Source organism: Pristis pectinata, chromosome 34 (assembly GCF_009764475.1).
Source record: "Pristis pectinata isolate sPriPec2 chromosome 34, sPriPec2.1.pri, whole genome shotgun sequence".
Taxonomy (NCBI): Eukaryota; Metazoa; Chordata; class Chondrichthyes; order Rhinopristiformes; family Pristidae; genus Pristis; species Pristis pectinata.
The window spans coordinates 16,577,450-16,648,832 of record NC_067438.1 but is presented as its reverse complement, the minus strand read 5'-3'; the positions used below and the strand labels follow the sequence as shown (position 1 = coordinate 16,648,832).

At 51.7% G+C, this 71,383-nt stretch overlaps 1 protein-coding gene and 1 non-coding gene across 4 annotated transcripts; one reads left to right on the top strand and one right to left on the bottom strand.

Moving 5' to 3' along the window:
- The first annotated feature begins 8,512 nt into the window (after window positions 1-8,512).
- Window positions 8,513-8,586, top strand: trnat-agu (transfer RNA threonine (anticodon AGU)). The gene has a single exon. It is a non-coding gene; the product is annotated as a tRNA-Thr (tRNA).
- Window positions 8,587-32,168: 23,582 nt separating this feature from the next.
- LOC127585900 (inactive tyrosine-protein kinase 7-like) lies at window positions 32,169-64,828 on the bottom strand. Of its 3 annotated transcripts, none has more exons than XM_052043629.1 (10): window positions 64,198-64,821; window positions 56,251-56,559; window positions 53,702-53,962; window positions 50,127-50,240; window positions 47,768-47,869; window positions 45,738-45,860; window positions 45,567-45,650; window positions 35,333-35,431; window positions 33,258-33,307; window positions 32,169-32,864 (listed from the first exon to the last, which is right to left on the bottom strand). In XM_052043629.1, exons 1-10 carry the CDS (start codon window positions 64,259-64,261, stop codon window positions 32,661-32,663), a joined length of 1,410 nt encoding a protein of 469 aa, XP_051899589.1. In that variant the 5' UTR covers window positions 64,262-64,821; the 3' UTR covers window positions 32,169-32,660. The 3 variants fall into 3 exon arrangements, with proteins under 3 accessions (XP_051899589.1, XP_051899590.1, XP_051899591.1); XM_052043631.1 differs by having other exon boundaries at window positions 32,712-32,864; window positions 33,250-33,307; window positions 64,198-64,828; XM_052043630.1 differs by lacking the exon at window positions 47,768-47,869 and having other exon boundaries at window positions 32,176-32,864; window positions 64,198-64,824.
- Window positions 64,829-71,383: the final 6,555 nt, after the last annotated feature.

The following is a 71,383-nucleotide window of genomic DNA, read 5'->3' as shown; positions in this document are numbered from 1 at the left end:
AACAGTAGCCCAGCTCCAATCCCTGCAGCACACCACTGGTCACAGGTCTCCAAGCTGAATAACTGCCCTGCACTGACACCCCCTGTCTCCATCCACCATGCCCCAGCTCACCCTGGTTCCCTGTGATCTCCCCTCCAGGCCAGCCTACCATGTGGGACCTTGTCAAAGTCCATGTGGACACATCTACCACCCTGATCTTGTCACACTTGTTCATCACCTCTTCCAAGGCCCTGTCAGGTCTGAGGTTCCACCTGCCCTGGGTGTTGTGAAGGACAGGTCTGCCCTCGTTCCTGTGCGGTGTCCCTGTCAGTCAGACATTGCCGCACTCTCTGCCCTTCATAGGACAGTTCCTTCAGAGAAACCTCTGTGACCACAAGTCCATCAGGCAGTGGTCAGCATGGAACGTCCTGCAGTTACTGTGGGATGGGGACCCGATGCATACTGTGGGGTGGTTCCCTGAGCAGACTGCCCAGACCATCTGGCAGAATGCTCATCACCAGAACTCACCAACACGCACAAAGACTTTGCTTGGCTGGTGGTGAGAGGGACCCACCCCATCAGATCCATCCTCTATGGTCAAAGTCTCACTCTCAATGCACTCTGCCCTCAGGATGGCTGTGATGAGGATGAGACAGTCCCCCACATCTCTGGAGACCGTGTGTTTGCAGAGAAGGTGTGGGGAAGGCTGCACGGGTCCTTGTCGAGGTTCATCCCCAGCAGTTGTGTGATGGAGGACTCTCTGATCTCCGGGCTGTTCCCGGGGACACACCGAGACAGATATCAAGTGCTGGTGGAAGGTCATCACCTGGGTGAAGGACATGACAGGGCCAGATGAATGTGCAGCTGAGGAGATGGTGCAGGAGGGTGGGCTTTAGATACTTGGGGCAGGTGGGGTCTGTAGAAGTAGGATGGGTTGCTTCTGAACTGGACGGAGACCAATATCCTTGCAGGGAGGTTTGCTGGTGCCGTTAGAACCACAGAACACTACAGCACAGAAAAACAGGCCATTTGGCCCTTCTAGTCTGTGCCGAAACGTTATTCCGCTAGTCCCATAAACCTGCACCCAGTCCATAATCCTCCAGACCTCTCCTGTCCATGTATCTATCCAATTTATTCTTAAAACTCAAGAGTGAGCCCGCATTTACCACATCAGATGGCAGCCTGTTTCATAGTCCCACCACTCTCTGTGAAGAAGTTCCCACTAATGTTCCCCCTAAACCTTTCCCCTTTCACCCTAAAGCCATGTCCTCTCGTACTTATCTCTCCTAATCTAGGCGGAAAAAGCCTATTCGCATTTACTCTGTCTATACCCCTCATAATTTTGTTAACCTCTATCAAATCTCGCCTCATTCTTCTCTGCTCCAAAGAATAAAGTCCTAACCTGTTCAATCTTTCCCTGTAACTCAACTCCTGAAGACCCGGCAACATTCTAGTAAATCTCCTCTGCACTCTTTCGATCTTACTGATCTCCTTCCTATAGTTAGGTGACCAGAACTGCACACAATACTCCAAATTTGGCCTCACCAATGTCTTCTACAACCTCACCATAACATCCCAAATCCTGTACTCAATACTTTGATTTATAAATGCCAGGATGCCAAAAGCCTTCTTTACAACCCTGTCTACCTGCGACGCCACTTTCAGGGAATTATGTATCTGAACTCCCAGATCCCTTTGTTCCTCCGCACTCCTCAGTGCCCTACCATTTACTGTGTGTGTCCTCCCTTGATTTGTCCTTCCAAAATGCAACACCTCACACTTGTCTGCATTAAATTCCATCTGCCATTTTCTGGCCCATTTTCCCATTTGGTCCAGATCCCTCTGCAAGCTTTGAAAGCCTTCCTCACTGACCACTACACCTCCAATCATAGTGTCATCAGCAAACTTGCTGATCCAATTTACCACATTATCATCTAGATCATTGACATATACAACAAACAACAATGGCCCCAGCACAGATCCCTGAGGCACACCACTAGTCACAGGCCTCCAGTCTGAGAAACAACCATCCACAACCACTCTCTGTCTTCTCCCACACAGCCAATTTCGAATCCAGTTTCCAACCTCTCCAATGGATACCTAGTGTCTGAACCTTCTGAACTAACCTCCCACGTGGGACCTTGTCAAAGGCCTTACTAAGCCCATGTAGACAACATCCACAGCCTTGTCTTCATCTATTTTCTTGGTAACCTCCTCAAAAAACTCTACAAGATTCGTTAAACACGATCTACCACGCACAAAGCCATGCTGACTATTCCTAATCAGCCCTTGGTTGTCCAAATACTTGTATATCCGATCTCTCAGAACACCTTCCAATAATTTACCCACTACTGATGTCAGGCTCACCGGCCTGTAATTACCTGGCTTACTTTTAGATCCTTTTTTAAACAATGGAAAAACATGAGCTACCCTCCAGTCCTCCGGCACCACACCCATGGCTAAGGAAATTTTAAATATATCTGCCAGGGCCCCTGCAGTTTCTACACTAGTCTCCCTCAATGTCCAAGAAAATATCTTATCTGGCCCAGGGGATTTTTCTACCTTTATTCGCTGTAAGGCAGCAAGCACCTCCTCCTCTTTAATCTCTGTATGTTCCGTGACTCTATTGCTTGTTTTCCCTTCCTTCCATATCCACTATGCCCGTTTCCTGAGTAAATACTGATGCAAAAAAAAAACTGTTTAAGATCTCCCCCATCTCCTGAGGCTCCACACGTAGACAACCACTCTGATCTTCTAGGGGACCAATTTTGTCCCTTACTATCCTTTTATTCTTCATATACTTGTAGAAACCCTTCGGATTTACCTTCACATTATCTGCCAAAGCAACTTCATGTCTTCTTTTTGCCTTCCTGATTTCCTTTTTTAGTACTTTCTTACTTTTTCTATACTCCTCAAGTACCTCATTTGTTCCTAGTTGCCTGTACCTGCTATACACTTCTCTTTTTTTTAAGCAGATCACCAATATCCCTTGAAAACCAAGTTTCCCTATGCTTGTTAACTTTGCCTTTAATCCTGGCAGGAACATGCAAACTCTGCACTCTCAAAATTTTGCTTTTGAAGGCCTTCCACTTACTGAGCACATCCTTGCCAGGAAACAACTCATCCCAATCCACTCTTCCTAGATCCTTTCTCATTTCCACAAAATTGGCCTTTCTCCAATTTAGAACCTGTTGGGGAGGGTTTGAATGAATTTGGCAGCGGGCTGGGACATGGACCAATGGTACAGCAGGTGGGGAGATGGTCCAACATGGAGGATAAAACAAGCGTGTTCAGTGGGGAGAGGAGACCGGGGTTTGATAAGGGACATGGGCCGAGCGGTGAGCTCAATTACATTAATGTCAGGAACCTGACGGGTAATAGGGATGAACTGAGGGCGTTGATCAGCACATGGGGATACGACATTATTGCAATCACAGGGACAGGACTGGCTGCTCAGCGTCCCAGGGTATGGACGTTTCAGATGTGATGGTGGGGAGATAAAGCAGGAGGGGGCTTCGCAATAATGATCAGAGAGAACATCACGCAGTGCCGGGGGGACGTTCCGTCACCTCACTGCCCCCACACCACCGATGTTGGCGTCATCCGCAGTACATGTGGCCCCAGGGGTGAAGCTCTGTCCCTCCCCCTCCCTCGCCCTGAGCTGCAGCCTGACCCTGTCCAACCAGTCACCCTGGTCTCACACAACGGGAACACACGGAGCTGGAAAGTCCCCAGAAGTGAAACCGGGAACCGGGGCACCGAAACCATCGGCTCCATGTGATGTTTCCCACTTCCCTGCAACATTCTCCAACCACAGATCCAGGGGCTCGGCCTCAATCGTCGGCATTTCTTTCCGCCCACAGAGGCTGCGTGACCGCTGAGTTCCTCTGGCACCTTGTTGGCTTCTCCAATCACAGACCGAGCCTCCCGCGCGTCATCGGTTGCCGGGTAAACTGTTCCGCTGGAGGTGTCGCTGAGCCCCAGTGTGTGCGGGCTGACCCCCAGAGGCCGCTGGCGGGACTGCAGGCGAGGCGCAGCCGCCGTCACTCCCCAGTCTGTGGGGAAACCCGGGTCCTGATGTGGCTGATCATTCAATGAGACATCGGGCCGCGCTGTTTGACCCAGAGCCCAGGTGCAGCTGATTCCCAAAGCTCCGGTCCCCAGGCCCGGAATTCCATCTAATGTTCAGCTAATGATGTGCCTTAATTTCAGAAGGGCACCAGGGATAAACCAGGGAGCTGCAGGCGGGCGAGATTTCCATCAGTGGTGGGAACGTTGTTGGAAGGGATTCTGGGGGACAGGATTTAAGGCAAATCCCAGCCCTCCCAAGATCCCTGCCATTCGCTGTGTATGTCCTGTCCTGGTTTAACTTCCCAAAATGCAGCACCTCGCACGTGTCCGAGTTAAGTCCCATCCGCCATCCCCCGCCCACATTCCCAGTTGATCCGGATGCTGCTATAACGTCAGACAATCCCCACTGTCCTCCACACCGCCAATGTTGGTGTCATCCGCAGTTACCAATCATGCCAGCTACGTTCTCATCCAGATCATTAATACACCTGGGGCACTTGGGGCGCGTCCACAGCTCCCTGGAAATGGCCACACAGGTGGACAGGGTGGTGAGAAGGCATTTAGTTTGCTTTCCTTTGGCAGGGGGATTGCGTGTAGGAGTTGGGACATCATGTTGCAGCTGAACAAGACATTGCTTAGGCCACCCCTGGAATATTGTTTGCAGAAAGGGCGTGGTAATGCTGGAAAGGGTGCAGAAGGGATTCACCAGGGTGTCGCCGGGACTGGAGGGACTGAGTTATAAGGAGAGGCTGGACAGGCTGGGACTGTTTTCCCTGGAGTGAAGGAGGCTGAGGGGTGACCTCATGGAGGTGTATAAAATCATGAGGTGGATGGTCACGGTCTTTTCCCGGGGTAGGGGGAGGCTAAAGCGAGAGGGACAGGTTTCAGGTGAGAGGGGGAAGATTTAAAGGGGAGCTGAGGGGCAAGCTTTTCACACACGGGGTGGGGGGGGGGGTGTGGAACAAGGTGCCAGAGGAGGTGGGAGAGGCAGGTAGACATTTGGAACAGTTCATGGATGGGAAAGGTTTAGAGGGATATGGGCCAAATGCAGACAAATGGGACCAGCTCAGAAGAATCTTGGTCAGCACGGATGAGCTGGGCTGAGGGGCCAGTTTCTGTGTCTGCCATTTTGTGGTATTCTTTTTCTTCCAAACCAGTCTGGTCCTGTGAAGGGCCACGTTGTCTGGGCCCAGGAACAGACGTGAATCCAAGGTGTGGTGTTGCCTCTGTGGTGTCAGCATCAAGCAGGCATTCTCCAGCGGGAGGTAAACAGCCAGAGGCTGTGGTCCACACAGGGAAACCGAGGGGTGAGACCCTGCAGCAGGGACTCAGGGAGCTTGGCTGCAGATTCAAGAGCAGTTCAGCCGAGGCTGTAAACGCTGGATTACATTTGATGTCATGTGTTCCTGAGTATGGGAATAGGAGGGCAGATCCTATGAACGTGTGGCTAAGGGGATGGTGTGCGAGGGGGCTTCACATTTCTGGATCACTGGGACTGTTTCTGGGGAAGGTGGGACCTGTACAGACAGGACAGGTTTCTCCTGAACTAGAACTGGCCCAGTGTTCTTGCAGGGAGGTTTGCTGAAGGATTTGAACTAACTTGGCAGGGGAATGGGGCACAGGGGAGGTGCATAGATGGGGGGAGGGGGAGGTCCAGTCAAGTGTAGAAGGAAGACGTCAGTGCAGTGGGCAGAGCAGACGTGGGCAGATATGGCACTGGGAGGAAGGCAAAGCTAAGCTGCACATTTTAATGCAAGGGTCGGACTTGGAGGGCAGATGAACTTGGAGCAGTAACCTGAATATGATATTGTTCCAGCCATGGTAACAATGGTTGAAGGAAGGGCAGGGCTGGCAACTCAACACCCCAGGGTATGGACCTTTCTGGTGTGACTTGGGGGTGCAGAGGAGGAGGGGGGATTGCAGTCATGACCAGCAGATCCGTTACTGCAGCAATGAGGGAGGACATCCTCGAAGGCTCCTCAATGAAGCAATATGGGTAGAATTCAGGAATAAAAAAAGGGGCATTCCCTTTGCTGGGGTGGACTACAGACCTCCTAACAGTCAGCAGGAGACAGAGGAGAGATATGTAGACAATCACGGAGATGGAAGTTTAATCAGGTTACAGCAGTGGCGGGTTTCAGCTTCCTTAGTGTTAACTGGGATCGCTCCAGTGGGAAAGGTACAGAGCAGGTGGAATTTCTAAAGTACGTCCAGGAGAGATTTTTGAGCCATTATGTAGGTGGTCCGACTGGAGAAGGGGCAGAGGGGGGCTGGAAGTTCAGGTCCTGAATTGGGGAAGGCTGATTTCAATATCATAAGACAGGACCTGGCAAAAGTAGACCAGGAACAGCTGCCTGCAGGTAAGTTTACGTCAGATAAGTGGGAATCATTCCAAAGGGAAACAACGAGAGTTCAGGGTCATCATCTCCCCATTAGGGTGAAAGGTCAGGATAGAAAATATGAGGAAACCTGGATGTCAGGGGCATCGAGAGCTGAATAAAGAAACAGGGGAGGCAGATAGCAGGTACAGAGAACTGTGGAGATTCACTGTTAGCTTGGTAATGGGGGGGGGGGGGGGCGGCGTGTGATGGTACAGGGTGGTTTTGTCACCAGTGGTGTCTACAGGGATCAGGGCTGGGCCCCTATTGTTTGCTGTACACACTAACAATATGGACATGGATACAGCAGATGTAACTGGTAAGTTTGCGGATGACACAAAAGTCGGAGTTGTGTGGACAGTGAAGCAGGTTGTCATGGGCCTCAGGGTGATGTTGATCAGTGGGTGAGAACAGAGTAACGACAGGTGGAATTTAATCGGGATGATTATGAAGTGATGTACTTTGGGAGAACTAATGAGGGTTGGACACGCAGTGAGGAACAGAGGGACCGTGGTGTACAAATCCAGGGATCCCTGAAGGTGGCAGCACTGGTAGATAAGGTGGTGAAGAAGCCGTTGGTCAGACTTGGCTTCATTAGCTGGGGGATGGAATCTAAGAACATCGAGGGTATATGACAACTTTATAAAGGTTTGGTTCGGCCACAGCTGGAGAAGTGCGTTCGGTTCTGGTCACCACTGTAGGAAGGAGGTGACTGCACTGGGGAGGGTGCAGGTTCACCAGGCTGTTGCCTGGGATGGGGTATTTCAGTTATGGGGAGAGAGTGGAGAGGCTGGGTCTGTTTCCTTGGAACAGAGAAGTCTGAGGAGGGACCTGACAGAGGTGCACAGAATCATGAGGGGTATGGATAGGGGAGAGGGCAGGGAGCTTTTCCCTTTAGGAGAGCTATCTAAAGCTAGAAGGCACAGGTTTAAGGTAAGGAGTGAGGGGTTTAGAGGGGATCTGAGGACGTTTTCTCCTATAGAGGGGGATTGGAATGTGGGACACACTCCCTGAGGGGGTGGTGGAGATAGAGACTCCCATTACATTTAAGAAGCAACGAGACCAAGATTCGGATGGCCAAGGCGAAGTATGTGACAGAGCTGGGAAATGGGATCAGTATTGATGGGTACCTGGTTGTCCACAGGGACACGGGACATGGTCAGTGCTGGAATGGGCAATCGTTCTATAGATATGGAGTTGTCTAAGGGTCAGCGAGCAGATGGTAACATTGAGGAGATGTTTGCAGACCAGGGAGTGGCTGTTGGTGCAACCGCTTGCCCTGATGGACACCAGTGAACACACAGGGCACCGTTTGGGGTTTCCAGATGACCTGAAACATGACGGTGCAGGATGTAATGAGGTGATTGGAGCAGACTTCAGCGGGACGTAACAAGACAGACACATTTATATAGCGCCTTTCTCAACCTCAGTCCACCCTGGTGCTCTGCAGCCAATGACGTGCTCGGACAGACAGGTGAGCTGGGCAGACACGGGGGTGGGGTGGGGGGGGGTGTTAAATTTCATGCTGGTGGGTGTGAGTTGATGGGTTTTGTCAGAAGAATGGGGGAGGGGAAGTGGGAACGGAAAGACACAAATGTAAACATGAGAAACAGGAACAGGAGGAGGCCGTTCAGCCCATCGATGCTGCCTGACATTCAATAAGTTAGTGGTTGATCTTTGACCTCAGTGCCATTTTCCTGTACAATCCCCAGGTGGGGCATCACACACAGAGGAAAATGGTGGGTGGGGTTAAATTGCCTTTGGAGAGAACCTCGTCTTCAGGAGGGGACCACAGGGTCACGGTCTTGTGGGAAAGTGTCTGGAGATAACGGAGCTAACCCTGGGACTGTCTCCATGGTAGTGGAGAGAGCTACAGGGTGGTCTCCATGGCACTCAGAGGCCTGAGGTACAACAAGGACACCCGCGAATGATGCAGTCTCACCAAGGCCCTGGGAATGGAGATGCCACACTCAAATCCTCTTGCAACAAAGGCCAATGTCTCATTTGCCTCTTTACCTGCCTGCTGCACCAACATGTTGGCATTCAGAGACTGGTGTCCTGAAAGTGAGCTGAAGCACTCAGCTGGTGCCGTGGCTTAGTTGGTTAAAGCGCCTGTCTAGTAAACAGGAGATCCTGAGTTCAAATCTCAGCGGTGCCTGCAAGGTGTGGAATATTTTGTTCACAATTCACAACAGGGTCGTCAGCATTTGGTGGGTTGTGTTCAATTCCCAGACCGATTGCTTTGGTGCGGTTTGTGGACCCACTGCCTCAGCGCCAGAGACCCGGGTTCATCCTGACCCCAGTTGTTGCCTGTGTGGAGTCTAGACGTTCTCCCTGTGACTGTGTGAGTTTCCCCCGGGGGCTTCAGTTGTCTCCCACAACACAAAACACGTGTGTATTGGTGGCTGTAAATTGCCCCCAATGTGTGGTGGGTGGTAAATCTGGGGGGAGCTGATGAAAATGTGGGGAGAATAAAAATTGTAGGGTTGGTTTAAATGGGTGGTTGATGGTTGGCAGGGACTCGGTGGGTCGAAGGGCCTGTTTCCGTGTTGTATCCCTGTGCACACCAGCACTTCCCGATCCACACCATTTCAGTAATCCTAACCTTCCTGGTTTTCCTACTAACCACATTTCCCACACTGCACTACATGGACCACTGGCTCAACTTGTGGGAGTTAGTCGGAAGCCTCTTTGCGCCCTCCACACAACCCACCCTCGCACCCAGTTTGTGTCATTGTCAAAAATGGAGATGTTGCATTCAGACCCCGCGTCCAATCACTGACGTACTTGGCGAACAGCCAGGGTCCAAGCACTGCCCATCGTGGGCCGCAGCCTGAGAGAGCCCCATTCATTCCAGCTCTCTCTCCCCTGTCTGTCACCTTGTCTAAGTTACCTTTCCTGACATCTCACAGTCCCGGCAAGTTCCCTGTCATCGGCAATGTTGGGAAGAATCTAAATCGGAGTGAATTTACTGTCGTATCCCAGGGAAGGAGGGGAGGTTTTGGAGATACGAGGAGATGTTCAAAATATTGAATCACCTGGGATACAGTAACTAAGAGAAAGGGGTTCCGGACACAATGGTGTCGGTGTCTGGAGGTCAGGGTTTGAGAATCCAAACACACAAATGTGCAGGAAGCATCAGGGATACTCGACGGTTTGACCTCATCTGTGGACCTGACATGTTCACTCTCTCTCAGTCCCCACAGACGCTGCGTGACCTGCTGAGACACACGAGACTCTGTGGATGCGGGAATCTGGAGCAACACACACACAGTGCTGGAGGAACGCAGCAGGTCAGGCAGCATCTATGGAGGGAAATAAACAGTCGACATTTCTGGCCGAGACGCTTCATCAGGACTGGAAGGGAAGAGGGCAGAAGCCAGGATAGGAAGGTGGGGGGAAAGGGAGGAGCACACGCAGGCAGGGGACAGGTGAGTCCAGGTGAGGGGGGAAGGTGAGTGGGTTGGGGTGGGGGGTTACGAAAGGGAGTGATGTAAGGAGCTGGGAGGTGATCGGTGGAGAGGCAAAGGGCTGGAGAAGAAGGAATCCGGTCGGAGAGGGCAGTGGGCCGTGAAATAAAGGATGGGGGAGGGGAATGGATGGGCAGGTAATGAGGGCAGGGGAGGGGAAAGGGAAGAGGTGAGGGGGCCACAGGGGTGAGGGCCAACAAAAGTGGGGAGGGAATATAAGGGGGGAGGTGGTGGGGGGGGAAGGAGGGGGGTGGAGTGGGAAGGGATTACTGGAGGTTAGAGAACTCGACGTTGATGCCGTCAGGTTGGAGACTCCCAAGGCAGAATATGAGGTGTTGTTCCTCCAACCTGCGTCTGGCCTCACCGTGGCAATAGAGGAGGCCGTCCCAACCACCTGCCATCCCCCCTCACCTGGACTCACCTCTCCCCTGCCTGCATGTTCTCCTCCCCCTCCCCCCACCTTCTTATTCCGGCTTCTGCCCTCTTCCCTTCCAGTCCCGATGAAAGGTCTCGGCTCGAAACGTCAACTGTTTATGTCCCTCCACGGATGCTGCCTGACCCGCTGAGTTCCACCAGCATTTCCTGCTTCAGTGACACGGTTTGGTTTTTGGAAACAGAATCGAGGAAACTTTTTCTTTCAAGAAAGAATTGAACATCTGCCTGAAGGGACAAGGAGGGGAAACAGATTAGTTGGACAGTTTATTAAGGAACCGGGACACACAAGACTGGACCACCCCGTCCTGTGAAGTTTCTATCCTACGAACAGAACCCACAGAAGGGCCATAACAATCGGAATGGCCTGGATTTTCCACTCAGCGGGGAAGGAATTTCCTTCAACATTCGCCTGACGTTCAGAGTTTTCTGGGCTTCAGAGAGGAGACATGCTCCAGTCCAACGTGGCGGTCTCCTCAGGCCAACAGTCACACGTTTGAGCAGCTCAGGTGATGGGGAGCCTCCTCAAGCAATCGTACTGAAGCATCCTCACTAATGCCCCACCAATGCCCGGGTTGGAGCTGCCTCGTCTGATCTGTCCATGCATTCAGTGGCACCTCCCAACGGGACGGATGGCATCCTCGATGTGAAGCTGGGACGCTGTCTCCACACAGACTGTGTGCTGGTCACTTCTACCGATGCTGTCACGGACAGGTGTGTCTGCCACAGGTAGGCTGGTGAGGATGAGCCCCGGTAGGGATCTCCCTCCTGTTGCTTCACTCACTACCTGCCGCTGACCCGGTTGACAGTGGTGTCTGTCAGGACTTGGCCGCGCTAGTCTGTGATGGTGCGACCAATCCACTCAGGGTGCTGGACATTGAAGTCCCCACCCAGAGGACATTCTGCTGCCCTCAGTGCCTCTTTCCAGTGTTGTTCCACGTGATTCATCAGCTCAGGCAGGATGGGAGGTGGGAGTGAGGGGGCAGGGGGCTTCCTTGCCCATGTCTGACCTGTTGCCTCATGAGGTGAGGAGCAGAGGATTCCCGGGGCCCCTCTCCCATCCTGTACGCCGTGGACCCCCTCTGGTGGATCAGTGCTGTGGGTGAGGCAGGACATCCCCAGAGACTGACGGAGGAGTCTCTCATTGTCTGTAGGGCCTGTTTCCGTGTGACTGTGTCAGGCCATTGCTGGACCGGTCAGTGGGACAGCTCTCCTACTGCCCAGTGTTTGAGGAGGACAGGGCTGGCGGTGACCTTGCCGTGTCTCCATTCGATGCAGGCTGGGTTGTCTGTTTTATTCCTCTGTTTGAGCGGGGTGCTCGTCACTTGCTGGGATACATCAAATGGCAGTTTAAGAGGGACCACATGGGCGGGTGTGGAGTCACATATAGGCCCTGGGTTTCCTCCTCTGAAGGCATCTCTGAGGCTGCTGTTGTTTTCCAAATTCCGGATTATTCACGAAAAGGAGGTTCCACAGTTGCCGAGCTGGGATTTGAACTCAGGCCTCGAGGTTGTTGGTCCGGCCTCTGAGGGATGTGTCTGGTAATGGGGAAGAGGGGGGAGGGGGACGAAGGAGGTCGGGGAGAGGCAGACGGCGGGAGAGGAGACGGAGAGGAAAAGGTGGATGACAAGGGAGTGGGGTTGTTAGAGAGAACGGGATCTCATCCAGTGGGACTGGTGAAGCCCCGTCCAGTTACTGGAGAAACTGCAGATGCCCTGAGGAAGGGTCCTGACCCGAAACATTGACCACCGGCTTTACTCCACGTATGCTGCCTGGCCGGCTGAGTCCCTCCAGCATCGTCGTGTTTTTCATCCCTTCCAGTCACCCCTCTCATTGCTGCCTCCCTCTCTCCCCCCTTCCACCCTTCCCCAGCTCCCCCTCCCTCCCTCCCTCTCTCCCCCTTCCACCCTTCTCCAGCTCTCCCTCCCTCCCTCCCTCCCCCCTTCCACCCTTCCCCAGCTCTCCCTCCCTCCCTCCCTCTCTCCCCCCTTCCACCCTTCCCCAGCTCTCCCTCCCTCCCTCCCTACCCCCTTCCACCCTTCCCCAGCTCTCCCTCCCTCCCTCTCTCTCTCTCCCCCTCCCTTCCTCCCCACTCCTTCCCCACCACCACAACCACCAGGACCAGAAGCCCGGATGTGACCCCACCTCCCCGGTTCCCTGTTCCTCTCACCCACAGTGAGTGTCAGTGAGCTGTCAGATGATGTTCTCCGGGGTGGGGGGGGGGGGGAAGGTGAAGGAAACTGGGTGAAGGAAACACACGAGGCCAGGGCTGGTGGAATGCGCAGACCTGGTGGTTACAGGGTTCTGCAGATGCTTCCTCGCTTCCCCCCCACCCCCACCCCCACCCCCACCCTCACCCTCACAAGCTGCCCATCTCCTCCCTCTGGCTCCCCACCTCCTCCCCTTTAGTCCACATTCCACTATTCTCTCCTTCCGGATTCCTTCTTCTCCAGCCCTTTGCCTCTCCACCGGTCACCTCCCAGCTCCTTCCATCACTCTCTTTCATCCCCCCGCCCCCACCCACCTACCTCCCCCCCCTCACCTGGACTCAACTCTCACCTGGACTCACACTCACCTGGATTCACCTCTCACCTGGACTCACCCTCGCCTGGACTCACCTCTCACCTGGACTCACCCTCGCCTGGACTCACCCTCGCCCGGACTCACCCTCACCTGGACTCACCCTCACCTGGACTCACCTCTCACCTGGACTCACCTCTCACCTGGTCTCACCTCTCACCTGGACTCACCCTCACCTGGACTCACCCTCACCTGGACTCACCTCTCACCCGGACTCACCTCTCACCTGGACTCACACTCACCTGGACTCACCTCTCACCCGGACCCATCCCTCACCCGGCCTCACCTGTCACCTGGACTCACCTCTCACCTGGATTCACCTCTCATCTGGACTCACCTCTCACCTGGACTCACCTCTCACCTGCCAGCCTCTGCTCCTCCCCATCCCCCTCCCCCACCTTCTTACCCTGGCTTCTTCCCTCTTCATCTCCAGTCCTGATGAATGATCTCAGCCCAAATGTTCGACAGGTTACTTCCCTCCATAGATGCTTCCTGACCTGCTGAGTTCCTCCAGCACGGTGTGTGTGTGTGTGTGTGTGCTGTTACGGGGTGTTGACCCTTTCACCGTGATCAGGTGCCAACTGATGAGTTGGACAAAAGACACTTCAACTAAGTTTAATGCAACTCAATCTGTAGTGATGCTGTAATGCAGTAAGCTGTGTTTTACAGCCGACTGCCCTCACTTCACACGGTTTTCTCCCTTCAGTTTCTGTTAGAACTTCCCTCACTAAAACAACACCATGCCATTAAACCTCGATACCTTCACATTTAGTTTATTATTTGAGCATCACTGATTTTAGTAACATCATAAGATTCTGAGCTTGGATTTAAATACTACCCACCGAGTGCGAGAGTCATACAGCACAGAAGCAGGCCCTTTGGCCCAACTCGTCCATGCCGACCAAGATGGCTGTGCAAGCCCATCCCATTTGCCAGCGTTTGGCCCAGGCTCACTCTGATGGGTCGTGGTCTTCTCTTGAGTCCTGAACTCAGGCTCCTCCTCCCACGTGTTGGTCCCAGCTTCCCACACACTCCAGGGTTCAGTAAGGAGTTAAAGGGCGAGACCGTTCCCACTACCTGAGCACGAAACAGTGTGGCAGTTCAACAAGGCTGTGGGCAGGAGGGCTCAGGCTGATCGACAATGTACGTTATTTGTGATCCCTGAACTCCAAAATAAAACTGACATCTGTAAACGTGCGCAGTGTTAACACCTTGCAAACCCTTGCCAAGGTCAAGGCGGATGTGACTTTTCTACAGGAGTGTGGGCTGCCCCACCTCCGCAACTATTGGAGGTAGTCACGTTGGTGGTCCCAGGGATTGTCTGTGGTCGGGGGGGGGGGGGGGGGCAATGATCGTCACACATCTGGCCTGGGGATTCAGCTGCAGTCAAAGTGGTGGTGGGGAGGGGTGACTCCTTGTGGCTGACGTAAAGTACAGTAACACCCTGCTCCGACTGATCAACGTGTGCACCTCGCCTCTGCTGAGCGAGCGGCTGGCTGTCCTCCAGCAGCTCCCACCGCTGCTGGTGACGTCCCTACCAGTCGTTCTGGCCGGTGACTTCAACAGCATCATCGACGTGGCTGGAGAATCCGGCAGTGCCGACAGGACACTGGACAGCAGCTCCAGACTCCGGATGGGAACGGTTAAAGATGCAAAGTTCTGTGACACCTTCAGCACCCCTGCAGGTGGAGCACAGCCACATCACACTTGGACTGGAACAGACAGCTCAGTACGGTCCCGGATAGACTTCCTCTTCACTTTGAGGCAGTCACAGTCAGATCCACCGACGGCACGCCGGTGCTCTTCTCTGACCACTGCCTCCTTCGTGCCTCCTGTCACCTATAGGAGGACCAGAAGGCAGGCAGGGGGACGTGGGAGTTGAATGTCAAGCTGCCGACCCCAGGGAACATGGAGGAACTGAAGAGGGATTACACAAGTTGGAGAACTGTGAAGTGACTCTCTGACTGCCTGATTCACTGGTGGGAATCAGCCAAGGAGAACGTCAAGAGGTTCTTCATCCTCAAAGTCATTCAGAAAGCAAGACAGAGTCAGAGGGAACTGCGCCAACTCCAGACAAACCGGCAGCAACTCCTCCTTCTGCAGTCGAGGGGGGTGGATGTGAGGGAGGAACTCTGAGAGGTGAAGAGCCACCAAGCTGCGCTCCTTGTCTCTGAATGCTCCAAGTTCATCGTCAGATCTAGGGTCCGCTTTGTGGAGCAGGATGAGACAAGCCCACACTTCTTCACAGGGGGAGCTCTGTGATCCGCAGCCTTAAGGAAGAGGATGGCTCAGTGACATCCTCACAGACAGACATACCGAGGATCTGTAGATCCTTCTATGCCGGTCCGTATGACAGAAAGGCTGCAGACAGCACATTCTGTCCGCTATCATGAAGGTGTTAGGCAACAGCGACTGGGAGAGTCTGGCTCAGCCTCTGACCCTGGAGGAGCTGACTGGCTCCATCCATTCCCCTGGCTTAAATAAAACTCCCAAAAGACCAAACCTGTGCTGTACCTGGTAGAAAAATTTCTGACAGCCTTGTACTGCTCAGGGACACCATCGCCTACATACAGGGCAGAGGGATGGACACCTGCCTGGTCAGCTTGGACCAGGAGAAGGCCTTCGACAGGATATCCCACACGTACATGATGGACGTGCTCTCCAACATGGGTTTTGGGGAGGGAATCAGGAATTGGATCCAACTGCTTGACACAGATATCCGTAGTGCAGTTCAGATCAATGGGTGGGAGACAGATAGTTTCCCATCAAGATTGATCAGCATCTGCGACCAGTTCGAGTTGGCATCGGGGGCCAGAGTCAACCACAGGAAGAGCGAGGCTGTGCTCTTCGGTAACTGGCCCGACCGATCCAACCTCCCATTCACCGTCACTGCCTGGTGTGGAGGCTCCAATGTGCAAGATCGAAAGAGGCTGCAGAGGGTTGTAGACTCAGCCAGCTCCATCGTGGGCACAACCCTCCCCACCATCGAGGACATCTTCAAGAGGAAGTGCCTCAAGAAGGCAGTATCCATCACTAAGGACCCTCACAACCCGGGACACGCCCTCTTCTCTTTACTACCATCGGGGAGGAGGTACAGGAGCCTGAAGACCCACAGTAACAATTCGGGAACAGCTTCTTCCCTCCGCCGTCAGATTTCTGAACGGTCCGTGAACCCAGGAACACTACCCAGTTATTCCTCTTTTGCATTATTTATTTATTTTTGTAACTTATAGTAATTTTTATGTCTTGCATTGTACTGCTGCCACAAAACAACACATTTCACAACATATGTCAGTGATAATAAACCTGATTCTGACTGCCTGAAGGTGCTGGCGATCTGGTTCGGAGGGGCTGAGGTGTAACAAGAATTGGCTGGAGCGGATTGGGAAGGTCAAACAAAAACTGGGTCTGTGGGAACGGCGTTCTCTGTCAATAACTGGAAGGAACTTGGTCATCAGGTGCGATGTGCTCTCAGGGCTGCTGAACCTGGTGCAGGTGTGGCCTGTTCCTCACTTCCCCGCCTCGGTAATCACCCGGGACGTCTTCCAGTTTATCTGGGGGTCCAAAATGGAGCGAGTCCGACGGGTCACGATGCACAGGTCCCCTGAGAATAGGGGCAAAAGTGTACCCAACATTGCCCTCATCCTGATGCCCACCTTCATGTGTGGCTGTATCAGTGGGTGTGTGGACCCCACGTACGGGGCGCCAAGAGTCACTACGTGCTGAGGTTCTGCCTGTCCCCGGTGTTGCGGAGGATGGGCCCGGCTGGACATTGCCACACACCTCTCCTTTTCCACAAAAGAGTTCTTCCAAGTGACCACAGGTCCACCAGTGGGACAGGGACTCTGTGAAGTCTCTGGGGTGATTCCCCGAGAAAACAGCCCAGACCATCTGACAGAAAGTCTCAGTGCCAGATCTGACCAACAAGCACCAAGACCTCGCATGGCTAGTGGTGAGAGGGGCCCTCACAGACAGATCCTTCTTGCACAGATGATGAATCACCCCCAGAGCACGCTGCCCTCAGGACAGCTGTGGGGGGGGGGGGAGGAGACGGTCACCCACCTCTTCGCAGACTGTGGGTTTGCAGAGGGTGTGGAGACGGATGCACGGGTCCGTGTCCTGGTTCATCCCCAGCAGCTGTGTAACAGAGGACTCTCTGATCTCCGGGCTGTTCCTGGGCACACACACCGACAGACATCAAGTGCTGCTGGAAGGTCATCAACTCGGTGAAGGACACCCTTTGGTCAGCCTGAAACCTGTTCGTCTCCCAGCTCAGCGAGATGTCCGTGAGGGAACGCTGCTGACTGGCACAGTCCCGGCTGCAGGAGTCCGTGCTGAGGTTGCTCAGTATATGGAAGGAGCTGCCAGGGGAAGTGTGTGAGGCAGGTAAATAAACAGCATTTAAAATGTACCTGGACAGGTACATTGATGGGAAAGGTTTATTGGGATATGGGCCCAACGCAGGCAAATGGGACGAGCTTAGATGGGAATCTTGGTTGGCATAGACCAGTTGGGCCGAAGGGCCTGTTTCCGTGCTGTGTGACTCTCTGACTGCTCCTCTATCTCCCCCTGACGATGTGCAGGCCTGTAGTATACCCGAAGCAAACACCCGTTTTTCCTCATTTGAAGAACAGTCAAGGGTATAAAAAAAACTGCAGACGCAGGAAACCTAAAACAAAAGCAGGATACAAACACTGGAAATGCAAGTCAGGATTGGGAAGAGAAACAGAGCGAACGTATCAGGTCGGAGACCCTTGGTCAGAACCGCCTGACAATCCTCCCTTTTCACTGGGGCAGGTCTCTCACCGTTTTCTGTTGTTGTTATTGGGGCAGGCACCGTGGTGTGGCGGTTAGTGTGACACTGTTACAGCGCCAGCGACTCGGGTTCAATTCCGGCCGCTGTCTGTAAGGAGTCTGTACTTTCTCCCCGTGTCTGCGAGGGTTTCCTCCGGCTGCTCCGGTTTCCTCCCACATTCCAAAGACGTGCGGGTTAGGAAGTTGTGGGCCTGCTGTGTTGGCGCCGGAAGCGTGGCGACACTTGCGGGCTGCCCCCAGAACACTCCACACAGAAGATGCATTTCACTGTGTTTCCATGTACAGGTGACTGATGAAGATTTCTGATCTTTTAAGATTTCCCGCTGTTGCAACTTTTTGATTTTCCTGCTGTGATTGGCTCCTCTCTGCCCGGCTGTGATTGGCTCCTCTCTGCCCGGCTGTGATTGGCTCCTCTCTGCCCGGCTGTGACTGGCTCCTCTCTGCCCGGCTGTGATTGGCTCCTCTCTGCCCGGCTGTGACTGGCTCCTCTCTGCCCGGCTGTGATTGGCTCCTCTCTGCCCGGCTGTGATTGGCTCCTCTCTGCCCGGCTGTGATTGGCTCCTCTCTGCCCGGCTGTGACTGGCTCCTCTCTGCCCGGCTGTGACTGGCTCCTCTCTGCCCGGCTGTGATTGGCTCCTCTCTGCCCGGCTGTGATTGGTTTTTCTCTGGCCGCCTGTGATTGGCTGCAGTACACGAGACTGGAAGAAACGCAACTGAATCACTGCTTCACCTGGAAGGATGTTGTGTCCCTGGATGGTGGGCAGCACAGTGATGAAAGGACAGGTGTTGCATCACCTGTTGTTGCCGAGGAAGGTGCTGTGGGAAGGAGTGGTTGGTGGGGATGGAGGACTGGACCAAGGCGCGGAGAGGGGAAGCCACTGCAGACCAGAAAGGCTCATCAATGGAGAGAAGATGGAAGAACTGAGAATGAAAGCCCTGAAGGACTTCAGCTCACCTTCCTGTCTCCAGTAGGAATCCTGAGATATCTTCTCCTTGACCCATGGTTTCACCTTGACCACGGTTAACGGAGCCCTTGACCTCATTTTATCTCTGCTCACCCCTTCTCCTGAGTAAAAAACACGATGATGCTGGAGGAACTCAGCAGGCGAGGCAGAATCCGTGGAGAAAACCAGGAGGTCACCCTTTCGGGCCAGGACCTGGACAGAGTTCCCTGGGTTCTCTCCTTCCAGCCCACAGCCTCCCTTCCAACAGATCATCTTCTGCCGTTTCTGCCAGCTTCAACATCCCACCACTAGACACATCTTCCCCTTTCAGCATTTCACACGCTCCATCCCACTTGGGACTCCCTGGTCTGCTCATCCATCTCCATCGGCCACTCGCCATCCTCTGGCACTTTCCCGTGCAGCTGCAGGAGATGCCGCCCTTGTTAACCCCTTCCCTTCCCACCAGCCAAGTAAAGCAGCGTTTCACTTCCACTTCTCGTCTAGTGCCGTGTGTTTGACGGTGCCAGTCTGGTTGCTCCTGTTGCAGAAGTGCTGCCTGGGTGACTGCTTTGTGGGACACCTGCACTCGGTCTGCGGGAGCGGCCCGGAGCTCCACGTTGCTGCCACTTTAATTCACCGTCCCACTCCCACTGTGACCCGTCGGTGACCTCCTGCAATGTTGTGATGAGACCCAACATGAGCCTGAGGAACAACACCAACACCTCTCTCTGGACACACCTACCGGACACAACATTAACTTCTGGTAACTTGCTTCCTCTGTATCAGAACTGGTCTCTTCTTCAGTACGTCGTCCATCTGGGATGCGTCTCAGTTGTTGCTTCGGCACAGCCTCCCCTGCTGGGTGTGTCCTGCAGCCCCGCATCTGGTCACTTGTGTTCCACTTTCAAAGGTCTTTGTAGACATTGGTCCCCGATCTCCCTGGTGAACAATTGTTCATAATGTCTGTCCTCTTGATCTTCCCAGTTGTCTGCATCCCACCAGCCCAGCTCCCGTTCAAGGGCTGTGAACCTTGCTGACCAAGCTGGATTTGGGTCGGTGCGGAGGGTTAGAGCTCCTGCTGTAATGCTCCAGTGATCCAGATTTGATCCTGGCCTTGAGTGCTGTGTGCAGGATGCTGTGTTTCACTGGTTCTCGTGTTTTGCTCCACGTCCCAACGTTGTGTGGGCGGGGAGGTTAATTGGCTACTGTGAATTACCACTGGTGCAGGTAGATCATAGGGGGATTTAGTGGCGGGGGGGGGGGGGGTGGGGGTGGAGAAAGATGGAAGCTGGGGTGTATGTGTGAACAAATTCCGAGGGGATGGGTTTGATGGGATCACTCGGACCATAGACTGAATGGGCTGAATGGCCACTTATGTTATAAGAAGGTTTACTGCCCCTGACGTCTCTTGAACCGAATCAGGAAAGAGCTGACCACACAGACCAGACTGAGTTGATTTCTGGTTCACTAACTGACTGGTGATCCAGTTGGGTTTGAAGAACCTGGTTTCACTGTTGCTGTTTGAGGCAAAGTTTAATTCCCATTTTTTAATCGAATGGTGAGATTAGAATATGTCTGATTAATGGCTCTGAATTCTGGCTTCTAGGCCAGTAATTTCACCACTTTTATCTGACGTGACCTTTGATTTCACAAGCTTCAATATTGTCACAACTTTAATGCAGCTTCATAACCACACGCTGAAAATCCAGTGACATGTACCTGATATCCTCTGGTCAAACTATCGGAGGGAAAGGGTTGAATTAAAATAAACACCTCTGCTGCTCCGTCCTTACTAATCTGGACTTCAAGCGAGTTTTGTCCCTTTCTGTGTCTCAGTGGCTGTGCACGATTCAACCAATGATGCTTGACACGGGCTCTGGGTAATCCCATTCTAAGCAGCAGGTGTCCTTTGGAAATGGGCCGTGGGACACCTCCCTCCAGTGTTGTTGCACCTTCCCTTGTGTGGTGACAGTGAACAGAAGCTCCTCTTCCCCTGGGTGCTGGTGACAATTACATCAGTACCAGAAATCCAACTCTAACCCCTTCCAGGAGCAAGCCACAGCCCCGGGTGTGTGAGAGTGAAAGAGGTTGCAGTTGTGGACAACAGATGGCGGGACTGGGCTCTGCAGAGATGGTTGGAGCGGATGCTCCAGTCAGCCCCTCACTTGTCTCCTTGCTCAAAACACAAGGGGCTTGTGGTCTTCTCACTGGGACCATTGAAAGGGCCGTGTGCTCCTCTGCCCTCGCTGGAGCTTCTCCGACTGCTCGGGGGCCCTTTCCATTGCCATCGCTTGCCTCGCACCACCTGCTCATGTGTCCAAAACAATCTCCTGCCCCCTCACTGCTGAGCGTCAGACAGCCTCTGGCTCTGACACCAATGTTCCCTCTCTCCACACCGACCTCATTCCCAGCGAACTGTCCCACCGCCCAACACACCCTGAAGTTGCCCCCCCCGCCCCCCCCCCCCGACATCTTTAACCCTCAGTCCGTGGCAGGATACCTCTGACCCAGCGCCAGTCTGTGCTGATGTTTGTTCCTCCCTCCGACCACTGGGGGCAAACATCTGTCTGAACCTCTGGCTGCTGGCAGCTGACCTGGTCACCACCTCCTCCAGCACCTGCCGGGTGGGATGTGGGATCTTCCTGCCCAGTGCCACTGACTGCAGGTGGGGTGGGTGTGACTGAGAGGTGAGCCCACTGTCTCTGGGTGCAGGTGCCCACCCATTGATGGCCTGGTATTGGAGAGGACCCGCTCTTCATTAGTGACCCATCACTCACTGCCTTCCCGCTGTGGGAAGGAGGTGGGAGACGGCCTCACTGTCCGGTCTGAGGCGATGAGGATCGGCACAACACATGGTGGGGGCTGTGGGGCTGTTGTCTGGGTAGGAACAGCGAGGGTTAATGACGAGTGAAATAGGACGTTGTTTGTGCCGACGTGGTAACAGGGAACCACTGAGGTTCGACAGAGATGGGATGCGGCTGTCACTGCACCAAGGTTCACAGGACTGATGGTAGAACACGCCACTGTTGTTGTGGCCCAGACCTGGGTTTGCTGTTAACTGACTTGGGGATAATTAAGTCTTTTATTTTGTAAGGAAAACCTAGTTTTACTGTAAGTCTGCGTAATGATGTAATCGGAGAAATGTGACAATCAAAACATGATGAAGTTTTCTGTGTAATCCCGTGTGCGGAGAGGTGTTTAAGGCTGTCTCGAAACGGCGTTGGGGAAGATCAGCTTCGTCTGGTCTCCTGGTGCGCGCCGCTTTCAATAAATCGCCCGTTGTTCGGACACCATCTCCGGGCCGCCCTGCTCGATCCTGCAATTTGGCGCAGTCAGCAGGATACCCGACTGGATCGCCAGTGACTCAGGCTCCTGGTTGGGCGAGTACATTTAAAACCCCACCCTGGCAGTTTGGGGGATAACCTCCGAGTCGATGCACCGTAAGTTGTGGTGAACAGACCTTGGAGCGCGACGAGTCGGTGTTGGGGGGACGGGGATTGGGGTGTCGGGGTAACTGGCGGATGGGGTCCGGCTGGTTACGGGTTGCAATTGATTTGGGAATAAAATTGATTCACCAACTTTCTGTTGAGACACAGGCTCGGGGAGCCGGAGCTGCAGACACAATGAGGTATGTCCGCAGTGGGGAGACGCAGCCGGAGGAGACCGGTTGAAGTAGCGTGGGGACCGGAGGGATCCCTTGTACACAGGGCAACTCACCACAACCGGACGTCGATACAAGTGGTGCAGAAGGGTTGCGATCCACATAGAACAATCCCTGAGCAAATTGTTCGGTGGAAGGGACGGGAAAAGGGTAAATAGGAGAAGGTTGTGGTCACAGTAACGGCTTTAACGCGCATCCACCAGAGAGCAACGATCGGTGAACAAGCTCAGAACCCCCCACACCGGGGCGAGCGGTAAGCAGCACAAGTCCAAGCGCCCACAGAACACGACGCAGAGTGCAGCGCTCTGGCTGCTGCAGATTGTGGGTATGGAGCTCGCAATAAAACCCCTCAGTCCACCCTATAACGAGGTGGCAGCGGGAACCTCACACCCTCCAGGTCGTCCGGAAGACCAAGGGGGATAAGGCGACAGAATCCATGGTGGAGGAACTGTTTACAGCAACAGACACAGATGTTGCTGAAGGAAAGACCCGCGGTTAAACATAACAACGATAATGTGTTTTTCTGGCAAAAGACTGAAGAATGAAAGGAGACTCATCTGACTCCGGATGATCACCTCCTGCCGAAGGCTGCATTGCTCAGGCAGGTCTGGTCCACGCCGCCTGATCATGTCCGAAATAAGAATTGGCTTAAAGGGAGAAACACGTCCCCAGAGGACAAACCGGGGACTTTACTGAGGCAGTTCATGATGCGAGAGGTCAGGGTCAGTGTCCCTGTAAGTGAGCAAGGACCACAGGAGCGAAACTCAGGGTTGTGCTGAGCTGAAGTATCCGGCGAATGAGCAACATCGTGGCCTGAAGGGGCCCCAGAGGGATGATGCCTTCTGACCACTTCTGAAAGGTGGAGCGGGTCCACATCTGACCCGAATAACAAAGGCGCCATGACCCGTGGGTCACACATTTCACCAAATTCTTCACTGGGCAACGGAAGCCGAGGGAGAGAGCAGAGGATCAGGAGAATGTGCAGCCCCAGTGAGGCAGGCCAGGAGGTGATGTGGGAAGTTTCAGGCACGGGAGGAAGGGGCACCTGGCCCGGTAGTGGAAGAACAGGGGAAAGGCCGAGTTAGGTGCAGCGATGCTGGAAAGACAGGACAGTCGCGACAATTGTTGGTCCAAATGCGGAGGGAAGGCGGGACCGGGACCGCGGACCCAGCGAGCTAAGGATCACCGCTCTGCCTGGAGTGATGGCGGGACGGGACCCGAGACCTTTGTCAGTGCGCTGTTAGGGGGCCGGCAGCGGTAGACACTGGGGCCTCAGTATTGATAACGAATCTCGACGCCCATTACAACTACACTGGGGGAGGATCCATGTTTGCTCAGCTGTGAACCTGTCCTGGTACAGAGAGAGGGTGTGAGTACTGCTGTCCGTGTCTGGGGTTGTGACAGTCACAAAGGCACCATGGCAGGGAGAGATCTATAGAGTGCCTGGGAGCTCTGAATAAGGCAGCTCCAAGTGAAATCATTTGGGGAATGTGGGTCTGCATTACGTGGTAGAAGGGGAATGGGGATGACTTGTGTATACCACGAGTCACGGCCTTCAAAGCTGAGTCGGCGCTGGTGGGAATGTGGGGTATTATTGTCACCGCCCCCCCCCCCGGGTGTGGGCCACTCACAAACAGGACTGTTGCCCTGTTGATATGATGCCCATTCGGGTGGAGGGTCCATCACACCCACCCCGTACAGAATCCCATATCACCTGGGGCCGAAGCTGCAGCGGGAAAGGTAGAACGACAGAAACGTGCAGCGATCCGGTTCCCATTTCCCCCACCAATTCCCGTCTGGCCGGGACACAAGTCAGACGGGCCCGACCGGCTGCCGATCGGTGATACCCCTCTGAACAAATCGTGCCACCGGAAAACATCTCAGAGTGGCCAATCTGTCTATCACGTGACTGGCCTGAGGCCAGAACAGGACACTGTTACTGTCCTGGATATTACAAAGGTGTTTGGTCTCAGTACATCCCGATAGTCAGGATAAGGGAGCTTTTACCGTCTGCGAGGCAGCAGCACACTTCACTTGGACAGGGCTGCCCAGGGTTTCCAGCCATGTGTGGCGAGGATAGTCACCCGAATCCCCTTGGCACAGATACCAGAGGCATATTCTGTAGTGGGCGGGTGATATTTTCATTACATCCCTGGGGGCAGCATGTCCGGGTGGTTTCGGGGATGTGGGACTGAAGGTAAACCCCTCAAGTACCATTTGAACAACCTGAGGTAGGGTACTTGGGACACAGGATGAGGCGGGGTGAGAGAATAATGCCCCAGAAACGTAAAGAATTAATCCTTAAACCCCACCCCTCCCGGACACAGTGAGGGGATCCATCCTGTGGGGCTCCCAAATCTGTGGAAAGTTATGCCGAGTTTGCAGAAGCTCCCGGAAGCGGGAGTGGGGAATGCAGGGCAGAGAGCAGGTTGGACAGAGGTGGACCGGGCTTTCCCGTGTCTAAAACAAACTGGAGTTGCTCTGTGGGTCTGAGGTTTGCCGGACACGAACAGACCGTTCCACCTTTTCTGTGACGATCGGAGAACGTTACACTGTGTGTCAGCGACGTGGTGACAAGGGGCGGCCTCCGGCATCTTATTCTGTAAGACGGGACCCGGAGGCTGCAGGATTGCATGGGTGTGTGCAAAGGATAGACTGTGTGACTTGCTAACTTATCGTCATTTTAATGTCTTGCACTTTACTGCTGCGGTAACACAACACATTTCACGACATATGTCAGTGACAATGAACCCGATTCTGCCTCTGACTCGAGCAGTCGGAGCATCGGAACCTGTTGCTCTGCTGGGTCAGATAATCCTGCACAGACCTCATAGCTCAGTCTCTCCTGGAGACAGGAAAACTGGCCAGTGACCGACAGCCGGCGAGTGAAGAGGGGGGCAGTGTCGTTATCTGCTGACAAGCATGTACAGGTCACAGAGAATAGTCTGGGTGACGCAGCCAGTTTGCTGCTACAGGACGGACCCCACATGAGTTCATGGAACTAATGCAAGGGCCTGAGGGGTCGGTTATTAAATTAAATTAAAATTAAATTTTAAATTAAATTAAATTTTATTTACAGCGTGGTAAACGGGCCCTTCCGGCCCAACGAGTCCACGCCGCCCATTTTAAACCCATATTAACCTACCCGTACGTCTTTGGAATGTTATGGGTGAAACACCCCGAGAGGAGACTGATGTGAGGGCCCTGTTTGTAGACGGGTCTAGGACGGAACCCCACAAATGGGATGAGCTGTTGCGGATAAAGAGGGGAACCGAACTGCAGGAGGAAATCTCCCGGGCCACAGGTCCGCACAAGCGGCAGAACTAAACGCGTTACCAGGGGCCCTGAAATTAAGAAAGGGACAGGATGAACATTCTCAGATGCCTTTGGAGCAGGACATGGTTACATGGAGGGTGGGCAAGGAGAGGCTACGTGACCTCGTCAGGAGGACATGTACAACGTGAAGAGAAGGCGAGCGAGTTGGTGAAGCCGCCAAACCTCCACGGGACGTGGCCCTCATAGAGATGAAGGTGCACAGAGGGGTGGACACCCTGAGCAAAGGGGACATGGATTCGCTGACCAGGCAGCTCAGGCGATTGTGGAAGAGTCTGGTCCAGTCCCAGTCGAGGTGGCGACGGTAAACGCGGCAAAGGAGGGAGATTTAAAGTCGATACAAGAAGAGGCGTCGTCGGGGAAGAAGCGGATTTGGGAACAGGCAGGAGCGGCGCGGAAGGGAGAGGGATGTGGGAGAAGATGAAGGTGTGGTAGCCGCAGAGTGCATCCGATGTCCATTGTTAAACACTCACCCTGGTCCCAGCGAGAGAGGCGCTGGTGGCGGCCGGGGATGGGGAGAGATATCGCCAAATTCTGCCAGAAATACAACGTGCGCTCGGCGTGATCCGGGACAAGCTGTTAATATCCGGTGGGGCATCAGCCACAGCCGTAAGGCGCAGGGGAGTGGGCGCATTCCTTTGGTGGGACTGCTCTGCCGAGACAGTGGCCCGTGTGCTGGTCTAGGAGGTTCACATTCCGTGCCGACCTCATGGTGGAGGGAATGAATCGTACTCTCGAAGGCAGCCTAACGAAGGCGTTAACGGAGGCAGGGGGGAGCTGGTCTTGGGTGTGACCGGCAGTACTGATGGAGCTGAGTGAGCCGCACTCCTGGGACAGGATGTACACCTGGTGAATTAACGACAGGACGGGCCATACAACGACCGGAGGGTGCGATTACGGGTGGACGGCGGAGCTGTGGCGGTAAGGACCGGATCAGTCGGTTCCACAGGAGTTGGCCATCCGTCTGCATGACCTGAAGGGGGGAGTCATTGATGGGCAGAGGGTGTGAGACTGGGGGCACGGGAGTGCTCGGCTGAAGGGGAATGTGGTGGAAGCAGGAGGTAAGGTCAAAACTGGGACTACAGCCCGGATGGACGGGACCATCCAGGGTCATGTGACCGGACCGAGGCGTGCCCTGGTGGAGACTCTGCTCCCAGCTGAAGAGATACCTTGGGCAGGAATGATTTGGCCATGCAAACGTGTTTCCACGGCAACAGGAGACAGGGAGCCCAGCGAGCTACGGCCAGAAGAACTTGGATAATTGGACGTGTCACCGTTTTGAGCTCTCTTCTGAGAACAAGTAGGATGGAGGGAATGATGAATAGCGGCCGGCGGTCGAGTACAGCAGTGGTTTTACATCGGGGACTGTGAACTGGACATCTCATAATTGCACGGTGCTCGGGGAACGTGCGGTGGGGAGAGGGTGTGCACCGTAGGGGGTCCCCTGGTGATACTTGTCAAGCAGAGACATGGGACCAGCCAACCATTCACACTTGGGGTGGCAATGAAACATGTTCGGTAACGCGACATGGCTGCTGTGTTCAGCAACCGGCGACTGCGGAGTCCACTGTTACCACAAGAGCATCACCGTGTAGTGAGGGCCAGAGAGATTTCGGGGGAATAGGATTAGTTTTGGAAGATCCAGGCTAAAGGTCACTCTGGTGCAGGCTCTCGGCACGTTCGGGCAGTTTTTAACCCGACTGCTTTGAGGCTCCCGGTTGGTGTGGAGACGGAGTCATCACCTTTCCCAGCGTTTACTCTCCAGGCAGGTTACTCATCGCGGGTTTAGGACAGAAGGGCAGAGAAGGAAAGGGGTTTGATAGAATTAGTAGGGGCAGGATGTGCAGCGGGAACATGCGCTGTTAATCCTTTAGATAAAGCGGAGATAGATCAAGGTCAAAGTCGAGTTTATTGTCATCTTTACAAGTTTACGTCTGCACAGGTGCAATGAGAATATCACAGCAGCATCACAGGCACAGAGCATCAGATAAGCAGCATACACAAGAAAAACATCAATTAAACATAAATTATACACACTTCTTACAAGAAAGAACACAATTAGAACAAAAAAGCAGCGTTAGAAGGGATTCCGTTATTGCAGCCATTAGAGGATACAACTAAGGAGGTTGTTGATCGAGTGAATCATGACACCCGCCGCCGTGATTAAGATGCACGTTGTACAACAATACGCTGCCTGGCTCTTGTCTGCAGTGGGGCAAACATTCCACACTTAGGAAGCCATCGAGTCCCAGCTTTGCTGTCAACCAGCTGAAGGAAGGGATGGGCGGAGGCGCCCTGGGTGCCACACTCGGGACCTCACTGACTAATGTCCTGGGAGACTGCGGAAATGACAGGAGACCACTGAATATCGCAACAGACCTCCATGTCCCCCGACATGGTGACGATCAGACGGACCCTCATGACAGAGCATAACGTTGGGAAATACCATGGAGGAAGGTGGACATCTCTGAGCAACCTGCCGACTCATGCAATCGAGTTACACGAGTCCAGGAAGGGGGTGGACTTGATGTAGCGTCACCAGAGGGGAGATCACCGAGCAGGTCCAGAGGAGATCGAACCAAGGGGCCTGACTGAATGTGGTTTTGCAACATATGGTAGCTGTTCCCTGTCCATTTTGCCTGTTACTAATGAAAGCTTCCTGAAGTATGTTTTGGTGAACAATATCCAGTACGTTGCCACATCAGCAAAAGCATATTACGGGCGGCGCGGTAGCGTAGCGGGTAGCGCCAGTGATGGGGGTTCAATTCCGGACGCTGTCTGTAAGGAGTTTGTACGTTCACCCCGTGTCTGCGTGGTTTCCTCCCACATTCCAGAAACGTACGGGTTAGTAGGTTAACATGAGTGTAATTGGGCGGCGCGGGCTCGTTGGGCCGGAAGGGCCTGTTACCGCGCTGTAAAAACAAAAGTAAAAAATATTACAAGGGGCAGTCGCAATGCGATGAGACTGGCTCCAGTGTGGCTCGGACTGGTATCTCAGCTGAATTGATGATTGCGGGACAGTTTGTCTGAGCAGCTGCCGAGGGGATGCTGGAGTCGGAGCTTGTCCTTTATCTTAGCGACACGGACAAGGAACTGCACAAGAGGCCACAGAATTACCAGCCCGCAAGGAAAGAGTTAAATTAGCCAAGAGTCCTTCCTGATTCACCCTTGCTATGTGCAGCGGTGTGTAACACAAAATGTGGCTGGAGAGCAACATGGTGTCACCTTGGAACGTGGGAATACCTGAAGATGTTCAGGGACGCAGCTCCTTGAGATTAGATCCTGGCGAAGAATGTTTTTTCCTTGCAGACCTGCTGTCTCTGTTTGTAAGTTATGTGCCGAGGCCGAAGGTCGCGGGAGACAAGAAGGTTCAGGCTGGTACCACGAGGGGTGGGAAAGTGCTGGGGTAAAAGTTATGTTCGGTTTCTAAGGGGGATAAAAAGGGGCAACTTCTTGTTGCAAACCGGGACCTTCCCCTCAGGCTGGGTCGGAGCGGCGCTGAGACGGGGACGGAGGCTGCGTGAAAGGCTGTCGGACCCTTGAGGCTCCCCCCGGCATTGTACAGATCAGTTCATTGATTGGTTGATAAGTGTTTTACATCCGTCTGTATTTTAAGTATTCTTCTTCCTTCTGTATTTTATTGATTTATAAAACTCTAAGGTAGTATAATAACCTTCAACACGTGTACAGTAGTCAACAAACTTTAACACGTGTACAATGTCTCCTCTGTTTGCGAGGACCTGTTGCTGCTGAATCAGGGAAGAACAAGGAACAAATTTTAAGAAGTTTCTTCACTCACCCATCCCATACTTTGGTGACTGGGAAAAGATCATCCTGGGGACAAGGAATTCCTCAAGCACTGGGATGCACTGTTGGAATCGGATCACGAGATTGGGGCCGAAGTGGCTCCTGAGAACCCCTCGATTTGGGACAGTATCTGGAACTGGGGTTTGAATGTACAAACCCATCGCAGGATTCCACTTATCGTCGTTGTACCGCTGACTGGTTTAACGGCGGTGTGTCAGTGTGTTACTGCGACCACAGGTGGAGCACAGTGGGAGGGCAGGTTAGAAGGGCAAACTGTTGGGGATGGAAGCTTGGAGGCTCCAAGAGCCCACGGGGGGTGGGGGGAGGGGTCTGTTGTTGCGGGAGGAAATCAGAGGGTTAGTAACTAGTAAGCTAGGGTGATGTGGTAACAGGGGGCCACGGATAAGGTTCAGCTGTAACCACACCAGGGTACAGAGGACTGATGTCAGAACACGCCACTGTTGTTGTGGCCCAGACTTGGGTTTGCTGCTCACAAAGTGTTTTATTGTGCAACGAAACCCCAGTTTTACTGTTCATTGAGTCTTCTGTGGAAACGTAACAACCAAACAGAAGTTACCAAGGTTTTCTGTGTGATCCCGTGTGCGGAGCGGTGCACAGAGCTGTCCCGAAACGGTATTGGGGGAGACCCGCTTTGTCTGGTCTCCTGGTTCCGCCGCTTTCAATAAATCTCCCCTCGCTCGGACCCCAACCCCGGTCACCTTTGCCGTTCGCTGCTGCAGAGAGACTCCCCCCCCCCCCCCCCACAGTTTGTGTGGTGGGGAAAGCGAGCAGTGAGGTCCCGGGGAGCGGGGGCTGGTGCAGTCGCTGTTTCCCATGTGGAACACTGCCCCGCTTCCACATGTACAGGTGGAGCCGCGGGCTCACAGCGCCGGGAAGCCGGCTTCCAACCCCCGCTATGGCGCTGTCACTCTGTGACCCGTGGGTCCCCTGCGGGGAGGGGGGGGGGGGGAAGCTCCGGTTCCCTCCCACAGCCCAGCGCCGGGCGGGTAGGTGAGGTAATCGGCCCTCAGTGTGGGGTGAGTGGCAGGGTCTGGGGGCAGTTGATGTGAGGGTAAATGGGCGGCTGACGGTCGGCACGGACTCGGTGGGCCGAATGGCCTGTTTCCCTGCTGTATCTGTGACCCCGCCCCACCCCTCCGCCAGTCTCCCGTGGGCGGGTTGTGTGGGGAGGGGGAACCACTCCCACAGAGAGCTCGGACCCCCAGCATTAGTGCAGTGAAGGGGGTCTCCCTGAGCGCACAAATCCCCCAGCCACTGACTGACCAACCCCCCCCCCCCCTGTGACCGTGTCTGATGGGCTCCGTGACATCAGTCTCTGCAGCTTCCCGGGACTGGGTCACGGTGGCGCTGCCCGTTCTGATGCCGCCGGTGAACACCCCCGCTACACCGGGCCGCTGCAGAGAACGTCTCCTGGTCACCTCACTTTGTGAACCGCATCCCCTGAGCGGCCGGACCCTACCGTGGTCCACCGGCCCATGGCTTGTGGACAGGGCCGGTGTTGGCAGAGCCGTCCTCTCAACTTCAAACCAAGGACTGCCTGCGGTTTACGCGAGGAACTGGTTCTCACTGGAATTAACGCCTGCGGGATTCACACCGTTCCCAGAACCCTCAGTGCCCGGCGCACACAGCCCACATCCCTCAGTGCCCGGCGCACACAGCCCACATCCCTCAGTGCCCGGCCCACACAGCCCACACCCCTCAGTGCCCGGCCCACACAGCCCACACCCCTCAGTGCCCGGCCCACACAGCCCACATCCCTCAGTACCCGGCCCACACAGCCCACATCCCTCAGTGCCCAGCGCACACAGCCCACATCCCTCAGTGCCCGGCCCACACAACAGCTGCAGCTGCTGGAGTCTGAAACAGGAAATGCTGGAAATACTCAATAGGTCGCATTGAAATCTCCGAGGTGAGGGGTCGGTCACTGTGGGGGTGAAATAATGAAGGATGAACAACCTGCCTCACAAATCTCCTTTAAACTCACCCCCCCCCCCCCCCACCTGAAACTGATGCCCTCAAGTATTTGGCATTTCCACCCTGGGAAAACTCACTCTTATCCACCCTGGGAAAACTCACTCTTATCCACCCTCTCTCTGCCTCCCATAATTTTATAAACTTCTATCAGGTCTCCCCTCAGCCTCCTACACTCCACAGAAAACAATCCAAGTTTGTCCAACCTCTGCTTACAGCTCGTATAAGACAAGGCAAGATTTATTAGTCACACGTACATCGAAACACGGGTGAAATACATCTTTTGCAATAGAGTGTTCTGGGGGCAGCCTGCAAGTGTCACCACGGTTCCACCGCCAACATAGCCTGTCCACAACTTCCTAACCTGTACGTCTTTGGAATTTGGGAGGAAACCGGAGCACCCGGAGGAAACCCATGCAGTCATGGGGAGAAAATACAAACTCCTTGCAGTCAGTGGCTGGAATTGAACCCGAGTCTCTGGCACTGTAATAGTGTTGCGCTAACTGCTACACTACCGTGCCCGCCATGCACTCCAATGCTCCTCTGCACCCTTCTTGTAATGGGGCGACCAGAACTGCACACAATGCTCCAAGTGCGGCCTAACCAAAGTGGTATACAGCTGCAACGTGACTTGCCAACTTTTATACTCAGTGCCCCAAATGATGAAGGTGTAGCGGTTGCTACCGCGGAATAAAACAAGACTATAGTCGGAGAACTGGTTTATTTTCCCGCCTTGCGCGGGCCCTTTAAGGGAGACTCTTCCCGCCCGAAACAACCGGCAATGACATAAGTCCTACATCATCAGGACTTTCCCGCGCGTGGGTTCGCCCCACCGCTTGGAAAGACGAGGCCTGCCGCTATCTTGGGCCTCGTCGCTCCGACGCCGCGCGACCCAACTGCCGAGCCGGTTTGCCCAACTAGACGGTGAGTTGCCACAAAGGCATTCCATATGCCTTCTTTACCAGTTTCAGGGAGCTATGATCCCTCTTTATGTCACTGCTCCCATTGGTCCTGCTGTTTCCTGTGGACTTCCCACTAACATATGACGCCCCAAAAGGCACCACCTCATACTTGTCCAATTAAACTCCATCCAGTGTTTCTCTGCTCATATTGCCATCGTGTATCCTGCTGCATCCTTTACCAATCTCCCTCACTGCCCACAAGTGCAGCATTGCTCCAATCCAGGCTCGGCTGATTTTCAACTGCACACCACTCCGTCCCCCGCCCGAGTTCTCCAGTTTACAGCTGGGAAACCAAGGCAATGATGAGAATTTGCCTTCCTGAGTGATACGGCTTTTAACTGTAAAAGGACATCGGAACATAAAGTCAGTTCTGAATCAGGCGGCAGAGATTCGGGGTCAGCTGTGTGATCTGATGTGGTTGTTCTCAATTCTTGCAATTCCTAAAATAAAAGTGCATTTGTTACATGGAGTGGCAACTCCCAATCAGTCAACAGAAACGTTATTCAGAGAGGGAGATACAGACAGAAGCCAAAGCCATCAGCTTAAAGAAACAGGTACAAACTCGGAGCGAATAATTCAGTGACAGAAAGTCTCTATAAGTGGGGAATGTGTTCAGACACGGCGGTTCTGGAACAGCAGGAGAAACCGTACACTACGTTACGTTTGCAGAGATTACCCCAGATGCTGGGATTCCCCCTGGGCTGGGTGTGTCAGTGTCTGAGGGAGAGCAGCATTATGAACACAGCAGTGATTGGTGTTGGTGCAGGGGGGTGTGGTGGGAATGAGCTTACAACAAACTGCAACGATTCACATTAAACAACATACCTACATACCTGCTGTCTTTTGGTAGTGTTGACATTCCCACTTGTATCTTTGTTTCTGCCTAAAATGAATTAAAGTAAACTCTTTTTAAATTCTAGATCTATAATGCACAGCATTGTCAGAGGTTACTAGTGCCTCACCACCAGCCTCTAAACAGTTACAATCCACACATTTGCTCTGATATTTCAGTGCACCCTTTCCTCACAGTGTGAACACTGAGCGCTGATGGCATCTCTGGTTCACCGACTGGGGAGGGTCTGGGATCAGACAGTGAGAAAGGGTTAAACCATCAATGGAAGAGTCACTTTACCCACAGGGTCCCACAGTGACCAGAGGTGTTTCACACGGAGCAAATCAGGAAATCCTGCTTCCCCGGCCTGTGACTGTCACTGGACAGAAACTCCTGGGCTGGGAGATACAGGCTCCCAACCTGCACTGGGAGCCAGATCAGGAAATCTGCCTTCTCAGAGCGCCAGGCTTTCCCCAGGAGAAGGTCGGTCATCCCATTCCCATTATTCCCTGTATCCGTGCTCCCGGTGGAGCCTCCACACACACAGCCCGCACACGTTATTCCCTGTGATGTGTGTTGCTAACAGCAGTGCTGGGTGAACACCGAGTGCAGTGACACCGGACTGGAAGTCTCCAGTTGTTCTGATGAAGACACTTCCTGCACAGCGTCTCCAAAACGTCTTCCTTCCGCCTGAACCACGGCTTCCCCTCTGCAACCGGGACAGAGTCCATGACCACAACTCGTGCATTTACCCCACCTCTGCTCTTCCCCCCTTCTCCTGGATAGAGCACAGAGTGACCCTGGTGCTCACACTGCCCCCCAGCAGCCACTGCATTCAACAGGTCATCCTTCACGGTTCCTGCCACGTCCAACAGGACCCCACCACCCGACACCTATTCCCACCCACTCCCCTTTCACCCCCTCAGTGACTATGCTCTGCTCGTCCTCCCCCACCACCCACTCGCCATCTTACGGCACTCTCCCAGGCAACTGCAAGATTCCCCACACCTCTCCTTTCACCGTTTCCCTTCCCACAGACCAGGAACCCAAACCACCCTTCCGGGTGAGGCAGTGACTCACCCGCACTTCCTCCAACCCAGTGCAGTGCATTCAGTGTTCACAGCGTGCTCTCCCCTACACTGGAGAGACCGACCGCAGATTGGGTCCACACTGTGTGGAGCCGCCCTCTTCAGTCTGCAGCCGAGCCCCTCAGGTACCAGTGGTCCCATCCCATTCTGACCTCTGTGCCTGGGGCCTCCTCTACTGTTACAGAGAGGCCCAATGACTCTGTTCCCCTTTCTGACCCGTTTCCACCATTTTGACCATCCGGCAGTAACAGGCTGGGTTTTCCCTAGTGGGGACCCTGGTCCACACTCATCGCTCACAGTTTCACAATTCCCCGGCTCCACCTTCTCCGGACCTGGACATCCAATCCCACTACCGGACCGTTCCAGGTCGAGCGGTGGCCTGGGATCGAGCTGGTTACAGAGTGAGGTGGATGGACCGGAACAAACCCCACCCACAAAACCCCTCCTGAAACCTCAGGCACCAAAGCCAATCCCCACTCAAACATCAAAACTATTCAAACAAATCAATGAAAAACAAATGATCCCTTTGAAAGAAATACAAGCACTTAACCAAAACCAAACGATTTGGAAATGCTGGAAGGGCTCAGCAGGTTGATCAGCGTCTGTGGAGACAGAAGCAGATCCGTGACCCTCCGCCAGTCTGCACGGATCCCAGCGGCAGGGACAGCAGCAAACTGCCGGAGCTCGGACAGGAAATTCTGGACTTCCACATTCCAACAGGAGCCCCAAACCCACCAGCACCCCTGCTGGGAAATTCAGGCAGCTCCGTGCAAAGCTTCCAGCAGGGCCCAGCAAAGCATGTGCCGGAGCTGTTCCCGAATGCCAGCAGCCAGTCAGGGACAGACTGGGTAACGTGCTGGGGGTCTCCCCACAACTGCTCCCTTTCACAAGCTGAAGTGTCGGTGGGACCCGGGGGAAGTTTTCACTGAGACCCAGTTCCTGGGAAAGGGGTGGAAGCGCTGAATGATTTGATAGTTTTGATACTTACAGTGAGGGACCACAAAGTACAAGAGACAGATCACCGCACTCCCGATCCTTGTGGAGAAGAATACGCTCCCGGTGAAAAGGCTGCTGTCACAGCCTGGATCTGAAAATGTGCAAAGTGAAGCCACTGAGTAACCGGACACCGAGTGCCCACATCCGCTCACATCTCCAACACAGTAACACGCCCAATGGCACAACCTCACATACAGTCTACACACAGCAGTGAGGAACTGAAGTGGGACTGTCACCATTAGTGGGTGTGAGCCATCCAATAACAAAGTGACGGGGACACCTTTCAACCCAATAATCAGAGTTTAAAAGATTTAGTTTTGACGGTTCCACCCAGCACATTGTCAATGACATCAGAAAGCCCCGCCCTGCTGTTGGTTCTCAAACCCCTGCCCCCGCCCCCCCCCCCCCTCACTACCTGGGGGTGATCAGGGTGCTGCAACAAAGGCAGCACCAATCCGTCCCACCCCACCCCACCAATACACAGGGCTGCAGGGAACGGAGCCACCTTCGCCTGACTGACAATACGTCGGAGGTTCACGAGTGTTACCTGGGAGTGTTTAAACTAGTTTGGCAGGGGGATGGGAACCAGAGCACCAGGTCAGAAAGTGGCGGGGTCGACGGGAAGGTAATGTTGTGACCAGCAAGTCTGCAAGGAAGGAGCAAGGTAATAGACACGATGGGACAGACAGGTGGAAGTGAACGTACTTCAGTGCTAGCAGTACTAGGGGAAAGGGTGATGAACTTAGAGCATGGATCAGTGGAATGATGATGTTGTGCCCAGTGCAGAGACTTGGTTGAGAGGGGGCCAGGAATGGGTGCTTATTGGAGACACAAGAGATTCTGCAGATGCTGGAATCTGGAGCAACGCACCAGTCCTGATGAAGGGTCTCGACCTGAAAAGTTGACTGTTTAATTCCCTGAATAGATTTTGCCTGACCTGCTGAGTTCTTCCAGTGCTTTGTGTGTGTTGCTTGAGATGCTTAAATGTTCCAGGATTTCAACGTTTTACAAAAGAAAGAGAGGGAGGGAATGGGGGTGAAGAGGGGTGAAAAGGGGGTGGGGGAAATGCAGTATTAAATCAGGGACACTACTAATCAGGGACAAATCCCAGCCGCACTCAGACAGGACATAATGGAGGGTTCATCCACCGAGACTATATGGGTAGAACTCAAAAATAAGAAAGGTGCAATCACTCTGGTGGGATTACACTACAGACCCCCCGATAACCACCAGGACATTGAGGAACAGGTATGCAGGCAGGTTAGGGAAAGGTGTAAAACCAACCGGGTTTGTCATCGTGGGTGTCTTCTTCCCCAATATAAACTGGGAACTCCTTAGTGCAAGAGGTTTAGACGGGGCAGAATTTGTTTGGTGCATCCAGGAGGGTTTCTTAATTCAGCATGTAGATAGTCCAATGAGAGGAGGGGCCATACTGGACCTGGTGTTGGGAAATGAGCCTGGCCAGGTGACTGACGTTTCAGTGGGAGAACAGCTAGGGAACAGTGACCATAACTCCTGCAGTGTTAACATGGCTATAGATAAGGATAAGTATAGAACTTGCGGGGGAGTATTAAATTGGAACAAGGCAAATTATGAGAACATTGGGCAGGCACGGTAGTGTAGCGGTTAGCGTAACACTATTACAGCGCCAGCGACCTGGGTTCAATTCCGGCCGCTGTCTGTAAGGAGTTTGTACGTTCTCCCCGTGTCTGCGTGGGTTTCCTCCGGGTGCTCCGGTTTCCTCCCACATTCCAAAGACGTACGGGTTGGGAAGTTGTGGGCATGCTATGTTGGCACCGGAAGCGTGGCGACACTTGTGGGCTGCCCCCAGAACACTACGCAAAAGATGTATTTCACTGTGTGTTTCAATGTACATGTGACTAATAAAGAAATCTTATCTTATTAGGCAGGAACGAGAGAGAGTTAATTGGGAACAGCTGTTTTTGAGCAAGTCCACATCTGACATGTGGAGGGTGTTTAAAGACCGGCTGCAGAGAGTACAGGACAGGTCTGTTCCAGGAGGGAGGGAGGGCAAGGATGGCAGGGTGAGGGAACCTTGGATGTCAAGAGAGGTGGTGAATTTAGTCAAGAAGAAAAAGGAAGTGTACATAAAGTTTCGGAAGCTAAAATCAAATGGAGCCCTTGAGGGTTATAAAGAAGCAGAAAAGAACTCATGAAGGGAATTATGAAGGCCAGGAGGGGCCATAAAAAGTCTTTGGTAAGCAGGATTAAAGAGAATCCCAAGGCATTCCAAACATTCATCAAGAGCAACAGGATAACCAGGGAGAGGGCAGGACCATGCAAACATAAAGGAGCGAACATGCTCTTGGAGGCGGAGAGTGTGGGCAAGGTGCTAAACTAGTACATTGCGTCAGTAATTACCAAGGAGAAGGGCGTGAAGGACAGTGAGATCAGTGTGGAGCATGTTAATATGCTGGGGAATAAAGCAGCTGTGTTGGATCTCTTAAAGAACATTAAGATGGATATGGGCCTGATGGGATATATCCCAAGTTATTGAGAGAGGCAAGAGATGAGATTACTGGGGCCTAGACTAAGACCTTTATGTCCCCTCTAGCCACAGGCAAGGTCCCAGAGGACCAGCGAGTAGCTAATGTTGTTCTGTTTTTCAAGAAGGGAAACAGGGATAATCCTGAAAACTATAGGCCAGTGAGTCTTAAATCAGTGGTTGGGAAGCTATTAGAGAGGATTCTTAGGGACAGGATTTACGAGAATTTGGAAAACCATTGCCTAATTAGGGACAGTTAGCATGGCTTTGGGTGGGGCAAGTCGTGTCTTGTTGAGTTTTTCCGAGGATGTGACGAGGGTAGTTGAAGAAGGTAGACCTATGGATATTGCCCACATGGATTTTAGTAAGACGTTTGACAAGGTCCCTCATGGGAGGCTCATCCAGAAGATTAAGATGCATGGGGTCCATGGTGACTTGGCCATATGGATTCAGAACTGGCTTGTCCGTAGAAGGCAGAGGGGAGTGGTTGCTGGGACTTATTCTGGCTGGAGGTCTGTGACTAGTGGTGTTCCGTAGGGATCTGCACTGGGACCTCTGCTATTTGTGACGTATATAAACGACCTGGATGAAAACATGGATGGGTGGGTTTGTATGTTTGCCAATGACAAAGATTGGTGGTGTTGTGGATGGTGTAGAAGATTGCCAAAGGATACAGCAGGATATAGATCAGTTGCAGATATGGGCAGAGAAGTGGCAGATGGAGTGTAATCCGGCCAAGTGTGAGGTGTCGCACTTTGGGAGATCAAATGTAAAGGGAAAGGCTAATGGCAAGACCCTGAACAGTGTTGATGTACAGAGGGATCTTGGGGTCCAAGTCCATAGCTCCCTGAAAATGGCTGCACAGACTGATAGGGTGTAAAGAAGGCGTATGGCATGCTTGCCTTCATTAGTCGAGGCATTGAGCTCAAGAGTCGTGAAGTTACGCTGCAGCTTCATAAAACCCTAGTTAGGCTGCATCTGGAGTATGGCATTCAGTTCCAGTCACCCCATTATAGGAAGGATGTGGAGGCTTTGGAGAGGGTGCAGAAGAGGTTCACCAGGATGCTGCCTGGATTACAGGGCGTGTGCTATGAGGAGAGTTTGGACGAACTTGGGTTGTTCTCCCTGGAGCGGTGGAGGCCGAGGGGAGACCTGATAGAAGTTTATAAAATAATGAGAAGCATAGATTGAGTACACAGGCGGTACCTTTTTCCCAGGGTCGGAATGTCTAATAGCACAGGGCATGCATTTAAGGTGAGAGGGGGTAAGTTCAAAGGAGATATGAGGGGCAAGTTTTGTTTTTAAAAAACACAGAGTGGTGGGTGCCTGGAATGCGCTGCCAGGAGTGGGGGTAGAGGCAGATACAATAGGAGCATTCAAGAGGCTCTTCAAAAGGCACATGGATGTGCAGAGAAAGGAGGGCTATGGACATTGGGTAGGCAGAAGGGATTCGTTTAGTTAGGCATTTAATTACTAGTTTAATTAGTTCAGCACAACATTGTGGGCTGAAGGGCCTGCTCCTGTGCTGTACTGTTCTACGTTCTGACTGCTGGGGGCACCGGGAGTGCTGAGAGGAAGGGGTGCAGTTCGAGACGGGGTGGGGAGGCAGTGGGAGTTTATCACTGCTGTTAATTCTCTCCATCTCTGCCACCACCTCCCAAATCTGCCTCCCTCCCAATCACCAACTCTACCCTCCTCGTACTCCCCAGCAGACTCAGCCTCTCTCCATGAACCCCAAGCAGACTCCGTCTCCCTCCAAACCTGTCAAACACTCACTCTACACAGATATATGACAGGATGGATGCCACATATACAGGACATTAAGATTTATTCACAGGTTCAACATAACTTCCCGACTTTACAATTCTCCCCCTCTAGAAATAAACCCCAGTGCTTGGTTCACTTTCTTTCTGGCCTCGTTAACGTGTGCTTTTAGTGTTTGGTCTGTTTCTAATCAGAGATTCCTTAGATACACACTGACAAGTAACAGGTGAACCTGTGTATATTTCCCATCTGCTCCTTATTAGCTCTTCCAGTTAGTTTACCAACATCCCTTTCTAATTAGCTGCAGTGTCCTCAGTACCGACCATCCCCCCAAATCCGGTACCATCCACTGAGAAAGTTTCCTTCTTTCCAGACAAATTGTGAGTGACAGTAATCCCAGCACCGATCCTCGTGGAACATCACTCCCAACCTCCTGGCACTGTGAAGAGCAACCTTTTACTCCACTCTGGTGGACTTGAACCCAGTGAGCAACCTGTCCTGTCACTCACCCCCGACTCTGCATTCTCTGATCTTATTCACCAGTCTAACAGGAGATGCCTCATTCCATTTCTCACTTCACTGGTGTTAAGAATATCTGTTTTAATTTCCCTGTCCACCCTGTTACCTCTTCAGATAATTCAATTAAATTCATCAGGCAAAACCCTCCCTGTGAAATCCATTCCGACTACTCATTATTACATTTTTCATTTCAGATGCTGTTCTATTTCTTCCCGATGTAGGGAACTGTCCCTGATCCGTCCCTTGCTGTTTGCAGTACATTTTAATGAGTTACCCCTAAACATAAGGACATGGTAAAGAAGTCTGAAGATAAACATAAAATAACTGTATGGGTGAGAGTGAGGAGGGAAGTTTAGAACTGCAGGAAGATACGGATAGTCTGGTCAGCTGTGCAGGAACGTGGCAAATGGAGGTTAATTCTGATAAGGCAAGTGAATCTACAATAACTGGTGCTGAGGGTGCTTGGAATGTCTGTCCACAGATCCTTAAAGGAAGCAGGACAGGTCGATAAAGGAGTTAAAAGGGCTTATCAGATGTTTTCTTTTATTAGCCAAGATGTAGCAAACAAGACCAGGGAGAGGTGATGCTCCAACTGTCTACAATACTCATTGGCCAAAGTATGAGCAAGGTGTGCAGCTCCAGCCACCAGATCACAGGAGAGATGTGAATGCACTGGAGAGGATGCAGAGGAGGTTTGCAGTGCTCTGTTGACAGGAACGTTACAGCCACAAGGAAAGACTGGATAAGTTTGGGCTGTTTTCTTTGGAACGGGGGGTGGGGGGGGGGGGTCTGAGGTGTATGAAATGACGGGCCTAGATAGAGCAAACAGGGTCGATCTCCTCAGCAGAGGAGCTGGGGCAGAGAGTTAATGTACATGGGAGGAAGAAAAAACTGCTGAAAGGGCAGTGACGTGAAACATTCTCACCTTTTCCTTCTGCCTGACCTGCTGAGTATTTCCAGCAATTTGTTTTTATTTCCGATTTCCAGCTCCTGCACTCCTTTGCTTTTGTAGGGGGGGTTCGACAGGGTGATGCTGAGAGGACAGCGACCCTCCTGGGGGAGGACTAAAACTAAGGAACATTGTTTCAGAACAGGAGGCACTCATTTTAGATGGAGCTGAGGAGGGGTTTCTCCAGGGGTCACGAATCTTCGGAGTTCTCCACCCTCAACAGCTGCGGGGCCTGAATCATTGAAATGATTCAGGGCCGAGGTGGACAGGGCTTTGCTCTGCAGGGAAGCCGAGGGTTATGGGGCAGGAAAGTGGACCCGAGGCCAAGATCAGAGCAGCCACGATCTTGCTGAATGGAAGAGCAGGTTCAAGGGCTCACACAGCCAACTCCTGTTTCTGACGTTCATTCCCCTGATCTGTCTGCATACTCCTTCCATCACCTCTTTTCCACCGTTAGGTGGTCCGTAGATTCTATTAGTGCGACTGATCCTTCGTTATCTTTCAGCTTGATCCACATGGATTCTGCTTGTCTTCCTTAAAGCTGTATCCATTTTCTCTCTTGCCTTTATATTGCCTGCTTAGAATCACTCTCTGCCTTCCCTTTTTACCTCTCCATCTTCCCCCCCACCCCCCGTGCTACACCCTGCCGTGTTTAATTCCCAGTCCCAATTCTTCTGTAGCCATATCTCAGTAATCACTGGGTTGCTCCCAGTGTTCACATCAAATTCTGATGTTATGTTACAGACACTGTGTGTTGCTGCACACTGCTGAACTAATATAGAACATAGAACAATTACAGCACAATTCAGGCCCTTCGGCCCACAAAGCTGTGCCGAACATGTCCCTACCCTAGAAATTACTAGGCTTACCTATAGCCTTCTATTTTACTCAGCTCCATATACCGATCTAACAGTCTCTTGAAAGACCCTATCGTATCCGTCTTCACCACCGTTGCCGGCAGCTCATTCCACGCTCTCACCGCTCCGAGTAAAAAAAACTTACCCCTGACATCTCCTCTATATCTACTCCCCAGCACTTTAAACCTATGACCTCTTGTGGCCATCAATTCAGCCCTGGGGAAAAACGTCTGACTATCCACCCGATCAATACCTCTCATCATCTTATACACCTCCATCAGGTCCCCCCTCATCCTCAGTCTCTCCAAGGAGAAAAGGCCGAGTTCCCTCAACCTGCTTTCATAAGGCATGCTCCGCATCCCAGGCAGCATCCTAGTAAATCTCCTCTGCACACCCCTATGGCTTCCACATCTTTCCTGTAGAGAGGCGACCAGAACTGAGCACAATACTCCAAGTGGGGTCTGACCAGGGTCCTATATAGCTGCAACAATACCTCATGGCTCCTAAATTCAACTCCCCGATTGATGAAGGACAATACACCATATGCCTTCTTAACCACAGAGTCAACCTGCGCAGCCGCTTTGAGCGGCCTATGGACTCGGACCCCAAGATCCCTCTGATCCTCCACACTGCCAGGAGTCCTACCATTAAGACTATATTCTGCCAAGATATTTGACCTAGGATTTATAATATTTAATAGGATTTCCTCTACGGTCAGCCATTCTTTGGCTCTCCTGTTCTATGTGCTCCCTTCCCAACCTTTTCACCTCATTGATACGGAGACTCCTCATGTTCTCGTATCTCCCTCCACCCTGAGTAATTTAAAGCCTTTGTCAGCTCCCCAGTTACCATTTCCACAAGGTCAGGGGTCCCATCCTGATTCAAGTACAGGTCACTCCATTGGTACAGCTCCTTCCTGATCCAGAGGCAATGGCCATGAACTGAAAAGGGAACCCCTATTTCCCACACCAGCCCCTCAGAACATGAGCTATTTCAACTGATGTCTTTTTCCATACTATTTTATAGTCCAGAGATTATCATCTCAAAGTCCTGCTTCTGAATTTAGAGCCCAACACTTGATAGTCTTTCAGCAGGACCGCCTCCTTGTCCCCACCCATGTCATTGTTTCCAGAGTGCCGTGTGCCAAGTGGTTTTAATCATCCTTTCCAAGTCCCCTTTCTAGCTGTTGAAACCTCCCTTCCTCTGACGCTAGGTTGGCAACATCCTGAGGATGCAAGACAATTGGAGCAGAAGTTGGCCACCAGGCCCCTCACGCCTGCCCCACCGTTCCACAAGATCACGGCTGATCTACGTCAGCCTCAACTCCCCTTCTGTGCCAGTTCCCCACAGCCCTTAATTCCTCGATCTTTCGTCTATTTATCTATCTCCACCTTAAATTTATCCAAAGACCCGGCCTCCAGCACCCTCAGGGGCAGAGAATTCCAGAGACTCACCACCATCTGAGAGAAGTAACTTCTACACACTTCAGTTTTCAATGACTGGCCCTTATTTTACAACATGTCCCCTCGCTCATGACTCTCCCAGAGGGGCTCTCACTCTTGGTTGTGGGGGACACAATATATCCTCTAATTATGAAGTCCCCTGTCACGAACACGTTTCTCTTCTGCTCTTGCCACTGCTGCCACCAGTCTATCCCTTCCCAAGTCTCTGGACCTTCTGAACCCTGGTGTCCTGGGCTGCATTGTGACTGCCCACCCTGCCGTTGTTTCCCTGTCCCCACAGGTAGTGAGTAGATCTTAACCTGCTTGCAGGATCAGTGTCTGCAGGGCAGCCTTCTTCCAAGTCCCTGCTTCCCAGCTCCCGAACCAACACATTCTCCCCTTACCAAACTTCTGCATTCCTCTGGAGTGTGACTGTGTTAGGGATAAAATTATCCAGAAATTCCTGCCTCACTCTTCAGATGCCTGAATGTCTCCAACCTGGACTCAAGCTCAATAAACTTGAGCCAGAGAGATTCAAGCCAGAAATCACCCAGACCGAAATGTTGCTTGGGATGGTCTTTTTGACCCAAATGGGACCAGCTTGGATGGGCATCTTGGTCAGCATAGACCAGTTGGGCCGAAGGGCCTGTTTCTATGCTGTATGACTACAACCCCGATTCCCACATACTGCAGTCCAGACACACAACCTGCCCAGCCACATTTCAGACAAGCCTTAACTATAAAAAGTGTTGAACAAAATCTTTACTTATCTTTAAGTCACTTGATTAAACTATAAAATTAACGCTGTACTGCAAGGTCGAGTCTTTGTTTCAAACAGTGCCTCAGCTCAGAGAGATGGAAACCTCAGCAGTCATCAGCCAATCACCTACCCCCCCATTGTAAAAGGCATGTGCTGGACCTCTTCACTTCATTTCCCCACTCACCAACAACCTGAGTTTCCTGCTCAGTAGAACCAAGACTCCACGTTACCTCATCTGACAGCAGAAGCCCCCTATATTTATACTTGTGAAGATACTGGATTCATGAATCAGTCCCTGCTCACAGTGATTATTAAATAACTGCCTAATGAACTCTACAACTGCCACGCAACCCTGTCCTGGTCCAGCCACGTAGACACAATGGCCAAGAAAGCACATCAGCACCTCTTCCTCAGGAGGCTAAGCAAATTCGGCAGGTCCCTGTTGACCCTCACCAATTGTTACCGATGCACCATAGAAAGCATCCTATCCGGATGCATCACGGATGATACGGCAACTGCTCTGCCCAGGACCACAAGAGATTGCAGAGTTGTGGACACAGCTCAGCACATCACAGAAACCAGCCTCCCCTCCCCTCCATGGTTTACACTTCCCGCTGCCTCGGTAAAGCAGCTGACATAATCAAAGATCCTCCCACCCCAGACATGCTCTCTCCTCCCCCTCCCATCAAGTAGAAGATACAAAAACTAAAAGCACGTGCCACCAGGTTCAATGACAGCTTCTATCCCACTATAAGACTCTTGTACCATAAAGATGAACTCTTGATCTCCAGATCTCTCATCATGGCCTTTGCTCCTAATTTGTCTACCTGCACTGCACTTTGTCTGGAACTGGGACACTACATCCTGCATCGTGTTATTGTTTCCTTTTGTACAACCTCGATGTATGGAATGATCTACCTGGATGGCGCATGGCACACGGACAAAAGCTTTTCAATACATCTTGGTACATGTGACGATAAAAAACTAATTCAAAATTCCCAGAAAGAGAAAGTAATAGACTTCCCGATAATAAACCGCCCGATTACCACCTTCCTCAGCTGGGGGATCAGGACTCCTCCACACAGAGCACCACTGGGAAGAAGCAGGGAGGGGAGCACGGAGACAGTCTACCCTGGGTGGGGTATTTCAATGTCCAGCACCAAGACGGCACTGTCACATCCCTGCTGAGCAAGTTACACAGTCCTGAAGGACACATCTGTGTTATTGGGGCAGCAGAAGGTGCAAGGACATCCAACACGAGGGGAAACCTCCTTAATGTCATCCACACAAATCTGTTTCTGCAGACTGATCTGACCTCAACAGTATTGGGAGTGACCACCTCAGAGGCCTCGTGGGAGACAAAGAACGTATCGATCATCAGAAGCTTGCAATGTTGTGAACAGCGATGAAGAGGTCTCTGCAAACTCACTGTTTTGATGAATCACTGTCAAGGAAGTCACGGAGATGATGACCACAGCGAGGTGCAGTCCACCACCAGCCCAGTCCCAAACTCCTGTCAAGTACAGTTGATGTGATGGTTAGAGGTCGAGTTTCATTGATAAGATTGGAAATTTTAATCAATGACTGATCTGCTCCTTACCGATGTTTTTTTGTAAACTGTCGCTGCACGGATGGTGTAACATGTGAACAGTGAAGAGTCGGGTCAAATCCAGAAGCTGAGCAAGCACAATGCAACAACCCACCACTGGTACAGGGCTGGCACCTGCAGCAAGGATACAACGGTGACGGTTGGCACTTCACACAGTATTTCACGGGAAGTTAAACCAATAAGAAGCAGTAATCCCATTCCCCAACACCGCAGTACATGATTTACCTGTTGGTTCTGGGGACGTGGGTGACACTGGTGGGGCTGCATTTATTCCGTCTGCTTCCCCAGAGAGGGAGATGGTGAGGTCCCGCTGGAACCTCCACTGTTCTCAGTGTCGTGGGGACAGACTCTTAAGATACTCACCCACTTTCACCAGCCGTGGGTAGACCAGTGACAGGCACTCGGAAGACTCTCCTGGTCTCCACCCCTCACACACCCTCCCTGTTGTTTTCTCAGCCCTTCGCCCCATCTCTGCTGAATGAAGACCGATTTCCAACTTCTGCCTGATGAAAGGACATTGAGCTGAATTGTTAGCTCTGTTCCTCTCTCCACAGACGCTGACTGACCCCTAAATAGCTTTAGCTTTTTCACGTCTCAGATGGTAACGAGGAAGCATACAGGAGTGAGATAGGTCGGCTGGTTGAGTGGTATCGCAATAACCTCGCACTCAACGTCAGCAAGACCAAGGAATTGATTGTGGACTTCAGGAAGGGGAAGTTGGGAGAACACACACCAGTCTCATTGAGGGGTCAGCGGTGGAAAGGGTGAGCAGCTTCAGGTTCCTGAGTGTCAACATCTCAGAGGATGTATCCTGGGCCCAACACATTGATGCAATCATGAAGAAGGCACACCAGCGGTTCTACTTCGTTAGGAGTTTGAGGAAATTTGGTATGTCACCAAAGACCCTTGCGAATTTCTATAGATGTACGGTGGAGAGCATTCTGACTGTTTGCATCACTGCCTGGTATGGAGGCTCCAATGCATAGCTTAGTAAGAGGCTGCAGAGGGTTGTAGACTCAGCCAGCTCCATCACAGACATGACCCTCCCCACCATTGAGGACATCTTCAAGAGGCGGCGCCTCAAAAAGGCGGCATCCATTATTAAGGACCCTCACCACCTGGGACATGGCCTCTTCTCGTTACTACCATCGGAGAGGAGGTACAGGAGCCTGAAGACCCACACTCAATGTTTCAGGAACAGCTTCTTCCCCTCAGACATCAGATTTCTGAACGGTCCATGAACCCACTCGTTATCCCTCTTTTGCATTATTTATTTATTTTTTCTGACTTATGGTAATTTTTATGTCTTGCACTGTACTGTTGCCGCTAAACAACAAATTTCACAACATATGTCAGTGATAGTAAACCTGATTCTGGTGTCAGTTGAAGGAGAGGTCTGGGAATGGTGGTGGTGGGGGATTAAAACCAACGTTTTCTGTCAGGGTTGGTGCCCATGTTCACAGCTGTGACAGTGAAACCCACTGGTCCCGGGACTGCCCCACAGCTGGAGCTTCCGGAACAACAGGGTCCAATTCCCCTACAGAAGGGGGTCGCACAGGGTGTGGCATCACCACATGCGTTCCCCCCTCCCCCCCATGAAAATCCTCTCGGGGCGCAAGGACAACCAGTGCCCACAGCACCCAGTGAAATTCCCGGACCGGGAGTTACTGCGTTTCCACTGCAGGAAAAGTGGTTCCCAGTTATTAAAACAAACAGCTGACCCCGTCCCAAGCACCTCAGGCAACAGCAATGGTTTCTGTCTACTCTAATCATTCACAACTTTCATCACATCACCCACTAACCAGTGGAACTCCAGTGACCATAGCCTCACTTCCCGCAATCTCTTCTTGTATTTTAAAATATTGGTAATTCTACCCTGGTGTCCCATAAAGGACAAAATATCACATTCCCATTCTGGGGTCCGGAACTCTCCAGAATACACCAACTGATACACTTGTTCTGTCCCAACCTCCCCGCACAGTGAGCATTTTCAGTTGAGTAAAAAGTATTTTTACACATACCTTTAACCACAATCCAGTAAATGAGGGCAGTGAAGAGGGTGACAAGAGACACAATGTTACAGATATTCCGGCCCAGCACCCAATGTCTGTGGCTCCTCATGGCTACAGAGAAACAAATCAAGAACATGCAGAATGTGAAATCCACACACTTGGTTCAACACAGGAATCAACAGAGGGGGTTCCAGGTACCGGAGATGGACGCAGGGTTGCTCAGGCTGCTGGTGTTACCAAGCACCCCAAAACACAGGCCTCCCAACCAGCCCAGAAATGGAGTGCACACCAGATGGAAGGGGTCCAGGGAGCTCACGGACACTGGCAGCAAGGGGAGAGATCAGGGGGAGAGAGAACGCACCAGAGGGAACACCTTATATTTGGTGTCTTGTGCAATCTCATTATCCGTTGGCTGTGGATATGGAAATGGCAGGCACGCTGCAGTTTCCCTGTGTGTGAGTCCAGTGGAGGAGGTGAGAGCCCACTGTAAATCAGCTGTGTGTCCTCCTAGTGATCTCGGGAGCTGTGATTGACATGGTCTTGTCAGTGGTGACAGCAACCAAGCCCAGCTGCACCACTGGAGTTACCCTGTTTGATCCTGAAGCCTGTTCCGATGCCGAGGATTGGAACATCACTGCACCCAGATGCTCATGGGCATTGGGCAGTGTTCTGGACCGGGACGGAAACTTTTACCTGTACAAGGGTGCAAGCTGAACTGCCCAGATGCAGGGACACAATGTGGAAGGAGCAGAGATTGTCCAGGGAGTCCGGTGGTACCTGGTGAAGCAGATCCCAGGGGTTCACCATCACCAGATCCGGTGACACCTCTCCTTCACCACGTGTCTCTTAATTCATTCAGGTGTTAGCTGGTGGGTCCAGCAATTATTGTTCATCTTCTATTGCTCAGCAAATTGGTGAGCAGTCCTATTGATTTGCTTCCCACCCATATTCCAGCCCTCTGTAATCATACTCCTGGAAAAGATTCTCCCTCAAATCCCTTCCCATGGCATTTTTAAATTCCCAGCCATGTATACACGTTTCAAAAGCTGCTGAGATGTTAAATCACACTCTCTTCAATATCACTGAGTCCCTTGCTCCCACTGTAGTGTCACCCTCTCACCCTGGGAGGAGAAAAGGCAGAATGTTTAAGAGATTTGAAAGTTGTTGGTGTTCAGAGGGACCCAGGTGTCCTTGTCCACAGATCACTGAAAGTTAAACTGCAGGTACGGACAGCGATTAGGAAGGTGAACAATACGTTGTCCTTTATTGCCAGAGAATTTGATTCGGGAGTGGGGAGATCTTGCTCCACTGAGCTGCATCTGGAATATTGTGCACAGGTCTGGTTTCCCCACCCAAGGAAGGGTGGGCATGTGATAGAGGGAATACAGTGAAGGTTCGCCACACTCATTCCTGGATGGTTTGTCATTTGAAGAGAGATTAAACCCGTACCCTCCAGGGTAGACAAGGATGACAGGGGATCCCTCTGAAACATACAACATTCCATGGGGCTGCCGGTCATGGAGTGGGGATGATGTTTCTCCCAGCTGGGGGAACTGCAACAGGGGGTGACAGGCTCAAAATAAGGGCTCAGCCATTCAGGACAGGTGGGAAAAACCAGAGGGTGGTGAACCTTTGGGATTCTCCAGAGGGCTGTGGAGGCTCAGTCACCGACCACATTCAGGGCAGAGAGCGATAGATCTTTAGAGGTTAAGGCACTGAAGGGATATGGGTTGGTACAGGATACGGACACTGAGCTAAACGATCAGCCACGGTCTGAATGGACGGCCGATGAACGGCCAAGGGCTGTATGGCCTCCTCCTTCTTCTGTTTCTGATGTTCTTGGGTTCCTCCTCACTCCCCGTGGTTTACCCTCCATCTCCACTCCCTCGTGTCTAAGGGACTGGGTGTGAACTTCCTGGTGAAAACCTGGTCTAACCGACCATCACCAGGTCTGCCTGCTCCTAACTAACCATCATCAGGGCCCGTGTTCCACCACCAAACCGTTTATTCAAAGATTATCCAGAAGTGTGATGATAACCCCCAACTCACTGATGTCTCCGTCATTCAGCCCGAGATCTCCCTACAACATACACCCAACCCACAGACGGCTGTGACCGACACGGTTCATCCACCCCCATGGTTCCCCTCCCTTCCCTTCACCCACTGGACCAGCCTCCCAAATGTTCTTCGCTGCCCTGGGGTCGGAATTGCATCTCTCTCTAGATTCAATCGCATCTCCTCTCCGAGCTCAACTTCTCCTCAAATCCCACCTCCTGTTCACTCGATCCTATTCATTACCACCTTCCCTTCCAGGGCCCGATGTTAACCGGTGTTTATATTCCCAAACAGACGTTACAACGACAGATACCTTCGTCTGATTCCGTCTTCCAGCAGCGCAGTTGCACAAACACAAGCAGCACTACAGAAATCACCAGGTCTGTGATCGACAGAGTAACAATTGTGATGTCCTCGGGGGGAAAGCCTGCAATTAAAAATACGTTTGAATAAAATATCAGGGGCACCAAAGAAATGACCATGAAAGCTGCCAATTCATGCAGTAACCAAACTGATCTCCTGCAGGGGTGGGAACGTGCCAACCCCTGCCTTTAGGTCTGCACCAACTGACCCTCTGTGCCCTATAAACTGGGTTAACAACACACTGGCTCGTTCTGCCATCCTAGAACGGAGCCCATTCAGTCTTCCCCATGGGTCTCTCGTCAAACCTTTCCAGAAGGAGCAGCCAGTGCAGAACATTGGGTGGGGTCTTGAGGAGTGCATTTTGGAGCTGCCAGGATCCAGGAGATGATCCAGAATTTGCTTCTCCCAGTTGTGGAGACGTCCCACAATATCACGGGAAAGTCTCCAACTCTCCCTCCATCAGTCACATCTGTCCTTCCTAACTGGAGCCAGACACTAACCCCTCACTGGGGGCAATTCCTGGTTTGTTCCACTCCATACTTTGTCGCCTGATTCCTCTCATTCTTTTTGCCCGAGGGAATTTCTGGCTGTTTTCCATGATGTCAATCATTAAAGGCGAGAAAGCTGTCTCTCAGTTAGGAGGCCAGTGTCCATATGGTGAGTGACAGCTGTCAAAGAGCACATCACGTTCACCAGCTACATCCCTCCTGATGTTGGTCACTGGTTCACCAGATGGTGCAGTGGCAGGGAACAGGAGCTGCTACAATTCTGCACGTCTATTCAGTGGTGCTCACAGAGACTGAAAAATTCAGCCATTCCTGTGATCGGGGGTCACAGTGAATTTCTCCTTTGAAATAATACAGTGGAGATCCCATGGGCCAGTACTGGGACCACTGCTTTTCTTGATAACGTGGATTGATGTACAGAGCACAGATTTCAAACCTGCAGAGTGAACCATAAGGAAGGTGGTAACAGACTTCAAGATACAGACAGGCTGGTGGAAAGTGTGCACAGGGGTGGGTGAAATTTAATGCAGACAAGTGTAAAGGACTACATTTAGGTGGGAAGAAGAAGATACGGTTCTAAATGGGGTACAGGAGGAGAGATCTGGGGGTATATGTACAAAGTTCACAGAGCGGAAGGCCAGGTTGAGAAAGCTCAAAGCATTGTCAGCCAATGACTGCAGCCACGGCTGGCAGCTGAACCTCGACAAAGTGTGATGGAAGAAGAAGCCAATTTCACATGAGCAACAGGTTGTTGTGAGAAGCAGAGCAATGGAAAAGGTTAAAAGCAACCACCCCAGAACACGAGACTGGAGGGTATCTTCAGTTTGAACAAGCCAAAGTTGAGTTTATTGTCACAGGTGCAATGAGAAACTTACCTGTAGCAAATCGCAGACACATGGTATCAGACACACAACATTCACAAGAAAAACAAATTAAACATAAATTATACTAAATTATACAAAAAAGAACACAATCAGAACAAAAAAAAGGAAGTCTATTGCAGTGGAAAGTGGTTATCATGTTGCTATACTGAGGTAGTGTCTGGGGTTATGCAGGAACCGAATGGTTGAAGGAAAGTAGCTGTTCCTGAACCTGGTGGTGTGGGACTTCAGGCTTCTGTACCTCCTGCTCGATGGGAGCTGCGAGAAGATGGCATGGCCTGGATGGTGAGGATCTTTGATGACAGATGTTGCCTTCTTGAGGCACTGCCTCACGTCTATACTTTTGACAGTGGAGAAGGATGTGCCTGTGATGTATTGGGCAAAGTCCACTACTCCGTGCAGCTTCTCACATTCCTGTGCATTGGAACTGCCATCCCAGGCCATGATGCAAGCAGTCAGGATACTTTCAGCAGTAACCCTATCGAAGTTGATAGACTGTTCGGTGAAGTGCCGAACCTCTTCAACCTTTTAGGAAAGTGGATACGCCAGCGCGTCTTCCTTGTGATTGCATCTATGGCCCAGTACAGGTCATCCAAATTCCTTGAGAATGGTCAGAGATCGACAACAACCTGATTGGAAAGGTTTTCTCCAATACTGGATCACAGAATTATGAATCGAGAGCTGTTTTGAGAAGCCTTCTGTGGCAACTGAACTGCGAACTACAGACTAAAACTGGACCTTCATGAGATAAAGCAAAGGTGCGGAGCTGCATTCTCCAGGACTCACCATTTACAGCTGGGAATTGCCTGGCTGTGTCTGTCCAATAAACTGAAAACAACCATCTGGTTGCAGTGAGATAAGGACCAGTCTCCCACGGCATCCAAGGCTTCAACAGCAGGTCAAAGAGCTGGTTGTTACCATGGTAACCAGCGATAACGAGAGGCCTGGATTAAAACAGTGAAATAGCAAATATGGGGAGACTCGGTCACAAGACCCACGTGGGAAAACCGTCAGCGTCAGTCAATCCCACGCTCCTCTGTGTCCGATCGGCTCGGCTGGGGTTTGAGGAGACCCAGCATTTCAGAAGGTTGGTGTAAACACACACCAGCGATCGGGGTTCAATTCCCGTCGCTGTCTGTAAGGAGTTTGTACGTTCTCCCGTGTCTGCATGGGTTTCCTCCGGGTGCTCCGGTTTCCTCCCACATTTCAAAGATGTACGGGTAGGTTAATTTGGGTTTAAAAATGGGCGGCGCGGACTCGTTAGGCCAGAAGGGCCTGTAACCACGCTGTAAATAAAATCTAAATATTTAAACATTTTAAAAGAAGAAAGAGAACACAGCAGTGACAAATCGGGAGACCGACAGTCAACAAGAAAGAGGGCAAACCTCAGGGTCTGGGAGATGAGCGACAATCACACCCCTGCAGTATCGAGCCTGGCCAGCTCAGAAACTGGCGGGTAATTCTGGATCCTTAATGCACCAGAGGTATGAAATGTTTCATTTTCTCCAGCAGACAAGCAGACTGGGTTTGATGGTCAATAACCTGCAGGTTCGTGGGCTTTACAAAAAGAGGCATGGAGTACACGATGAAGAAAGTCACAATGAACGTTTATAAAACACTGGTGGTGATTGGGACCGATCTAATGGCTTGTGCAGGAGCGCAGAAGAGATTTACCAACATGGAATACCTGGAATGAAAGATCTTTGTTACGAGGGCAGTCTGGAGAAGGATGTAAAGAGAGTCTCAGCGAGCCATTGAGAATCAGCTGGGGGGCAGACAGAGTAGACAGACAGGATCAAGAAGGCAGAGTGATGATGATGGGCAAAGACACAAAACTGGTTAGACTCTGGGCAGCGTTGCCAGAGTGGAGACAGATTCAGTTACAGTATTCAGGCGGGGGCTGGATAGGCACCTCAAAGAATGAAAAGGCTGCAAGCACAGGGACGAGCTAATTTGTTGACAATAGTTCAGACCTGATGGGCCCAATGGCCTCCCCCTGCACAGTCACCTTTCTGTGAACCCTAATTCTCTGCCTCTGTTGCAGTGCTGATTTGCACAGGTTACATTCAAAAAAAAACCACCAACTGCAGGCGATCACAACATTTACCCTCAGAACGTCACCCACAAACCAAACTCACCAGGAATAATTAGGGGGTGATCTGTGTGGACGGAGCTGACGGGATTGACTGCCACACAGGTGTACATTCCACAGTCATGTCCTGAAGCCCCCGGGATCACTAGAGTCCTGTTCTCATCCATAAGCCAGTGATGCCGGGAGATTTCCCCTCCATCTTTCCACCACCGATACTCATGAGGATCTCCGCTGACATTACAGGTGAGCTGGACGGTGGAACCCAGGGAGCCGGAGTTGGTCAATATCAAAGCTTCCGACAGCTCACCTGAAGGGAAAATACTGATGAATGAACTGTAGTCACTTGTAATCAAATCTCACCGTGCAACACTGCAGCAAATCTACAGTTACAAAAGGATTTGCCCTTCTGCATCAAGTTTGTTCATGCCAAAGAGTTCAACAGCAAACTCCTACTCCCCGGTAACACAGACAGTTCTCCTTCTCCCATCTCACCATTCGAGCAGTAGATGGTGAACCTATTCCTATGGGATCACAGGTACCTCACAGCTGTGGGAACTGACTGAATGGCTGCATTTAATGTCCTGTCAGAGAGTAATACAGCATGGAAACAGGCCCTTCGGCCCCACAGGTCCATGCCGACCACAGCATCCTCCCTGCTCGTCCCAGCTGCCCGCGTTCGGCCCGTGACCCTCCAAGCCCCTCCCCTCCATGTACCTCTCCAAATGCCTCTTAAATGTTGCAATTGTACCCGCCTCGACCACTTCCTCTGGCAGCTTGTTCCAGGCACTCACCACCCTCTGTGTAAAGACGTTACCTCTCAGCTCTCTTTTAAATCTCCCCCCTCTTATCTTGTATCTGTGCCCTCTAGTTCTGGACTCCCCAACCCCGGGGAAAAGACGGCGACCGTCCACCTTATCCATACCCCTCATGAATTTATAAACTTCTACGCGGTCACCCCTCATTCGCCTGCGCTCCAGGGAATAAAGATCCAGCGTGGCTGACCTCTCCCTGTAACTCAGGCCCTCCAGTCCAGGCAGCATCCTCGTAAATCTCTTCTGCACCCTCTCCAGCTTGACAACGTCTTCCCTATAACAGGGGGACCAAAACTGTGCACAATACTCCAAGTGCAGCCTCACCAACGGCTTGTATAACTGTAACATAACGTCCCTACTCCTAACCTCGAAGCCCTGACTGGTGAAGGCCAGCGTGTCAAACGCCTTCTTCACCACCGTCTATCTGTGCTGCCGCTTTCAGTGAACAGTGCACTTGTACTCCCAGGTCCCTCTGTTCCACAACACTCGTCAGTGCCCTGCCGTTCATAGCACAAGTTCTAGGCTGGTTTGACTTTCGAAAATGCATCACCTCACATTTATATGTATTGAAATCCATTTGCCACTCCTCGGCCCACTTCCCTAACTGATCCAGATCCCCCTGTAATCTACTTCTTCACTGTCAACACCACCTCCTAATTTCACGTCATCCGCAGACTTACTGATCAAGCCTTATGCATTCGCATCCAAATCATTTATATAAATAACAAGTCCTACCCTGGTTTGACTGGCCAAAATGCATCACCTCACACTTACCTCAGTTGAAATCCATTTGCCATTCCTCAGCCTATCTCCCCAACTGATCAAGATCTCTTTGTAAGTCATTGTAACCTCCTTCACTATCAACAAGTATCATCAGCAAACTTGCTAATTGTGCCATGTATGTTCATATCCAAGTCATTTACATAAATAATGAATAACAGAGGTCCCAACACTGACCCCTGGGGCACCCCCCTAGTCACAGGCCTCCAGCTGGAGAATCAACCTTCAACCATCACCCTCTGCTTCCGGTCAGAGCCAATTCTGAATCCACCTCGCCAGCTCCCCCTGAATCCCATGCGACCTAACCTTCCAGATCAGCCTGCCATGTGGGACCTTGTCAAAGGCCTTACTAAAGTCCACACAGACATCCACTGCCCTACCTTCATCTATCCCCTTAGTTACCTCTTCGAAAAAAACCAAAAGATTGGTCAGATATGACCTCCCACACACAAAAGCGTGCTGGGCTATTCCTGATCAGGCCTTGACTATCCAAGTGATGGTAGATCTTGTCCTTCTGACTTCCCTCCAGTAACTTCCCTACAACTGAAGTCAGGCTGACCGGCCTGTGGTTCCCTGGCCTGTCCTTGCTGCCCTTCTTGAACAATATCAGCCACCCTCCAGTCTTCTGGAACTCCCCCAGTGGCTAACGACAGAGCAAATATCTCTATAAGGGCCTCTGCAATTTCTTCCCTGGCCTCCCATGATGTCCTGGGGTGAGTTTGGTCAGGCCCTGGGGATCTGCCCACCTTAATGGGCTCAGTCATTCATAGACAGCCGTACAGCACAGAAACAGGTCCTTGTGCCCGTCATGTCCATGCCGACCTTTTCTCCTCCTTCTGCACTAATCCCAATTGCCCACATTAGGGCTACATCCTTCTGCGTCTGACTTCAGTGCTTATTCTAACAGGTGAGGCGTCTCACTTCTCTTTTAATGGAAACCACAGTCATAGATCGTTTCAGGAACAATTCACCTTCTGCGTCACAAACAAGTGAAACAACTCACCGAAGAGCAGCAAGTGTATTATATTCCGCTCCTGTCTCTCCACTGTGAAGCTGTAATTGCCCTGGTCACCGGCTGTTAGTCTGCTTATCATCAGAGAGCCATTCGAAGGAATAAACTGCAAACGGGACTCAAACTGTTCACTTGGTTCTGCCCACTTGGGGTAACCCGGGATGTGATGCAGAATAACGACGGGGCTTTTGTCGCCGGTGATGAACCTCCAAATAATTTTATCCTTGCTGGGATCCACTGCGATTTTCGGATCTAGTAAAACTGATGAACCGAGGGCTCCAACCACTTCTTCCCTTTTGTCTGATGAAGGCAAGAGAACAAAAGGTAATCACTTAAACTGGTGACAGTAGTGAAACATTCAAATGGAGCAGAAGTGAGAAAAGTACAGCACATATTAATGAAACTACTCGCTGGGGTTTCAGGACCTGCCTCGGTGGGGTCAGTCTGCACACAATTAAGTTTGTATTATTTTAATCCAGACTAACTTGTTTGTAAGATCACAGAGGGCAAGGCAATGTGAAAGCAAGTGAGTTATGTCCAAAATTACTTATGTCCGTGCTTCATCAGATTCGGTTCACCCAGTCAGCCTCTGGTAATCAGAAACACCTCTGCCAAATCTTCTGGATACCTTCTCTGCACCAATTTCCCAGCCTCACCTCCACCAGCCTGTCCACGGAGCAGCAATGCCCTCACCCACCGAACCATTCCAACAAATCCCCTCTGGACCCTCCCCACAGCATTCACACCCCTCCTACAGCGCCCCGCATTGGACACAATACTCGAGCTGATCCCGAAACTTTATATTGATTTAGTCTAACTTTGTACCTTTTGTATTATGTGAATAAAACCCATGATTAATTGCTTGGTTAACTGGCCTTGCCACCTTCAGTTATTTGTGTACCCCAGGTCTCTCTGAAATGGTGTTGCTTCGCTGACTGAGAGCTAAATTCAACCCATAAAATATTAAAACGCATGGAACCTTTAGGAGCTCTCTCAATCCCTTAAAAAAAAAACTTGGACCATATTGGCTCTCATTCTTCTTATCAAAATGCATCGTCTTTTCTACATTGAGCCTCACCTGCCACGTGCCCAACCGATCTCCATCCTGAAGGCCAGCACCACCCTCCTCGCTGTTCACAAACACAATGGTCATTCGCTCATTGCTGGAGTACAAGAAACTTGCTGAAGCAATATTTCCTATGAGTCACTGCGCAAGATTCTGACACACATTCCCTGCAACTAGTTTTCCTGTGGGCTTGTGCACAGCAAGCATGACATTTAATATAAACGGGGCTTTGCAACAAGCAATATTGTCAGGAGCTCTGACAATTCCCTGGTCCTCACCAGTTCACCTTCACCATGGATGTGCAATCCCTCTACATTGGCGTCTCACATCAGGAAGGTCTGAAGGATAGACTTGTCCTGACATTGAACAACTTCTCCTTCAACTCCACTCACTTTCTCCATTACAAAGATCTAACTCAGGCCACTCGCATGGGCCCTAAGTAACATGCGTCTTTTTGTGGGACACTTGGAAGTCACTGTTTCCATCCCATTTGGGCTCACTCCGCAGTACGTCAAGGACTGCATTGGAACGGCCTCCTGCACTTAAAGACAACTCAAATTTCATCACTTTTGCTGCCGATTCTCACCTTCCCTTCATCTTTACATCTCTGCTTTCCTTCTCAGATCTCTCCATCTTCATTTCAGGGAATAGGCTAGCCACAAATATCCAGCACAAGCCCACAGATTCCCACAGCTGTCTTGACTATACTTCTTCCCACCCTGTCTACCACAAGGACTCCTTTCCATTCTCCCAGTTCCCCTGCGTCTGTTGCATTCGTTCCACGATAAGACATTCTGTTGAGCTATCCCTGAAAGTACCTTCCTTCTCTTCCTGAGCGGTGGCTTCCCCTCTATCAGCAGAGGGAGTCCCTGACTGCATCTCATCCCTGACTGCATCTCATCCCTTTCCCACACCTCTCCTATTGGAATTGGTTTATTATTGTCACATGTACTGAGGTTGAGTGAAAAACGTGTCTTGCACACTGTTCATACAGATCAATTCATTACACAATGCATTGAGGTAGTACAGGGTAAAACAATAGCACTGTGCAGAACAAAGTGTAACAGTTACAGAGAAAGTGCAGTGCAACAGATAGACAATAAGGTGCAGAGTCATAAGGAGGTAGATTGTGAGATCAAGAGTCCATCTTATTGTACAAGGGGACCATTTAATAGTCTTATAACAGCTGGATAGAGGCTGTTCTTGAGCCTGGTGGTGTGTGCTTTCAGGCTTTTGAGGGGGGGTAGAAGAGAGAATGTCCGGGGTAGGTGGGGTCTTTGGTTATGCTGACTGCTTCACCAAGGCAGTGAGAGGTACAGACAGAGTACATAGAGGGGCATAAACGAAGATCTCCTGGTCCTCGCCTTCCACGCCACCAATCCCCACATACAACAGATCAGCCTTCACAGTTTCCACCACGTCTACCAAGATTGCACCAGACACATATTTCCCCTCTCTCTCCTTTCGGTTTTTTCTGAAGGAGTCGCTCCCTCTGCTCTACTCTTCCAACCCCATCAACCACTCCACATCCTATGGCACTTTCCCATGCACGCACAGGAGATGCAACGCCCAACACAGAAAATGCTGGAGAAACTCGGCAGCTTCTGATGAAGGGTCGTGAGCCCAAAACACTGACGTTTTCTCTTTCCACAGATGCTGCCTGACCTGCTGAGATTTTCTGAGGTCTTGGTTTTGTTTCAGATTCCCAGCACTTCAGATACAACAGCAGTCCTGTCACCTCTCCCCTCCCTGTCATCCAAGGAGCCAAAAGATATTTCCAGGCCAAGCCATGACTCATGTGCACTTCTTACTGTACTGCATTTGGTGTTTGCAAGTTTGGTTACAGTTAGTCATGGTTACAGAAAGATGTAGCACAGAAAAAGGCCCTCGGCCAACCAATTCCACACCAACGATCAACCACATATTTACACCAATCCTACATTAATCCCATTTTTTCTTCTCCCTTGCTCATTCCCATCAAGTCCCCCGCATACCACCCCTCACCCACACACTAGGGGCAATTTACAGGAGCCAATTAACCTCCCTACCCACACATCTTTGCGATGTGAGGAAACCAGGGCACCCAAAGGAAACCCACGTGGTTACAGGGAGAAGGTACAAACTCCACAGAAAGAGCTCCTGAGGTCAGAATTGAACCCGGCTCTCTGTCGCCGTGAGGCAGCAGCTCCACCTGCCGTGCTACAGAAGTTCGAGGGATGACTTTCAGAAGAGAGTCACACTGGAGAAACCAAAGACAAGTTAAGTGTTTGCTTTGTGGAGCACCTGCATTCAGTCTGCAGGAGTGACCGAGCTTCGGGCTGCCTGCTGCTTTAATTCACCATTGCACTCCCACTCTGATCTCTGTCTGTGGCCTCCTGCATTGTTACATTGAGGCCTAATGCAAGCCTGGGGAACACCTCATCTCCTGTCTGAGCACATTGCAGTGCAAATTCTCCAACTTTATGTAATTCATTCTGTCTTCCTCTCTGAATGAGAATCGGTCATTTCTGACAGTCCTAATTTTGGCTCAGCTTTTTTTTATTCTGGTCACATTCCTACTGAAAACTAGCTTGACGTCATTTCTTTTCCAGTTTTGATGAGGAGTCCCTGACCTCGTTCCATATACTCACCACCCTCTGCGTGAAATAGTTGCCCCTCAGGTCCCTTTTAAATCTTTCCCCTCTCACCCTAAATCTATGCCACCTGGATTTGGACTCCCCTACCCTGGGGATAAGACTGTTACTGTCCACCTTATCTATGTCCCCTCATAATTTTGAACACTACTATAAGGTCATCCCTCAATAAAGACCCAGCCTGGCCAACCTCTCCCTATAACTCAGGCCCTCTGGTCCTGGAAACATTCTCGTAAATCTTCTCTGCACTCTTTCCAGTTTAACCCCGTCTTTCCTATAACAGGGTGACCAAAACTGCACACAGTGCTCCAAATGCGGCCTCACCAACGACTTCTACAACTGCAACATAACATCCCAACTCCTGTACTCAATGCCCTGACTGACGAAGGCCAGGGTGCCAAACACCTCTTTCACCACCTGTCTACCTGTGATGCTGCTTTCAATGAACTATGCACTTGTACTCCTGGGTCCCTCAGTTCCATTACACTGTGTCCGACCATTCACAGGACAAGTCCTACACTGGTTTGACTTTCCAAAATGCATCACCTCACACTTCTCTGTATTGAAATCCATTTGCCGCTCCTCGGCCCACTCCCCCTGTAATCTATGATAACCTTCTTCACTATCAACACCACCTCCTAATTTCATGCTATCCTCAAACTTCCCGATCAAGCCTTACGCACTTGTGTCCAAATCATTTATATAAATAACAAGTAACAAGGGTCCCAACACAGACCCCTGTGGCACACCACCAGTCACCGGCCTCCATTCCGAGAAACAACCTTCAACCACCACCCTCTGCTTCCTACCTCCAAGCCAACTCCGAATCCACCTAACTCGCTCTCCCTGGATTCCATGGGACCTCACCTTCCAGACCAGCCTGCCATGCGGGACCTTGTCAAAGGCCTTGCTAAAGTCCAAATGACAACATCCACTGCCCTACCCTCATCTAAAGTTACCTCTTCAAAATACTCTGGAAGTTTCACAAGCATGATTTCCCACGCACAAAGGCACGCTGACTCCTCCTAATCAGACTCTGTCTATCCACATGCTGGTAGATCCTGTCCCTCAGGATTCCCTCCAGTAACCTCCACTACTGACGTCAGGCTGACCGGCCTGTAGTTTTGCATAGTGGGCAGGTAGGTGGATCCGAGTCCAGGATCAGATCAGCTATGATCTGATTGAACGGCGGAGCAGGCTTGACGGTCCAGATGGCCTTCTCCTGCTCCTATTTCTTATGTTCCCTGGCTTGTCCTCTCTATCCTTCTTAAACAACGGAAGGACATTAGCCACCTTCCAGCTTTAGCTGAACCAGCAAAGATATTTATGCTGTTTCTCCAGGAGCTCAAGCAAAGTTAAATTTTCAGTGACAGATGGCATATTGGGTGTAAGACAGCTGGAGGAGAGGGTCACAAGGCTCCCGTCCCCAAGGAAAGTCACGGTGCTGTGCGCTAGTGTGAGGTCAGTTTCTGGCATTAGGCAGAGGCTGGGTTGAAACTTCAGCAGCAGAGCCGGGTCTGGAGCAGTTTCCTTTCATGGTGGAGTTGCAAAGATGGATATATAAGAAAATTCCAAGAACTCCACTGTTGCGAGGGACAAGTGTTTGGAGGAAGAAAGGGAAAAGCAAATAGTAGGATAGGGAAAGGTGGAGAAGTCGACTGGAAAAAGGTGGAAAGATTAAAGGTAATAGTTCGCTATTTTATAGGAAGAATGGGAAGAGGCAATATGACCAAAAGGGACGAATGTTGAAGGGCCGAGAGGAACAGAGACTGGGGATCTCGGCACAGCAACTTGTAAAGGTGATACAATCAGAAGAGAGGCTACAAAATATTGAACAGTCCACTGGGTTTGATTAATGATGTACAGAGTAAAATGTGAGTAGTGAGACCAAGTTAATTCTCAGCCAGTGCACCAAGTTTTGTCTACGTACACGTGAAGAAGGAATAACGGTTTCAGCAAGGATACCGATTTACTGAAACGTTACTTGCCAAAAAGGAATGAGTTGGGGATTGTGAGGGGTTAACGGCGGTTGTAGGGGGGACAGGCTTTGAGGGGAGTGGGCGAGGGTGTGAGAGTGACAGAGGGGTTGAGGAGGATTGAGGGAGTTCGGCAGGGATCCTGCAACCAAATGCTGCCAACTGATACAGTCTATGGTGCAGCAGTGGGAGGTGAGGGACGCACTGAAGCTCGGTGTGGCCACTGCAAAAGTCCCGTGGGGAAAGGCCACAGTGCACGGACTTCCCTCCCACCATCGGACATTGGAAGGCTGGGCCTGGTTTCACACTCATCACTGATGGAAGGTTTGGGGCTGAGCAAATGATGGCACGTTGACACATGGTAAATATTGTGAGCAAATGTAATGAGGTACCTGGAGTGAAGACCATTCACTATCCCACTATGTCAAACTGCATATTTATCAATAAATAAAAAAGATGAAACCCCTCTCATGTTCTGAATTCAACATTTTCTACCCAAGGCATGCTCATTCTGTGCTGAGCCACCACTCCCTGCGGAGAAGGGGCTGAGATCAGATATCTGCTCCAAACTGGCAGGGTCAAGGTTCAGTCCTGGACCTGGGCCCAGGACACTGAACCTGCCTCTGGGCTACTGGAGCAGTGTCCCAGGTCTGAAGAGCACCAGACACCACTGGTGTTCCACTCCGGGCACTTCCAGCAGCTTCTGCTTTTATTTCCAATGTTTGCACATTGCCATATCTGGGCTAGATGTGGTGGTGAAGCAGGAGGTTGTGCGCAGTCCAGCTGCCAAGGGGGGCTTGGGGTAGAGTAGGGGCTGGTTACGCTAGGGTATGCAGGAGATTGGGAGGTAGATGAGTGGGGATCAGAGGATCAGGTGGGTGGTCGCGGATGGTGCTGGTGAGGTTGTAGGTGGACGGTGAGGCAGTGGGTGGACGGTGAGGCAGTGTTGAGAGGTTGTGGGGTGGAGAGAGTGAACCTGTTAAAGGCTGTGATCAGGTGCCATTTGAATGAAGGGGAATGCAGCAGGTAAGGTGATCACAGTGGTGCCCAATATCCCAGGTGTGGTCTCATCAAGACCCCGTATAATTGTAGCGACACATCTTTGTGCTAACACTCAAAGAAAGGCGACCATACCATTTCCCTTCCTAACTGCACTGCACATTGGCTTTCTGACTGTATCCAAGAACACCTGGGTCTCTGAACACCAACATATATCAATATCAACGTTTAACAGATCCTCTGCTTTTCTGTTCTGTGCAAAGTGAATGACCACACTTTTCCACCTCCACCTGCCGTGTTCTGGTCTGCTCACTTCACTTGTCCACACCCCCTTGAAACCGTTTTACCTCCTCCTCTCCACACACAATCCATGAACAAACCTGGAAATATAACCCTGGGCCCCGGAGTTAAAACACCGACTGTGAGGAGCTGGGGCCCAAACACAGAGCCCCGCCGTTCCCCACCAGGCACGGCCCGACCCCCACCACCCGGGGTGGCCCGTCTGCTCTGTTACCCCGGGCTCACTCTGTGCCGGGACTTTACCCAATCCATGAGGAACCTTGAGCAATACTCACAAAGCGCTGGAGGAACTCAGCAGGTCAGGCAGCATCTATGGAGGGAAACAAACAGTCGACATTTTGGGCCGAGACCCCTCACTATGGAGGGAGATATTGCGGGTCGGGACCCTTCAGCTGGACGAAATGTTCAATGTCCTTGCTGCCTTGTGCCTCCTCATTTTAAGACCTCGGCAGCTGAAGCCGTGACTGCCGGTGAATAAAATCAGGACTGCTCCAGAGCAGGGAGCTGGGGGACACAGAGACTCTGAAGAGCGACCTGAAACACAGAACAGCCCAGCAGAGGAACAGGCCGCTCGGTCCCCACTAATGAAGCCAGTGATTCAACGCCGAAGTGAACGAATCCCTCCTGCCCCACAAATGCTGAGGGGTCTCGGCCCACAACGTCGCCTGTTGATTCCCCCCGCGGACGCTGCGGACCCCCCACCCCCAGCACTGTGGCTGTTGCTCCAGGCTCCGGCATCTGCAGAGCCTCCCGTGTCTCCGTGAGGAACCTGCTTCCACAAACCGCTCGGGGGCCGTGAGCCGGAATGTGCCGCCAGGCCCAACCAGGAGGACGGGGAACAGTGACGGTTAATTGCGGCGCCATTTTCCCGCCCGCCCGCCAAATTCAAACTGAAGTTCCCCCACTCCCGGCTCCTGCCCCGGGACGGGTAACGGTCCCGCTCTCCGTGGTACCGGCTTCTTACCTGCAGCGGTGACCAGGCCGAGCACCAGCAGCAGAAGGGAGAGGCGAGCGAGCGGCGGCGGCATGTCCCAGGCCTGGACCCGCCGGGACCCGGCAGGCTGCACCGAACCGTCCCGCGCCGGGAACGGGGCGCTGAAATGAAGCGGGAACCGTTGAAAATGGGGAGGAGTTCAGTTTGAATTAAAAGCACGCTGGGGCCAGTGCCCCTGCTAGAAGCCGGAGCAACACAGAAGGAGCTCGGCAGGTCAGGCAGCATCTGTCGGGGGGGCAATGGACAGGTCGGTGTTTCGGGTCGGGACCCTTCATCAGGACGAAATATTCAACGTCCTTGGTGCCTTGTGCTTCCTCATTTTAAGACCTTGGCAGCTGAAGCCGTGACTGCCAGTGAATAAAATCAGGACTGCTCCAGAGCAGGGAGCTGGGGGACACAGAGACGTGGAGCATAGAACCGTCCAGTACAGGAACAGACCGCTTGGTCCACGAGGTTGTAACAAACTAATTAAGCTAGTAATTAAACATCCAAGTAAACGAATCCCTTCTGCCTGCACAAATCCATATCCCTTCATTCTCTGCACATTCATGTGCCTATCTAAGAGCCTCTTAAATGCCTCTATCGTATTTGCCTAATGGGGTAACCAGAACTGAATGCAATACTCCAGATGCAGCCTAACCAGAGTTCTATAAACCTGCAACATAACTTCCTGACTAATAAAGGCAAACATGCCATACACCTTTACCAGCCTATCAACCTGTGCAACCACTTTCAGGATGCTATGGGCACGCACCCCAAGATCCCTCTGTACATTAACACTGCCAGTAACCGTGTACTGTCCTTTTACATTTGATTTCACAGAGTGCAACACCTCACACTTGGCTGGATTACACTGCATCTGCCATTTCCCTGCCCATATCTGCAACTGAGCTATATCCTGCTGTATCCTTTGGCAATCTTCTACACCATCCACAACACCACCAATCTTTGTATCAGCTGCAAACTTACTAACCCACCCATCTACATTTTCATCCAGGTCGTCTATATACATCACAAACAGCACAGGTCCCAGTACGGATCCCTGAGGAACACCACTAGTCACAGACCTCCAGCCAGAGTAACTCCCATCGTCCACTACCCTCTGTCTTCTAGGGGCAAGCCAATTCTGAATCCAAATGGCCAAGTCACCGTGGGCTCCATGCATCTTCATCTTCTATATGAGCTTGTCATGAGCCATGCTGACCATCCCTAATTCGACTATGGTTTTCCAAATGCTCATCAATCCTATCCCTAAGAATCCTCTCCAATAGCTTCTCTGCCACTGACGTGAGACTCACCAGTCTATAGTTTCCAGGATTATCCCTATTTCCCATCTTGAACAACGGAACAACATTAGCTACTCGGGGGTGGGGGGGGAGGGGGGCAGAGGAGGAGTTTGAGAGAGGGGGTAGTGGGAGAGGGAGGGCAGGGGAAGGAGGGAAAAAGAGTGAGCGAGAGAGAGTGAGAGACAACTGCGTGCAGAACCAGATCCAGATCCAGACTGGGAGAGGTGGTAAAGATCCAGAATTATCCAGGAATGGGGGTAGTGAAACAGCGAGAAATCCAACTCCATATCTTGCACATGAGAACATAGAACGGTGCAGCACAGGAACAGGCCCTTCAGCCAACCATGATGCCAATTTAAACTGCACATCTGTCTGCACATGGTCTGCATCGCTTAATTCCCTGTATGTGCATGTGTCTGTCTCACTGCCTCTGAAACATTCCTCTTGTATCTGCTTCCATCACCTTCCCTGACAGCACATTTCAGGCACTTACTCTCTGTGCATAAAACTTGCCACTTAAGTCTCCCTTTAACCTTTCTCCCGTTACCTTAAAGCTATGCCCTCTAGTATTTGACTATCTACCTTGTCTATGCCTCTCATAATTTTATATACTTCAATCAGGTTACCCCTCCACCTCGACATTCCAGAGAAAACAGTCCAAGTTTGTCCAATCTCTCCTTTTACTAAATCTCTCTAACCGAGGCAACATCCCAGTGAACCTCTTCTGCACCCTCTCCAAAGCCTCCACATCCTCTGTGTAATGCAGCGACCAGAATTACACACAATACTCCGAGTTCGGCTTAAACAATTTTTTTTTACCCCCAAGCTCCCTCCGTACATCAATGCTCCCAAGTAAATCCCAAATGCAATTTACTTTCCTCTTGCATTTGACCTCCCAAAGTGCAACACCTCCCACTTGTCCAGATTAAACTCCATCTGCCACTTCTCTGTCATTAACAGCGGTCAAGATTCCCTCTGGACCATGCGTCTCAATGCCAGACAGACAGGGACATTGTAAATACAGAAGGAAGATTCCAATGTCTGTGTACTTGTGTGAGAGCAAGAGAGAGAGAGATAGCAGTGAATTTATTCTTTGATCACAAAAAGGCAGGAATTTATATTATCAAAATGCCTGTTCTTTTTTACCACATGGTGGAGTTTCATAAATCAAACGTTTTGCACACAGACTCCACAATTTTCCAAATATTTAAAATGAACGGGAAGACAATCGAGCAGCAACTCATTTCCGGATTTCCCGCCTCTGCTTCCCATCTCCTCCTCCCAGAACCCTCCACCCTCCCTCTGGAGCATCCAGCTGTTCTTTCCATGGAGCCGGGAACTGGGCCTCAATCACCTCTCCCGTCCTGGGAAAGGTTCCGGTGATCGATCAGGCTCTGTGGGATGGAAAACTTCTTGACGTCACTCTTGAATTTTCCTTTCCCGACCCAGATCCGCCCCTCAGAGGACTGCTCTGGACTTTGCCTATGGGATCACTGGAATTTCCGAATGGGAATGACAAAGGCCCATCAACCTGACCTTCAATCGCTCTGGGAGTCTGACCAGCCGGTGATGACCGAGGCCAGATTTTGCCCAGTGGGGACCCCGCCTGCACTCCCCACTCCCCCAGACGTAGCCCCTCTGAACCAGATGTCCCTAGGGCCAAGCAGAGAGGCCAGGGATTGGCTGGGATGATGCGGGAGAAAACAGCGACTGATGGTTGAGACAGACTCAGTGGCCAAGGTGCCTGTTTCTGTGTCGTATGACCATTGGACTCCAGACATTATTGAAACAAGGCTTTTTGAAAATTTACATAAGTTACAGTGACTTCATCACCCCCTTATACTTTGTTACCTCTTCAAATAGTCAATGAGTTTGCAACAATTAAGATGCTGGAGGAACTCAGCGGGTCAGGCAGCATCTGTGGAGGGAAATGGACAGTCGACAGTTCGGGTTGAGACCCTTCGTCTGGACTGAAAGGTAGTGGGGAGCTGGCCCGTATAAAGAGGTGGAGGGAAGGGGTGGGGCCAGAGCTGGCAGGAGGTAAGTGGATCCAGGTGAGGAGGGGTGATAGGCAGATGGAGGAGGGGAGAGTGGGAATTGCGATGGCGGCTGGGAGGTGAGAGCTGGAGGTGACACAGGGCTGCGGGCGATGTAATCTGATCAAAAACCGGAGCATGGGATCAGATAAGGGAGGTGGGGAGGGTGGATGGGAACAGTGGGGGGGGGGGGGAAAGAAATGGTGATGGGGGCTGGGGAGGGAGTGGGAGGAACTGGGTAGATCAGAAGGAGAGAGAAAAGGGAGAAAAGGGGAGCAGTTTACCCAAGACTGGATAATTCAACGTTCATGCCTTCAGCTTGTAGACCACCCCGGGGGAATATGAGGTGTTTTTGCTGGCAGTGGAGGAGGCCGGGGACAGACATGTCAGTGGGACGAGGAGGGGATTAAAATGGCTCGCAACCAGGAGCTGCAGAAGGCCACGGCAGATGGAGCGCAGGTGCTCGGCAAAGCAGTCGCTTCACCGGCAGGTCAGGCAAGAGCTTCCCTTTTGAAACCCATTCTTGCAATTCATTATTACTTTCTCAGTTCAGGAACCTGAAATCACAAGATGAGGCGAGTGGCAAGATCCTGATTACTCGCAGTTGGAAATAAAAACTCAGCAGGGGGAGCCGTGAACCTACTCGTAGTCAGTTCCTGCCTGTGTGTGCCCGCGTGAGGCCTCACTAGTTGGGACGTTGGTGATATCTCAGCCATTTCTGAATCCCTCGTTATACTGTCTATGGAACGAGGGGTGACATCACCGTCCAGAAGCTGAGGAGCGGCAGCTCACTGGAGAGTAAAACATGAGCTGCTGGAGGAACTCAGCAGGTCAGTCAGCGTCTGTGGAGGCTTTAGATAGTCGACGTTTTGGGACAAGACCCTTCTTCTAGACTGAAAGAGCAGAGGGGAGATGTCCAGCAGAGTGAGGTGAGGGGAGGGGGGTGGGGGTGAGGAACGAGCTGGCAAGCGATGGGTGGATCCAGGTGGGGAGGGGTTGATTGGCAGATAGAATCATGGGGGTGGGGGGTAAGGGTGGAGGTAGTGACCCTTGTGGTGGGGGGGGGGGCGTGATAGGTGGAGCTGCAGGTTTTGGAATCTGATAACCATAGAACCATACCATACAGCACAAAACCGGCCCTTCAGCCCACCATGTTGTGAAGGTTATGAGCGGAGACACATAACGGGAGGGATGGTGGGCAGCTGAGGGGATAGGGGACACAGTGGGAGGGTGTGTGGGTGATGGGCAGATGCAGAAGGTGGGGAAGGAGTGTTTGGAATGGGTGTGGGAGAGGACCTGCACTGGATGAGGGGAGAAAAAGGGACAGGTGGAGTGGGGTTACTGGGAACTGGAGCATTCGATGTTCATGCTGTTGGGTTGTAGGCGACTCAGGTAGGACATGAGGTTCATTTCTTCGAGTTTGGGTTTGGCCTCACCCTGGCAGTGGGGGAGGCAGCAGACAGACAGGTCGGTGTGGGAATGGGGAGTTCAAGTGGGCAGAGTACAGCTGCTCGGCAAAGCGGCCGCCCACTCGCTGAATGGTGAGCAAGTCCGGTGTTTGGTTTTCTCCTTTCTTGAATTCCTTCAGGGACTTTGGATCTGCAGCTGTGAGAGGTTAAAGCAGGGAAAGGTCACTGCTGGAGTTCATGGCCGCTCTGCTGTGTAGAATGCTCCTCCCACAAATCTGTGGAAAAGCGGGGACTTCCTGTGTCCCTGGTGACCACGTGTGTGGGAAGTGTATCCAGCTGCAGTTCCCGACTGACTGCAAAGTGCAGCTGGACCTGTGACGGATTCATTGTGGAGCAGCCATGATGCTCAGAGCGTAGTGGATCACACATTTCGTCAGCTGGTCGGACCAAGGCACAGGCAGAAGGCAAGGGTGACCACCAGGTGGGGCGGTGGGCACAGGCAGTTGGTTCAGGAGTGCCCTCTAGCTGCCCCCCTCTCAGACAGGCACACCAGTCCGAGTACTGTTGGAGGGTGTGGCCTCTCAGGGTAAAGTAGCAACGGCCAAGTTCCGGGAGAGGGACGATGATATTCTGGGGCATCCTAGGAATTGGGGAAGGATAGGAAAGAAATTGCAGGGGCCCTGGCAGAGATTTTTGTATCTTCTTTAGCCATGGGGGAGAGACTGGAGGGTGACTATTGTTGTCCCTTCATGCAAGGACAGGGCTGCAAGGATAAGCCGGGGAACTACAGGCCAGTGAACCTAACATTAATGGTGCGAAAGTTACTGCAGGGGATTCTGAGAGAGAAGATCTACCTGCATCTGGGATGCCAAGGGCTGGATAGGAATGGTTCAGATGGATATGGGCCAAACGCAGGCAAATGAGACTAGCTGAGGTAGGCAACTGGTCAGCATGGATGGATTGGCCTGAAGGGTCTGTTTCCATGCAGTATAACAACGACATGGAAATTGCTGGTGTTGTGTCTGGGTTGATGGCTGTCTAAGGATACAGATCAGCTTGAAAGTCGACTTGGCAGATGGAATTTAATGGCAACAAGTACAACCTGATGCACTTTGGGAAGGCAAGCGAGGGTGGGACATGCACAGTAAACGGCAGGGAATGTTGATGAACAGGTGGCCTTTTGGGTACAAGTCCATAGATCACTGAAACAGGTGGGGAGAGTAGTGAAGGCAGAATATAGGATGCTCGCCTTCATCAGCAATGCATAGAATATAAGAGCTGGAATGTCGTGTTACAGCTTTCTAAAACCTTGGTTCGGTCACACCTACAGTCTCGTGTGTGGTTCTGGTCACCACATACAGGAAGGATGTGACTGAGTCGGAGAGAGTGCAGAGGAGATTCACCTGGATTGGAACAGCTCAGTTATAGGGAGAGATTGCATCGACTGGATTTGTTTTCCCTGGAGCAGTGGAGGCCTAGGGGTGACCTGACAGAGGTATATTAAATTACGAGTGGAGGGGTAGATAAGGTAGATGGTTAAAAACCTTTCTCCCCATGGCGGGGATGTCCAAGGTACGAGATGTTCAGAGGGGATTTGAGGGCCAATTTTGCCATGGAATCTGGATTGTGCTGCCTCAAGGGGCAGTGCTGGCAGAGACTCACATCATTTTGGAAGCTTCTGGACAAGCACTTGAATTACCGTACTGTAAAGAAGCCTATCGTTGAATAAAAATTGGCTGTGTGGTTGACAGCGAGGAGGGAAGTTTTAGACCACAGGAAGGTTCGGATAGTCTGGTCAGCTGGCAGGAAAGTGGCAAAAGGAATTTAGTCCAGCAAGTGAGTGAAAACATTTGGGCAGTGCAACAAGGCAAGTGAGTGTCCAATGAATGGGAGACTGGGTGGTAAGGAGAAACACAGGGACCACAGAAAAACCTGTCCACAGATCCATAAAGGAAGCAGAACAGGTCAATAACTGGGTTTAAAAGACTTATGGACCTATGTTGAGGTGACTTTTTTATGGGCCTAAAGTCAAGGCATAGAAAACAAGACCTGGGAGGTCTTGCTGGAACAGTTGACAATACTCAGTGGGACAAAACGTGAGCAATGTGTACAGTTCTGGGCACAAGACTACGGGAGAGGTGGGATTGCACTGGAGAGGGTGCAGAGGAGGTTTACAATGCTGTCATCAGGAACACTGTAGCTAAGAGGAAAGACTGGATAAAGTTGGGACTGAGGAGGCCAAGGTGTATGAGGGCCACAGACATGGTAAGGAATATAGCGAATAGTGAATCCTAGTCAATGTTTGGCTCTGTAGCGCAGCAGAGGAAAGGGATCAATGTAGCAGAGAGATAAAAGGGGGAATCCACAGGGATGGTAGCAGGCAGTGAAAGTCTGTAACAGGCTCAAACTGGCCTGAGCTACGAAC

Bases quoted from the DNA above. Each gene is read 5' to 3' on its own strand.
- LOC127585900 (XM_052043629.1), bottom strand. From the start codon at position 64,261: ATGCCGCCGCCGCTCGCTCGCCTCTCCCTTCTGCTGCTGGTGCTCGGC. The intron at 35,432-45,566 runs GTGAGTTTGCAG...GCACATTTTCAG, and splicing joins GACAGTGATTCATCAAAACA to ATCCAGGCTGTGACAGCAGC. The intron at 32,865-33,257 runs GTATGTAGGTAT...CTTTTATTTTAG, and splicing joins ACACTACCAAAAGACAGCAG to GAATTGCAAGAATTGAGAAC.